General features: G+C 36.7%; 4 protein-coding genes and 1 long non-coding RNA gene across 11 annotated transcripts in view; 3 read left to right on the top strand and 2 right to left on the bottom strand.

Moving 5' to 3' along the window:
* jph1a (junctophilin 1a) overlaps positions 1-14,345 on the top strand; it is a 40,986-nt gene extending 26,641 nt beyond the window's left edge. The window contains exons 4-6 of the mRNA XM_089125630.1: positions 8,755-9,440; positions 9,536-9,632; positions 12,228-14,345. Of these exons, the coding sequence (XP_088981756.1) occupies positions 8,755-9,440; positions 9,536-9,616 (767 nt within the window). The 3' untranslated portion in view covers positions 9,617-9,632; positions 12,228-14,345. The remainder of the gene's footprint in view (positions 1-8,754; positions 9,441-9,535; positions 9,633-12,227) is intronic.
* A 10,299-nt stretch (positions 14,346-24,644) lies between these two features.
* Positions 24,645-28,386, bottom strand: thtpa (thiamine triphosphatase). Its single transcript, XM_039666731.2, has 4 exons — positions 28,239-28,386; positions 27,809-27,884; positions 25,290-25,826; positions 24,645-25,167 (listed from the first exon to the last, which is right to left on the bottom strand). The coding sequence occupies exons 2-4, from the start codon at positions 27,876-27,878 to the stop codon at positions 25,067-25,069; spliced, it is 708 nt and encodes a 235-aa protein (XP_039522665.2). The 5' UTR covers positions 27,879-27,884; positions 28,239-28,386; the 3' UTR covers positions 24,645-25,066.
* A 456-nt stretch (positions 28,387-28,842) lies between these two features.
* On the top strand, positions 28,843-42,664 carry zfhx2 (zinc finger homeobox 2). 5 transcript variants are annotated; one of them, XM_089125987.1, is made up of 6 exons: positions 28,843-28,977; positions 31,725-31,883; positions 32,077-32,137; positions 33,971-37,989; positions 38,440-38,564; positions 40,105-40,245. In XM_089125987.1, the coding sequence occupies exons 1-5, from the start codon at positions 28,972-28,974 to the stop codon at positions 38,533-38,535; spliced, it is 4,341 nt and encodes a 1,446-aa protein (XP_088982113.1). In that variant the 5' UTR covers positions 28,843-28,971; the 3' UTR covers positions 38,536-38,564; positions 40,105-40,245. The 5 variants fall into 5 exon arrangements, with proteins under 5 accessions (XP_088982113.1, XP_039522663.2, XP_039522664.2 ...); XM_039666729.2 differs by lacking the exon at positions 38,440-38,564 and having other exon boundaries at positions 40,105-42,664; XM_039666730.2 differs by lacking the exons at positions 28,843-28,977; positions 38,440-38,564 and adding an exon at positions 29,219-29,346 and having other exon boundaries at positions 40,105-42,664.
* A 1,057-nt stretch (positions 42,665-43,721) lies between these two features.
* Positions 43,722-56,710, top strand: pabpn1 (poly(A) binding protein, nuclear 1). 3 transcript variants are annotated; one of them, XM_039666726.2, is made up of 7 exons: positions 43,722-44,182; positions 45,647-45,755; positions 46,059-46,126; positions 46,234-46,340; positions 47,042-47,129; positions 52,514-52,665; positions 56,052-56,710. In XM_039666726.2, exons 1-7 carry the CDS (start codon positions 44,048-44,050, stop codon positions 56,245-56,247), a joined length of 855 nt encoding a protein of 284 aa, XP_039522660.1. In that variant the 5' UTR covers positions 43,722-44,047; the 3' UTR covers positions 56,248-56,710. The 3 variants fall into 3 exon arrangements, with proteins under 3 accessions (XP_039522660.1, XP_039522661.1, XP_039522662.1); XM_039666727.2 differs by lacking the exon at positions 56,052-56,710 and adding an exon at positions 55,140-55,838; XM_039666728.2 differs by lacking the exon at positions 43,722-44,182 and adding an exon at positions 44,464-44,602.
* A 2,856-nt stretch (positions 56,711-59,566) lies between these two features.
* On the bottom strand, positions 59,567-60,121 carry LOC148969597 (uncharacterized). Its single transcript, XR_016149092.1, has 3 exons — positions 59,893-60,121; positions 59,687-59,762; positions 59,567-59,603 (listed from the first exon to the last, which is right to left on the bottom strand). It is a non-coding gene; the product is annotated as an uncharacterized LOC148969597 (long non-coding RNA).
* Positions 60,122-60,782: the final 661 nt, after the last annotated feature.

Raw genomic sequence — 60,782 nt, 5'->3', positions numbered from 1 at the left:
TCCAAAAGGATATAATTTTTGTATTTATGAAAAAAAAAATATATATAAATAGGTTTTATATAATATTTATATAATTTTAATATTTAGATTATATAATTTATATATTTTTTTTATTACATAATATGGGATTTTATACTATATATATTAAATATTTATTAAAATGATAAATGAAATATAAATACAGATAAATATTTTATTATTTATCTATAATTTCTATATCATAAGATATAATAAGCAAAATGGGTCTTTTGAAAAGAAAGAAAATATGATATGCATTTAAATGTTATACACACACACACACACACACACACACATATATATATATATATATATATATATATATATATAACATTTAAACGCATCTTATTTTCTTTCTTTCTTGTTAAAAGATGCATTTTACATTTAGTTTTATTAAATGCAGTAGGACTGGGGAATGAAACTGAATGTTCGCATATCTCGATATAATAAATTGTTCTATCAAATCTTTTCATTTTAATTACATTTATGAATTTGACAAGTGACCTTGGCATTGCAAGGCATTGTTTTAAGTAATGCATGATTTGCAACTCGGAGTTGTTGTTCTGTTCAATAAAGTCTAATATTTTGGAACTTCTTTCAGAGATTTCTTCCTAAGGAAGAAACTACTTTAGTTTTCCCCAACATCATTAATGAGCCTCCTACATTGGCAGTCCTATAATCAAAACAAATAAAGTTAACTCAACATTACAGAGCATTAATATTAGTAGACTCTTCCTCAGTGATTGTTCTAGTTCCCTTTAGAAAAATTTCAGACAGCAGCCAAAGAATGTGGTCCATATCAAACCGAGAATGTTCTCTGGATGAGGAATGTAAGGCTTGTCGAGTGTGTCGTGCGTATGGCACATTGCTATCAGTAAGCGGATTCAGATAAGAAGTGGGCATGTCAAATTACAGCTCTATTGTGGCCGCTCACCTCTCATGGAAAAGGTCCCAGAAACACTTCTCGGTTTTCAGAAGCAAACCCCACACAAACACATGAACTCCTGCCAGCTGAGCACAGGGAGGTCAAGGGAGAAAGGTCAAACTCACAAGGGGAGGGGCTGGTAAATAAATTTATATAACTGGAACTATAACTGGAAATCACCTTCAAGAGGAGACACTCATGTTGGACAGGATGTGACTGAGCAAATGAGTCATGTCTTACAGGTACCGGGGAATGTTTGCGAGCGCCGTTAGGGAGATAATATCTTAAATTAACTGCCGTTGCTCAGAGCTTACTTTTTGTTCTACCAGTTATTTTTACACTCTGGGTGACCCTATTTACCCCCTTTTTGTCATTAAACCACAAACTCCATTATTTGTGAAATCTAATGCCAGACTGTTAGAAACACCACCTTATTCCGGCTTGTTCAGAGATGAAGTGAAACTGGTTTTGTAAGAATTTGTAACGTTAGATTGTGTCTATTGAAAATGAGTACACTCTTTCTATGCAGAAGTCTCTTCTGCTCACAGAAGCTGTATTTATTTCATAAAAAACACAGTAAAAACTGTAATATTGTGAAATATTAGTACATTTTAAAATAGCTGTTTTCTATTTTAAGATATTTTAAAATGTAATGTATTCCTGTGACGCAAAGCTGAATTTTCAGCATCATTACTCCAGTCTTCAGTGTCACATGATCCTTCAGAAATCATATGCATTAAATATGCTGATTTGCTGCTCAAGAAACATATGTTTGTGGAAACCGTGATACATTCTTTTCAGTATTTTTGATTAATAAAAAGTTCAAAAGAACAGTAAATGTTATACTGTCACTTTTGATTAATTTATTGCAGATTATCTTTTAAAAAACAAAAAAAAACTACTAACTAGTAAAACTGGTAGTTTATGTAATATATTTAAATTTGAAAATGATACATTTACATTTTTGTTGATGCATAGAATTGAGTTCACTGTAAACATGTTGTGTCAAACTAGATTCATTCAAACAGACAGGTTTATTTTGATACTAGTGCTTCTGATAGTTCATTAATCCAAGGGAGGATATAATTTGTTAATGAGCCTATAATAAGTGCCACTAGATTTAATGACTAACGCACTTGAGGTCATAATTGCCATGTGTTTATTTAATATGATACGTTTTCAGTACATACCCTGCATGCTAAAACTAACCAGACATTCACATTTCATGAATGCAAGTGGCAGAACTCTGTGTTAGCAGCTCTGTGTGTTTATGTAGGTGAGGTTTCTTTTACAGAACTCATACTGCCCATATGTTAATTAGACATTCCTGGTTCTGTTTACTCATGTGTGTTGCTCAGGCCTCACAAACATTTTTCCATATCATTCATCTTCTTTCCGAGTAGTAAATACTCATAGAGTTTACTTGAAAGTTAAACAACACTTTCAGTGCAACACAAACACTGTATTGCTCTTCTTTGTATTTCAGTTTTAAAGGCCACATATCATGCAAAATCCACTTTTTTAGCCCTTAAATGCATTTTGTTGTATATTTGGAGTGTTTATACGTACAGAAAAGATGAAATTATTCTCTTCAGGTGCTTCGTTTATATCTTTATATTCTGTTTTGGTCATATTTTTCAACCTGTTCAGATTTTTCTGTTCTCTATTACGTTTTTTGAACAATTACGTCACAGTATTTGCAGCGGAACTGCCAAATAAGGACATTGACTACCGGTCCAACACTTCGAGCAATCCGCCATTATTATTTCTCGCTCCGATTTGTAGTCCAAGCTCAATGATGCAGAAGTTACGATAGGGCTAGTCAAAATGTTCGGTTGTTGGATGTAGTGACCTGAAGCACTTCAAGGATTCCCACTTCAACAACCTCCGCCAGTATAAAGAAGGGTTTGCCGATCGACTTCGTCTGAATGAGGGGAAAATTCCTTCTATCATTTAGCTGCTGTGTTTTCTGACGCTTTCTAAACATAAGTTATCATATTATTATCAAGACAGATTTTTAGTGGTAAGGTCAGACCGCAGTCATTTATCTTGTCAGTGTGCTTGTTTTAACAAGAGAAATAGTCGACTGATCCCCAGCGGTGCCTTGTTCTCCCACTAGCTCTCAAACATCCCGCTCAGAAGAGTAAGCACTAGCACTCGTAATTGACATTTCTGGCTTATGGCAGATTAGTGCAGAGGTTAAGTATGCCTTTGTAACACATCAAGAAAAAAAATGCTGCAATGTCGCCATGGTTGTCTTTAGGCCCCGTTTGAAATGGTCTACCCAACGAGGTTTATAGAGTGACGTTAATTGCGCTATATTTGGAGCGAGTGTGTCCTTTACAGGGAGCTAACGGAGGGATAGTTGGAATGGCTGGACAGCGAGCAGCTGTCCATTCCTTCTGTCAGACGTTTGAACCCTGACTGCACCTCCTCTTCCCACCTCTCTTTAAATCATTGCTCATCTCTTCAATGCAAGGTGCACAGAGGCCAGCTGCTTCCCTGACCTTATGACCTATATATATATATACAGTATGTATGTATATATTAGGGCTGTCAGACGATTAATCGCGATTAATCACATGGGTGCACTATGTAAAAAAAAAAAAAAATAATATATATATATATATATATATATATATATATATATATATATAAATATAAATACACACACATGCATGTATATTTAAGAAAAAAAAATATTATTTATATATAAAATAATTATATTAATATTAATTTAATATATTAATATTTAATATATTAATATTTATATTTATATTAAATTTATATTAATATAAATTATATATAAATCTATATACAGTATATACATGAAAATATTTCTTAAATATATACAAGCATGTGTGTGTATTTATATATATAAAATAATTATACACAGTGCACCCACATATATTATGTAAACACAAACTTTTATTTTGGATGCGATTAATCCTTTGACAGCCCTAATATATATATATATATATATATATATATATATATATATATATATGTGTGTGTAAATATATGTATATGTATATATGTATATGTATTATATTTGTCCCGTAAAATCACGATTAATCAATTCTTTATAAACTGTTTATTTTCACATTTTTCTTACCACAACAAAAAATAGTAATAAAAAATAAAAAAAACAGCAAATAATTATTACAGGTCTACTACGTAGACATTGTCAATTTCTTCAAATATACATAGGTATCGCACATAAATGTCGCATGGGAATCCAATAAATGTACATTGTTTTCATGTTCATGTACATTGTTGTCATGTACAGTGTACAATGTTTTCAATCCATATTAATACATGTTATTGCTTGCCATTCATGTCCAAAATAGTCTTTATTCAATTAGTATTAAATTCTAAAATAAAAGTTTCTTTTACATAATGTTTGTATATATTATTATATTTATATATTATATATAGCCTGTGTGTGTGTTTGTGTGTGTGTTTATATATGCATAAACGTCTATTATGTAAACAAACTTTTATTTTGGAGTTGATTAATCACGATATATATATATATGTATATATATATATATATATATATTGTATTAATTTACTTAATTTAAATATATGTATGAGAAGAAAAGGAGCATCTATTGTTCTATTGAATCTATTGTACTGTTGCTACAGTAAAAGATAAATATACATAGATCCACTATAAATCAGTCAGGACTATTCCATCAGTTGTCTGTCATTATGAAATACATTATGGCATGAATCTTAAATACACACAAGACTCCACTGGCTAAATTTATGAACTGCTTAATAAATTCAAAAGCCCCCGGGCCCTGCATCACATGCCTCATCAAGACAGATAGCCGCTTTTATTGGGTTAGAGAGCCTATTAATATTCCGGACCATGTAGATAATAAACAAAACGTTAAGGTTGATTGCATGCCTGTTTGTTTGTGCTGTGTCGTAGCGTCTCTGAATTTGATATAATGCATGAATGCAAAACAAGGGTACCGCTTTAATGGAGTATCGGGTAATTGAGTTGTGTCTCTTAACTGTGGGTGAAAAGATTTCATAATCCTTCTCATGTCATAAGAGAGGCCTTTGGATCTTTGTCAAATGCCTTATGCTGATTTTGAGCCGTGAGGTTCTATTGCCACCACTTATTTTTGGAGTTGAATTTCACATGGCAGTTCTCATTATACATCTCGATGTCTCATCATGTTGTAAGATCTTCTTTTAAGGTAGTTTTCAGTATTGTTTTTGTTTCATTAGTAAGTAGAATTGTTTTTTGCTTTACAAAATAATTTCTTATGCAGTGTTTTTGTCTTGTTTAAATTTATATTGTATTCAGAGAATATGTCTTAAATTAAGTTTATATTTCTTACCTTTTGGCAAAATTTGTTTAAAGTTTTTGCTTGATTTAAGCTTAGTTAAATAAATAATCTCTGAAACAATGTCTTATTATGGTATACAATTGTGCTAAAAAAATATTGGAATTTACTTAAAAATCATTGTCTTTAACTTAAGGGTGTTTAGATATAATTACGGGGGAAAAAAATCATAACAGCGCACACATGCCAAAATCGAATCCACAAAGGCAATTTTTTAGCACAACCTCAGACGATGAGGCCTTTCCGTCCCGCAAACTATCAAATGAATACCTCTTTTTTTGATGTTTGGTCTAATTTAAGGTTGGCAAGGATGCAATGCTCCAGAGGATTTAAACGGCCGATACTTCCCCATAGGCCTGTCTAATGGTGCTGGAATATGGCCAGGATTTTCCATTATATAGCCGCCGTCATCTCTAGACAACACAAAGAAACGTTCTCGGTTCCCTAACGTAACCTCGGTTCTATCTAGAAGAGGGAACGAGTATTGCGTAAGTAAGTTGCTAAGCCTAGTCCACACCACATGATTTTAAAACGTCGGGCTGAACTGTGCGGTTCACACTACATGACTTGCTCTCTGTGAAATCAGCAGTGTTCAAGTTGTTGAGCTGTTCGCACCACACGACACAACGTGATTGATCCGCAACAGGAGGTAACGTACTACACGAGTTGACAACAACTCTGTCACCCAACGATTCTATGTTGTCTACAAACCACGTTTTGTCACAAAAAAACACGCGATAAAACGAACCAGAAATGATGCGAAACAGCGTAAGTGACTTATGCAATACGAGAGAACGTCTCGTGAGAGAAAATATTATTCTTATAAACCTATGGTATTTTTCTTTGAAATTACCTTTTATTTTTCAGCCCTACATGCTTGTAATTCATTTGTACTGATTTGGTTTATGCATTTATAACACAGTTTTGCCCTTTTTGTCCAAAATCTCATACTGTCTAAATAGGTACTATTGAATTTGAATTTACTTCACGACCGTTACAAAAGTATTCTATAGTATGATATATCACCATCCCTTTGCCACCTGCAAATCCCCACCATCCCTCCCTCTTCATCATTTGTTCCCTGTGGAGGATGCACTCTCAGTTATGTTAAGTTAGTTTCAGTTTTCATGGACTTTTAGTTTGTTTTCATTCATTGTTTTCATTTGTTTGATTTTCCCGCTTCTCCTTTGTTTCTATGGTCACAAGTTATTAGTTTGTTGGATTTAGCTGTGTTTGATTAATTATCTTGTTTGAATCTGCTCTTAAGTTATGTTTTCTCCTCGGTTGTTGTTTGTGTGTGTTACACACGCTGTGATGTTTTATCGCCTGCTTGTGGATTAAACCTTGTTTTTATTTTGAATCTGCCTTCATCTTCATCTTCTAACAGTGGTTGCCCTGGAAGATGTTGTTGTTTCATCTGAGAACAGATTAATATTTTGTATTTATTTATTTATTATGTTATTTATTATTTGTATTATATTTTGGATGTATTGCCTCTCATATATCACTGTAAAAATATATAAAAAAACTGAAAAAATATTTTATATATATATATATATATATACCTGTAAAGATTTTAATCTTTTGAATGCTTTATATATATATTTTACAGAAAAAATCGTGTATGTAACTCTAATGCATGTAACTCTATTTGGGAATCACTGGTCTAATCCCCTATCACAATAGGACATTAGTTTTTCAGTTGTCATTGTAGTTATGTGCGCTAGTTAATTTTATAGTCATGCATGGTGTATTATTAAGATGATTTTTAATTTAAATTATTATTAAAATTTGCTCAAGTGCATTGTATTTATTGTTTTGTTTACATAAAATACAGTATTTTACTATTGTGCCTTCCCAGGGTAGCAGTCCGCCACTTTCAGAGACTTGCTTGAGGATTAAAGAGAGATCAAAGCAATCTTAGAGCATTATGTGGACTTTATTTTTAAGTTGCTGCGCAACTACAAGATTAAGTTATTGCCATTGGATGGAGAATAACACTCTACACAAAGGCATGTAACACATGTGACATCATATGTTCAAAATCAGCCTTAGTGTTGATAGAGACATATTTTTTTTTGCATTAGTATGTTGTTTAATGATCAAGAACAGTTAACTTTGCTAACTTTTTAACAGTTACTAATTCTGTTTTCTACTTCAGCTTGTCAATAGCTGGTCATATGAGTAGATCAGTGCCTTCTGTAAATGGCAGAAGAACAGGCTTATGTGTTTGGCAGTGAATTATGGTCCCATGGTCCCTTTAGGTCAGTAAATAACCCAGACAATGCTAGGAACTTGTGACAGAAGTTCTGTTCAGACAGGAAGAAACAGAATGGACCCTTGTGAGCTCTTATCAACTTATTGTGAGAAATTATGTTTAGAAGATCCTTTAAGCCATTTAAACATTAAGAATGCCCTCTCACTCTTTGAAGTTGGTCATCATGGATGCAAGAGATGTCAAGTGAATTAAACTGCAGTTAAATTGTTTGGGCTTAAGCTAGTTCGAGCCGTATGATTTTCCCGGAAAGCTCTGTTATGCAAACTCAGCGTTGCGTCATTCATAGTTTTGCTGTTGGCTTCTAAGTTAATTGATCTATTCTAGATGCACTAAGAGTTTTCATTGACTGGTGGCAGAGTGAACCATATTTTTTGTTGGGAATCAGAACGGATTGCACACATTACACAGAGTGGCTTTTATTTTACAGAATAGACTTGAGAGGGTTTGCATGGACCCTTTCACATTTCCGGGTCACAAGTCAGCATACATCTATAGTAGTGAATGGGAGATGACAGTAAATATAATATTTGGAAATCCATTATAGTATTTCCATGACTTTCCAAAACAGGTAAAAATCGATATATATATATATATATATATATATATATATATTGTTATCAAATAATTTACTTTTTAGAATATTACCCTTTCATTCATGCAGTGTAATAATTAAAATGAATGATTTGGTTGCTATGATTTGGAATATCCATGGATGTAACATGTTACTAGTATCTCATTTTAAAGAATATTACTGAATATAAAAATGCCTACATGGGTTTGTAATGAATTTGCATAATGCCGGCATATGGTTTTCCACAAACAACATCGCTTAGACCCGCCCAATCACAACAGACTGGGCCATCAGATCAACCAGAGCTGAGTAACCTCATGTAAAGGAGGGCTTTAGAGAGACTAAACATTTAAATTTAGATGCATGTTTCCTGTTGTAGGAAACCTCCAAAACTGAACTGAAATGAAGAACCTTTAAAACAGCATAACAAGGCCACCTTAATATATGGCTAAAGAGAAGTTAAGTTTGCTGTCAAAATACTGGTTAACTTGTATTGAATCCTTGAATCTCTTTTGGATTGTTCTTTAGTTTTATTGGCTGCCTGTTCTAGTTTGTAATATCCCTAACTTTCTCCCAACATGTGATCCCTTTCTTACAGGACTTGACTACATCAAACAAAAGTTCAATGAGCCGGTGGAGGAGATTAAGGAGGAAGCACCTAAAGAGGAGGAGAAGGAGAAGTCTTCTACCAGCCCTTTCTATCGCCACGGCACGACTCCAAGCCACTCTCCTGTCCAGAGCCCAAACCCGTCACCTCCTCCCTCTCCTCAGAAGAGCCAAGCACCCAACCCCAGTGCCAGCCGCAAGATAAGCAAAGACAACAGCAGCGTAGCCCGAAAGATAAGCAAGGACAGTAGTAGTGTAGCTCGCAAGATAAGCAAAGAAGAGAGAGCCTCCATTGTGGCAGAGATCACCAAAGTATCCGCCCCTCCTCTTGTACCGGCCATCAAGTTACAGGAAGTGCCCCCACCAAAACCCCCCAAGACCCTTATGCCCCCGCCCAAACCTGCGAGCACAGGTAATGGGCAGCTACATGCTGCTTATCACAGTTACTATGTGAAGCCAGTGTCGAAGATGCCTCCACCAGAAGAACCAGAAGATGAAGAGCCTGAGATGACACAGTCTAGCTTGGCCAGGATGCCTCCGCCACCCAAACTGGTCAGGACACCCACTCCCAAACCAGAGCCCAAAATCAGGAAACAAGAGTCCGTTAAACCAAAGAGCTTAGCTGATACCAAGAAAGCCAGCATAGATATGGCAGATGAAACACTAGTGGAAGAATCTGTAAGTGCTTGGCTACTTTAAGTGACTTGTTTACCTTACAGAGGTCTTTTATGGATTGTGCTGTAATTGTTACATCATGTGTCTTTTTTACCCAGGGTCCTAACTCAGTTTTGGTTGCAATGGTTATGCTTTTGAACATTGGATTGGCAATCATTTTTGTCCATTTCCTGACATGAAACACTACCATTTAAGGTAAGCTTTTTTCTTTAAACACTGCAGTTCAAAATGTTGGAGTCAGTAAGATTTTAAGTAGGGCTGTCAAATGATTAATCGCGATTAATCGCATCCAAAATAAAAGTTTGTGTTTACATGATATATGTGGGTGCACTGTGTATAATTATTTTGTATATATAGAAATACACACACATGCATGTATATTTAAGAAAAAAATATTATTTCTATATAAAATATTGATATTTATATACAAATCTATACTATAAATCTTTATACATTGTATACTTTTATACATATTTTCGATGCAATTAATCGCGATTAATCGTTTGACAGCCCTAGTTTTAAGATTTCAATTAAATTCTGTTGTTTTACATTTGTTTATCAAATAATCCTGACAAAAAGAATGTATCAAAATAAAATAAAATTAAGCAGCACAAGTGTTTTCAACATTGATGATAATAAGAAATGTTTCTTGAGCACCAAATCAGCATATTAGAATGATTTCTGAATGATTGTGTGACACTGAAATTGCAACTTGGCATCACAGAAATAAATTGCATTTCAAAATATAATCAAATAGAAAGCGATTACTTTAAATTGTCATAATATTTCACAATATTACAGCTTTTACTGTATTACTGATCAAATAAATCAATTTAATGTAGTTTAATTTGAAATGACTTAAACATCCAAGTTGAATATATTTGAACATTTAAAGGTGGGCGTACACGGTACGAATTCTGACGGTCGGAAGATCGTATGTCCAGGCACACTTTACGAGTGAGTTTATCCAAAAAACGTACCGAGGCAGTGATATACGACACAATTTTACAACCTGCTGAATTCCGAAGAAATCGCACGAAGTTCCGCACTAAAAACTCTCATAACTGCATATAAAATAATGATACAAGCCGTGATTATTTTGCTATAGGCTCGTTTTCAGCACCGGGAAACGGACGTCCGTTCACCCTTGTGTGTGAAGCTATAGCGCCGTGAATGGGGCTTGAGTGAGCTTGAGCGTGTTGTGAGTGATGGCGCTGGTGCCAGATCCCGTGTTGTCAGATCCACATAATGGAAAAGTGACAATCTGGTCTTGTTTTTTGGATTAATGTCACACTTTACACTGTGTCCTAACTATACGCGACACGATAAAATTCCAGCGACAGCAAGTGTGTCTGTCCACACTAGACGCGACGCGACTGTGAGACGCACACATTCAGAACAGCGTGTGAGCAGAGTCTCGAAAGCGCACTGTTGGCCCGCACTTGCATTGGAAATGGGTAAGGACATAATCAAATCAAGAAATAACATTATTAAAAATCAAAACATTAACAAAATATACTCATTGACTAATTTTGTTATGAAGTACAGTTGTATGTTTGCATAGAAATTATTTTGAACGCTATATTACATGCTTTCAAAATCTGAGGTAAATTATCCGTTATCGCTTGTGGCACACTGACCTATTTATAACTAAAAATAAATAATGTGTACTCATAACCAGTGTAATTTCTTCATTCTGTCAGCCGCGACGTCGCAGAAACTGTTTAAAAATTAGAAACTTTGCGTGTCGTCGTCGCGTCTGGTTAGGACAAAAACTCTGATTAACATGGAAAAGATACCTTTTATCGCGTGTCGCGTGTAGTTAGGACACTGTGTTAGGAAGTTATTAAAGTGGTTCGTAATATATTAATCTTATTTCCAAAACACAAGCTTTGAACTTATTTAGGATTTTTATATAATTTCTTTGTTTTTGTTAGTTTTTGCTTGTTTTTCGTAGTAATATCTGGCAACATTTTTAGCCTACTGAGGTCCCAAAAGTGATCTTGTGATCACTTAGGATCTCTCACTTAGGAATTTTCGATGTTCTTGATCTACACATTTTAAGGTGCATTTTAAGGTTTTTTAGATAAACTGTAATTGATTTTAGGAAGATACAAATGTAATGATCATCGTGATGTGTAAGAATCTGTAAGAAATGTACAACACTATCAAAAACAATAGCATAATAGCCTACAGATGTTTCAGAATGAAATATGCCAAATACTGGCCAGTAGGAACACAGCAGATGCTGTTTAGTTAACCTTTCACAAAGTCATTATAAAAACATTAATTGAAGCATTCTTTCTAGTAGTCCACACCATTTTTGTCTTTCTTCTGTGGATTTCCTCAGCTCATTCAACCGCACACACCTCACGAATGCAAGCCGACAGCTCCCGAACTTTTTCGACATGCTTTAAAATTATCGGGAGGTCGAGAGGTGCTCGGCTCGTATCTTCCTCGCTCACGATGCGAGCATAACCGATTTACACGCGATTTCTTCCGAGTGAAAAAAAATCATCTGCGAGCTCGTAAAACAGCAAAAAAAATCCCACCGTGTACACCCGCCTTAAGGCAGCAACTTTTTACGGTGAACTCAGCCTGTTCATTCATACTAATAGTGAAATTATTGCAGTTTGGAGGATGGAATTCACACAGAAAAACACATTTTTGAACAATGTGTTTAAAGCCAACATACAAAATAACTGCAACAGTCCCTGTGGCAACTAGCCCAAGCTCCATTTTTCTGGATGCATTGTGACTTTTAACCCTGTATAACATTTATGCATTTAGTGTTGGATGGCAACCCACACAGTTGTGTCAATGACCTTTCTGAAATCCAAACGGCACCGGGCAGTCTCCAGAGAGCAGAGAGAGCTGAAGAATCAACACACGGGAGTTTGAAATCCAGAGCATCATCCTTGAAAATGACATGGTCTAATGTCATGCGGCTCTGGGAAACGAGGCGAAAATATTTCGGGGGGAAAAATTACCATTAAAATGGAAACAGAAGAAGAGAATGCAGTGTGACGTGACAAATCTGCTGATAGAAAGCCTTAATATCAGCCACTTCATGGGTCTCTGGCTTCTGGCAGAGACTTAACTGGAAATGTTTGATGATGCACTTTTACATGATGGGCAAGAGCAGCTGCCTTACTCATTTACCATCTGACGTGTAACTGGGAGATGTGCTCCGAGTGCCAGAGGAATGCGTTCAGGGGACTTTGCTGCAGCGGGCGTCCCTCCCAGTGAGAGGAAACCGAACGCGTACGGCGGTGTCACTCGTCCCGTCTTACACCCTTTACTGACCCACTGCAGTTTCTTCTAGCGTCTCCTTCGTTCTTCTCGGAAGCTCCCTACTGTACTCGTCACGTTTCATGTATCTTTCTTTCTTTCCTTTCTGTTTGTTCACCTCAATCAACACCGTGTTTGAATTATACGAAGCAAAAAAATCACTACCAGTTTTTTTGTGTGTGAGTATTGGTACTATTTAAAAAAATGGGAAAATATTATATTATTTATTAAAAATGTGCAATATGATTTATTTTTACACTTACAGAGTTTAAACTTTCACCAATGAGGGACATTGTAGTTCTGTCCCATTTGAGACGGAAAAACAATAAATGAAAAGTTTCAAGTTTTGATGCATTCTAAACATGGCAAAACCAATCAAAAAGTCTTATAAAGTGTGTTATTTATTGAATTTTGGGAATCGACTGTTTGTCATGTTATGTAAATGAAGCCTATGCCATTGTGCATGCGATGTTGTGGAAGAGTTGTCGTGCTTCAGATGTCAGGTATGACGTGTGACAGCAGGTGAGATGTTTCGGAGAGAAATAAAAAAGTCGTTGAGGGCTTGCTTGCATGCTTGTGACCTTGGATGCTTTGGAAATCAAAAGTCAGGTAGTACCACAGTCGGGTGGCGCTAGAGGAAGTAGGACATTGCCTTTAAGAGTCTTTAACAGTACTTCAGTTTACCTCAAACGAAATAAAGGAAAAAGCCTCGTACGAGATGAAGTCTTTGTCTTAAATCTGTAGTATGCAAATTTTGACCGAAGCAGTCATTGGGAATCTATTTTAAATGTGCCACTATATTGTAAAATGATTTTCTTTTGGTACGTCTGGAAATTGAACTTCTGTTTGTTATTCTTCTTATCATATTTATGTGCATTTTTCCTCTTTGGAAGGTTTATTAATGATTTATTTATTATTATATATATAATTCTAGATATCGTGTGATAAATTCTAGATAAGTGTTTGGTGAGTGTACAAGGGCTTTCTCTTCTTCAAACCCTCATTTGCTTTTAGTTTTCGTTTGCATGGAGACTTTAAATGGACTAACACCTGTATATCTGATTCAAAACAATCTGAGGTAAATGTTTAAGGCATCAAAATTTACTCTTAAGGACGTGTTTTATTTGGTTGGATTTCAATTCTGTGCAACAATGCGGTGCAATGTGTACGGGCTCTTTTTACATGTTTTCTGAAGGAGAGTTTGGAGCTCTTATAACAGGACAATGAATTAATTATTTTTCTAAAAACAGATGTTGCACAAACAAAAGACATTTATATACTATATCTATTTATAAGAATTTTTACAGAGCACAGCCATTACAATACGAGTTCTACGATATTTTTCTACAGAAATGCACAACTGTATTTTGTCAAAAGCAGTTTAGCTCCTTTATATTCAGCATTGTATCTCACACATCAGAATTAAAACTCTAAAACTATATATGATTCAATGTGTCTTGAAATGCTGAGGATGCAGGAATCCTTGTTTGAACCCTTCAATGCAAAAAAAAAAAAAAAAAAATCTCTGTTACATTTCGAGCCCATAGAGCCCCACGTATTTCTGTAATTTGAAAAGTTATGGTATTTATCTGTATAATAAAATGTTATGCCTTGTAAGTCTGCTTTCTCCATAATTGTTTTCCCCTTTTCAGTTATTGTGCTATAATTAACAAATCTATGTGCTGATTCTCGTCCAACGCTAAAGCTCTGGTTACACTGTAAAAAAACGATATTATCAATAAGTTATAACAACATATTTTTACATTACAAGTTATACAAGATTCAACTTTTTAATTTTACATTTTTTTTAAAACCTTCATCCTTCTAATAAATCCTTCCCTCTCGAAGCCCTAAAATTATACTTTGTATTTTTTTCTTAAAGTCCTTTTTTCTCTTCAGTATTAATTCAGATACACATGTAGACATAAAAAATTGTGGTAGTGTTTTAGCATTTTTAGTTTTAATTTTGAGCATTTTTTCTATGTATACTGAAGCATTCTTCGCCTTCTGTTCATATCTAAGGGGCTCAAATTGACCCCTGAGGGAAGGATTTGTTACTTTTTTATTTCACCCACATAAACTCCTCAAATCCAGTCTTTGTGTGTGTGTGTGTGTGTGTGTGTGTGTGTGCGTGTGTGTGTGTGTGTGTGTGTGTGTGTGTGTGTGTGTGTGTGTGTGTGTGTGTGTGTGTGTGTGTGTGTGTGTGTGTGTGTGTGTGTGTGTGTGTGTGTGTGTGTGTGTGTGTGTGTGTGTGTGTGTGTGTGTGTGTGTTTTCATGGTTTAAGTGTCACAAAAGTCCAGATGATGTTCCGATGAACACACTGTAAAAAAATATTTTTTGGTGAAGTAAATACTACTGAGTAAAAAAAAAACTAAGTAAATTCCATATCAGTTATTAATTCAAGCGATTAGAAATGAAAATGTAAATATAAACTCAATAAAATTAAGTATCTGATACTGGGATTGGGATATGCACTGGACCTTGAATAATTAATGAGGTTCATTTTTCACTGGTTTCCAGCTGTATTTACACTGTTTTATCATTGATTTTTGTTGTTGGTATTAGTAACTTGCCATTTCGTGTAAATATTTTGCCCAAAATGACACATTCAGACGCAAAAACGACCCATCGTTACCGCCATTGTGTATTGTCTACCAAGTATTGAGGTCTCTGCATTCACATGATGCTTAACATCTGACATGTAATATAAATTACTTAAATGATCTAAGTAAATCACATACTATAAATGACTAAATAAATTCAATAGTATTGTTTTAGTGAAATGTAATGGAAAAGGAAAGGAAATTTCTACTAAATCGATATTAATTAACCTTTTACTAACTAAGTCAAAATTATTTATTTTCTGTAGATTTTACTTAATTCCATATTCCAAGTAAATTTAACTTAAAGATTTCTAATTAAAGCTGTACTGATAAATATGTTTAGGTTTTTACTTGGCAAATCTTTTACTTGGTAAATTTTTTTGCCTAGCTTTTTTCAAGTAAATCCTACTCCAATTTTTTTTTCAGTGCTCTAAATAAAAAAGAAAATCGGGTCAAAATGACCCAAATAGAGAATTTGAATGTTGAAATGACTTAAACATCATAATTGCAACGAAAAATTAAGGCAGCAACTTTTTTTTTGTGTACTGATTCGTTGATTCTGAATCAGTGAATCCAATAGATTCTGGTGTTTTTGCTTGGATGCACTGATATTCAAATTCTGTCTGATACTAATTATTTGCATGGTGCCCGATATCCAAAAAATCATTAATATAATATTAAAATTCCATGCAATATTAAAATGGTACCACTTTACAATAAGGTTTCATTTGTTTAAGTCACCATGTGGTGACAGCTTTTAATGTTGATTATATGTCTGTGTGGTGTTTTTAATATGCTTTAAGACAAACCATGTGCAAATTCATAACTCAACCTTGAATACTCCATTGTTGAATATTTTCTCTTTACAAAGGTTGTGAATGTAGTGGATCTTTGAGCTGGTGTGAGTGGAGGCAGGGCTAATTTGCATATTCATAGAACACACTGAGGCAAGGGTGTAAGGTTACATTCAAGTTAATTTAAGGCATGAAGCATATTTTTTAAGGGAAAAAAAGCAAGGCAAAAAAGGAATAAATTTATTGACTACAGAGGGACTTAAAAACATTAGTTAGCTACGTGAACTATAAAAATTAAAAATACTTACAGCATTTGTTAATCGTAGTTAATTGTTAATCTTAACATTTACCAATAATTTTTTAAGATCAAAAGTTGTTTTTATTAACATTAATTACTGCACATTGAGCTAAAAAGAACATGCAACATTTTTATTAGGTAACATTAACAAAGGTTAATAAATGCAGAACATATTCCTCATTGTTAGTTCATGTTCATGCATTCATGCTCTAATGTAAACAAATGAGACCTTATTGTAAAGTGTTGCCAAAATTAATTAAAATTCTACGCAATTGTGTCAAAAAAATATGAAACACTCAAAACTGCAATCGTTATACATGCTAAGAGTGAATCACAACATTATAATATACAGTAATTACCTTAAAAAAATCTCTTAAATCAACCGACACCAATTTGGTACAGAATAGCACCCTGCTTCACATCCATTTATTCACTTTTGTTGGGTTAGTACTAGACAGAATTACAGTTATAATACAGTGTATGTTGCTCTGAACCCTCTGACCATTTCAAATACTTTCAGCGTTTCACTTTTGCATGACTAAATGTAGACATAGCGTGAGCACCACACTAAAGAATCAGTTTCACAAGTGTAATCTTAAACGTCTTCAGAGGCCAAAGATCTACCAGCTTCTAAAAAGCGAATGTAACGTGTTGCTGAAATTGGATTAAGACTAGTAAGCAGGGAAGGGATATGGCTGGTTATGTGTTTTCTTAAAACAGAGTTGCTAAGACATTAGCATGGGCAAAATTATCTTTCTGTCTGTATCTTAGCACCAATGAATCATTTTGAATAACTGGTTTCCACTTGGTAATGGATTATATGTCAAGAATCACCCCTTAGTTGTAAGAATTATTATGACTAAGAAAGCTAAAGTCAGAGTACTTGGCGAAATGACTCACATTCTAGTCATCTAAACAAACCAGGGCTCTGTTTTCCTGACATAAACTTCTGTTGGCAATATAAAGCAGGGACATCTAGATTGTTTCATTCAATATACAACATTGAACATTCTTTCAGACCAAAGAAATTTGGATGTAGGCCTACACACCTTGAGCGCTGCCATCTTTAGAAATTTGTGTTTGAACGTCTGTTTTTGCTGTAATTCTGTATACTTCTATGTCATCACTGTCAAGAGTATATAGCTGGTGAACCAATGCATTCTCATCCCAAGGCATCATATACGATGCTTTTGCCAAAGACATCCAACGTACATGGCACCCTTTAGTGTCAAATGAGACGCTTTGGTTATGGTAGGTTTAGGTATGGGGTAGGGTTAGGGTTAGACCACTAGGAGGCGCCTTCTGCTCCATATATATATCTGGGTCTCATTTGACACTAAAGGGTTCCATCAGAGCCATGTGTCTACGTTTTGGCAAAAGCGTCGTATATGACGCCTTGGGATGAGAACGGGCTCGGTGAACTGGATATAAAGTAGAGTTAATGGAAGTTATCATGAGTATTGTAATGTTTGAAGCTAATGTCATAAATAATGTCATTAGACCAGGAAGATTTGGGATAGTAAAGTAAATCTAACCAGAAGAATGTCATCCGGGTACTTTTTGGCAAGTGTTTTGTGAATTCTGACATATACTACTGTTTTTTGCCTACTGGAAGTATGCAATTTTGGATGCAGCCACTAATATTTCTGTTTATTTTGTAATGACCAATGAATGTGATTTGCTATAATATTTGCTATAAGACACTATTATTTAAACAGGAAATTGCTGCAGAACAAATGAGTGTATTTTGGGGTACACTGTAAAAAAAATATATTTTCAAGATTTGTTATCACAACATTTTTTCTTTTGTCAAATCAACTTAAATAATTGATTTAGTTCAGATAACTTATTATTTTGAGTTTCTTGATGATTAAATCAATCTCCTTCATTGTATTAACTCACTTTTTTCTAGTTCAATCAACTTAAAATTTTAAGGCAACCAGGTTACTTAATTATTTGTTAAACCAACAATATTTTTTACAGTGTACAATCATGGGACCAAGGCCTCTGCCTTTACAGTATATTAACATTATTAGTCATCAAAACACAAATGATTTTGTGTTTCTTATGCTCACCAAGGCTGCATTCATTTGATCAAACATACAGTAAAAACAGTAATATTGTTAAATATTATTACTATTTAAAATAAGTAAATACATTTTAAATTGTAATTTATTTATTCATATTTTTACTTCATATTTTTATGGAAACCATTATTTTATTTATTTTTTAGGATACTTTGATGAATGGAATGTTCAAAAGAAAAGCATTGAACATTCTTTACTGTCACTTTTGATCAATTTGATGCATCCTTGCTGGATAAAAGTATTAATTTCTTTAAAAATAAACATACTGACTGTCAGTTTCTTGGTGTATATATATATATATATATGGGCTTTTAATTATTTTGTACTAGTATCTGTGGTTCTCAAAAATATTATAAAACACATATGAACATATGAAATTTAGAAATACATGGCTGAATCATCAGTTTATGACAAATTAATTATGTCTTAACCATTGGTTTGTGGTTGATAAGAATAAAAGACTTGAGCTCAAAACCCTGGGTCACTGGTTCCTTTAAGTATGCACACATGTGAAATGAAAAGTGACAGAACTGTTACAGGAGCTCAGATCTGGCTTCAGGCTCAGGAGTGTGATGACAAATCAAATATGACATGATGCTCTTCTTTTAGAGAGAAAACCCCACAGTGGATGCCAACAATTCTCTACTAGAATGTATCTAAAAATCTACAGACCCTAATTTATTAAATGCAGACATCCTAGAAATGTGAATACTGTGTGTAAATACACAAATAACAAAATTAAAAACGCAACGCTTTTGTTTTTGCCCACATTTTCCTTGAGCTGAACTCTTTTCTCTGAAGCTGAAGACTTTTTCTCTGTACACAAAAGGCCTAGGCTATTTCTCTCAAATACGTATTGTTCACAAATCTGTCTAAATTTGTGATTATTGCACAGATGTGCCTTAGGCTGGCCACAATAAAAGGCCACTCTAAACTGTGCAGTTTTATCACTGCATAATGCCACAGATGTCGCAAGTTTTGAAGGAGAGTGCAATTAGAATGCAGACTGTCCATTTCTCTACCAAAATCCATCTCCAAAGGCGTTTCAGAGCACATGTAACCACAGCCTCGGGCTAGAGGCGTGCATGCTCAAGGTAAAAGGCGGAGTTTATCGGTGTTATGGAACGTTATGATCTAAAGCAAGATGCACATTTCACTTTTTTATATTGTACTGCACTGGTCTGTCGAATAGCCTATACCAAAGCTCTTCTGAGCATTTGGGCAGAAGATCATCACACTGTAATGCATCAACATGTTCTACTGTTTCTGTGTTGATTCTACAGCCACTTTTTTTCTTGGGTGAACCACAACAGCTGTAAACGTTTCCTCAGATGATTTATTGACCTTTATGTCAAATTACCAAATGCAAGAACTAATTCTGTCACACTAAATTACACTAAACTATTGCTCAAGTCAACTCACAACGTCATTAGCACATCTAATCGTCACATTTTGTTTGTGCCCTGAAAATCTCCATGAAACTGATTGTTGTGCAAGTTGTGATATTGTGACGTATATCTGTGTGAAACAGCTTCTCAAATATGTATGACTTGATTTTGTCCATCAGGAATTGATTGGATCGTTGGTTATGGTTTGCTACTGTGATGTTATGTGAGTGACAGATTGTCCCGCCCTTATGATAATAAACACATCGAAACAAATCACATACTTCTCTGCTAACAGGTGAAAAAACAATGTCAAAAGCATGTCCAAATTCACAGTAGGCCTACTCATTAAAGAGTAGGGAAAGAGTACCCGGATGACCTACTTCTTCCGGTGAGATTCGGAAGTGTGCATATAATGGACACTTTTACTACTGTTGGCCAGAAGAGAACTGAGAACTTTGAAACAAACAGTATTGTAAAAAAACACTATATAAATAACGATGACTTGGCTTAACTATCCCATGAGGCCACGGGAGAAGATTAGTGAATGGCAGTGAAGTGACGGAACTGACGCTGGTAGGTCCCATGATAATGACAACATGATGAATGTACATCCAGATTATATTCATACTAGGCTACACACATTATAACACTATATAGAACATACTTTTTTTTAGCAGTTATGAAGTAATTACTTATTCAAAATAAGTACCTATAAGAGAGTATATGTGATTTTGGACAAAGCCAATTTCAGAGAAGAGAAGAGACGTCGCTGTAAGTTTTTATTATTATTATTAAAGATTATGAGGGCATATGTATTTTTTAAAAGTGTAATATATATATATATTTTTTTTTTTCCTTTTTTTTTCTTTTATAGCATTGGTGTATCAGCTTGATATGTCATGATATCACATGAGAACTTGCTCCATAAGTCATCAATGAAATATGTTATTTTGTTGCTGTTTGGGATCTGAAAGATTCTAGAAATGAAACCTTGAATAAATGCAAATCATTTTTAGTTTTTGAAAACATTAAATTGTTTTGAGTGAATAAAAATACTTTAAATAGCCCACAGTAACATGTAAGACAAATTAGAGGTTAATTTTAGAGGAAAGTCAAACTTTTTAATGTTGTTTATTTGTTTATCAACAAACCATGAACAGATGCATAAGTCAACACCATTGTTGTATCTTCTCGTTAAAACTGCAGTGAACCAAAGACAGTCTCAAAAACAGTGTTTGAAATCTTTGGTGTTTCTGTCGTCAAAAAATACCTTGTAACCGATCCAACACAGTCAACGTGTGATCGTCAACGAGTGGATCTCATTGGACAGCGTAGGCCATACTTAATGAGGCAAGGGTGCGTTACATTTAAGCTATTAAGGCATGAAGTTTTTTTTTTAGGGAAAAAAAAAACATTTAGATGATCAAAGATGAGTTTTAAGGGATACTATTAATCACTACAGGGGGACTTTCATATTTTTTTATTCTCAACAGAACAAGGTATGTGTTCAATCTCTACTTTTTACTAAAAAAAAATGCATTTCATTGTGTATATCTGATTCTGACTGATTCAGCTAACAAAAACATGTTCTAAGAATGTTTTGCCAGCATTCCTATTAAGTTAGGCTATGAAAACGTTATTTCTCTCAACATTCAAAACGGTTTTTTTTTTTTAACATTTTGACTAGTGTGTGTAAAGGGACTGTGTTCACAGTCTCTGCCAAAGCCAAACTAAAATAGTGTAAAGCAGCTGCTGTGCGAGGAGTCAAATGTGAGAACTTTCAAAGCAACAGCGCCATGTGGCTTCATTTGATCACCTGTGTAAGTGTTATTGATGACAGGAAGGTCACTGATTGTTTGGAAATAGAGAGAGAGAGAGAGAGAGAGAGAGAGAGAGAGAGAGAGAGAGAGAGAGAGAGAGAGAGAGAGAGAGAGAGAGAGGCGTTTTGTGAGACTTTGTGAGAGCTAGCATGTGAATGGATGCAAGTGGGATTGTTAGCATCAAAACTAAAGCCTTTATTAGCAAAAGTTACAAGGCATCCAATGGTTTTGATGCGAAAAATACACCTCTGTCTCCCTCTGTCATTCCCATCTGAAGGTTCCTCTGAAATAATGGCACTTTAATTGTAGCCTGTCAAACCTTGCACAATGGTTTCCCTTCATCATGTGTATATAAATAAACAATGAACAGAGTTGGTCTGAGCAAATATCTAGAGTAATTTTCTCAGGGATATCAACATAAAATAATAGAAGGCAAAGGCCTTGTGTTAGCGAGAAGAAAGCCAGAGATAGCCTACTTGCACTTTAAAGTGAGGACACAGCATCATATTTCACCTCTGCTAATATTTCCTCATAAAAGCCTTCTCTCCACACTCAGATGAAATAAATACCTTGCATCCCTTCATGCAGCTCTCTTTTGCACATGAGCTTGTTACCATCATGACCTTTATTTTTTCCTTGACTGGGTGCTCTTTTGATGTTTTTATTGTAAAATATTTAGTATAATAAAATTATTTATAGGCCTAATTAATTTTCAGTGCTTATTCAAATCAAACAAATCACGTTAAAAGCAACTGCATGCATCAGTTATAGCCTAATTTTTAAGTGTTTGAAGTCACAATGATATCAAAATAGACAATTCTTATCTTTTTATGGAATATTGCAGTTCATTATATATATTTTTTTCTGTGCGCGTCATTATTTTTATTATATTAGTTCATGAGCCCTCGTTATCTTTAATCAAAATAATTTCCCTTCTGCCTCTTCTCTGATCAGGGGTGAGGGCGGGATCAACCTGTCCTGTCACTTTCACGAGATCCACCAATAGCAAACCACAACCATCCAATCAGGTCCCGCATGGACAAAATCAAACGCCCAACAAGTTTATTTTTTATTTTTTTATTAAGAACAATCTTAGTACAGACATTTATGTATACAGCAAAATTAACATACAACATAGATATTATAAATCTTTCATACTAGGGGGGTATTGTAAACTTATATGAAGATATTATAACATTTGCATATTTTCAATGTTTTATTTGCTTTTTGCTTCATAGAAAATCGGAGTGAATCAATATAAAGCTCAATTTCTTTCCTAAATAAAATAAAATTAGATTTTTATAGGAGAATTTGCATTTATGAACATAGAATTTTGCCATTAAAAGAATGAAATTAATTAAATAATTCTGATGTGCTTAATTCTACTGTTCTCCCAAATACCAAATAAAATATGTTTCCAAAACAACATAAATTGGTCATCAATGTTTTTCGTGATAAAATCACAGACACTTTGCCAAAATGGTCTTTTGGGCAATGCCAAAATAAATGAGCCACAGTTTCAGGGCAACTGTCACAAAAGGTAGGCTACAATTAACATCAATATCACATTAAAATTTTATAAAGTACTGTTTTACAGGATATATTCTATTTATCAATTTATATGATACCCCCTTAACTTTGTTTGTAATTAAATTTTGATTAGGTAGCCAAACCTTTTTCCACGCAATACCTTCTGTAAAACGTTTCCAGTAGCCTATGAGTAAGTACCTAAGGCAAAGACGCATAATTTCTTTGAAATAATTATCTTATACTTCTGTTCCTTGCGTTAAGGGAAAAACAGATATTACCTACATACTTACTATAGAAGGTGGGGACAATTGTTTAAACATTTAAACAGCATTCAGATTTCAGGAGAAATTGCTCCGAACACGTTTACATATTCCCCTGGTGTTACAGGAATCTTAATGCGCCAAAAACTCATTGTAAGTAATAAGGAAAAAAACCCTTTGAATAAACGCCCAACAAGTTCGAGAAGCAATTTCACTCGGATATACGTCACAAGTGGGAACTGGGAAGAAAATACTCATTTAATCCCGATTTTAAAATCTTAAAAACCTTTTTAAAACACAATCATACACTTTCTGTTCTGTAATGTGTATTTTGTAAATAGTGTAAGTTACACACTCAAACTATGTCAATGTGATGCCGAATGTACTTAACAATATATTTGTGAATCATAATCATGTCATTGTGGCATAATGCCCATAAGAGTTGTGTGAGCATTGGACATTGCTGTGGATCGTCAACAATGAATCAGATAATCGATCTAACTTAACGCGCCATAAATCATAAGGGATAAGGATAATTTAAACCAAATCGAAGTTAAAACAGAGTTTAATGAACTTGTCAACGGCTTTTCCAGTAACATTGCGCCCACTGCTGGCATGCTGAGCGAACAGCTCATAACTGAGATAACAGCGCTCTCTGGTGAGCAAAAGGGCCACGTTACAATCATACACAAATCAAACAAAGCAGAAAATTGCTTTCAAAATAAAAGTACCTGAAATGTAATATTTTCGAAAACGGCATTTTTTGGGGGGATCAAACAATCTAACACATGATTTACTGTAAGACAAAAAGCAACTTTTAGTAAAGGTCGTATTATATTGTGCTACGTACTGTATTTCTTTTGTCAAATCAAATAATTTACTTAGTTCAGATAACATAGAATTTTGAGTTTCTGATGATTAAATAATTCCCCTTCATTGTATTAACTCACTTTTTCCATTTCAATGAACTTAAAATTTTAAGGCAACCAGGTTACTTACTTTTTTAAGTTAAACCAACAATATTTTTTTACAGTGTGTGACACATTCTTGCCCACTCTTTTTCAAGACAGGTTCTAAATAGAACCTTAAAGGATTCTGTCAGACACTTTATAAAGAAATATTTCCCATCATGGCATCATTTTATGGATTTCATTTTAATTCATTTTTTATTTTGATTTAATTTCATGAATTAAACAGCTCATAAACATACTTCATCACTACGGAAAAAAAAGAGAAATAACTTGTTTAACATGAAAGTATTATGCAATAACTCATAATTAACTCAACCATTTAAGAGTGAAGTTCAACAGTAGTAGTGCCAAAACAAATCACAAAGACTGTTTTATTAAGGTACTCATATTTTGTAATCAAATAGCTTTGTTTGACTGCAAACTGCAATGTCACAGTGCAATGTTACATTCTGTACTTCGAAATACTTTATCTGTATTTATCTGTACTTCACGACAGTGATTAGTTTCTTTTTTCTTTGTGTAGAGCACTTTTTCTTAAATTAATTACAATTAAAAACTACAAATTACATGTTACACTAGTGATTCCTCATAAAATATGAGCATTGAGAAGTTTTGCATAGTGGTCTGGTTGATATCTTTGAAGGTAAACAGACATTTTCCCCTTCACTCTCTCCTCACTGCTTAAACCTGTGAAGACAGACAGACAAAAAAAAAACATTTTATATTATAAAATGGTTATATTCTATATATATATACAACAAATTCCCTCTGTATATATGGCAGTGTCCACAGACAACACATCAGCTCACCCAGTTCTGCAGCAGTGCTTGTAATCCTCTGCAGAGCTGCATTCATGTCACCTCCTTCAGGCATCAGAACCTCAATCTCTCCCACACAATATCCGAAATCAGCCTGGTCCAGATCCACCCGCACTGCACCGTCTCTCTCTAGCATGAATGAGCGGCGCTTGGTCTTGAACTCAGCAAAACAGATGAGATTGAAGTCAGACAGCCACTTTGTAGCATCTGCTGAACAGATCGCTGTGTCCTCCTTTTTTGCCACTTTGTCAATTTGTTCCCTTTGTGAGGAATTTGATTCACTCCCTTGAGCAGTGTGTTCCTTGATAATCCTTTTGACTTCTGATTGAATCAGAGGGAAACTGGTTATCTCTCTGTATCGTGAGCAAAGGGCCTGAGTTTCATTGTCAGGTGTAGTTCCTGAAACTGCAGGGCATTTCAATTCCCACAATCCCTCTCGGCATCTCAGCCAGAAATCTTTTAGTGTGAGGATGAAATCTGGAGTGTCAAAGTACTGGTCTTGAAACTGCCGCTGACCAATGTATTTAGCTGTGTAGAGACATTAATATGCATGTATAATGTGTGTGAGTGTGTGTGTGTGTGTTTGTGTAGTACTGGTCAAAAGTTTGGAAACATTACTATTTTTAATGTTTTTAAAAGTAGTCTCTTATGCTAAAAAAAAATTATTATTTTTTTATTCTATTTTTTTATTTTAATATACTTTATTATTTTATTATTATAGTAATATATTATTTTATTAATATACTTGTATTATTTTTAATTTTTATTGTTTAATTTAATATTTTAATTTACTTTAAAATCGAATTTATAAATTGAATGAAGTAAATAACAAATTAAATATTAATAAAGTATAAATAATAAAGTTTGCCTCGACAAACTTTTTCTAGTTTATTTATGTAATGCAAAGATGAATTTTCATCAGTCTTTACTGGAGTCTTGAGTGTCACGTGATCATCCAGAAATCATTCTAATATGCTGAAAAAATATATTTTTTTGGAACTGGTGATACCTTTTCAGGATTCATTGATGAATAAAAAGTTAAAAAGAACAGCATTTACTCTAAATATTAAACTTTTCTAACAATTTCAATTTTTACAATCACTTTTTATTAATTTGAATTGGTCAGCATCCTTGCTGACTAAAAGTATTAATTTCTTTCAAAAATGAAAATAAAAAAATACTTGAAGTTATAGATTTTCATTTTAAATAAATTCTGCTCTTAAAAAAAATTTGATTTAAAGAATTGTGAAAAAGTAGACTATCACAGAATATAAAAAATATTAAGCAGCACAACTCTAACAGTGATGATAAATCATTATCATTGTGATTTCTGAAGTATCATATAACACTGAAAACTGGAGTAATGACTGCTAAAAATTCAGCTTTGCATCACAGAAATAAATTATATTTTAAACTATATTCAAATAGAAAACCATAATTTTAAATTGCAATAATATTTAACAATATTACTGTTTTTTTTTTCTTAAAATAAATTCAGGCTTGATGTACATAAGGGACTTCTTTCAAAAACATTAAACGTTAACATTTCCAAAACGTTACCAATCTAAAATACACACACACACACACACACACACACACACACACACACACACACACACACACACACACACACACACACACACACACACACACACACACACACACACACACATACATACACACACATATAGTATATATATATATATATATATATATATTAGGGCTGTGCAAAAATTAATTGCGATTAATCGCATCCAAAATAAAAGTCTGTGTTTACATAATATATTTGTGTGTGCTGTATATACCTATGCATGCATGTATATATGTTTGTGTGTGCTGTATATAATTATTTTGTATATATAAATACCTATGCATGCATGTATATATTTAAGAATTATTTGCGCTTAAATTCTGTATATATATGAAGAGTTCAGATGCAAAAGCCTCTAAATGCCATTTGAAATTTTCTTCTTTAATGATGATTTTTATCAAACTTGTATATTCAAGTTCAGTAATTTCACTTAAATAACAATTAATAGGTAATTATCATTGCCATTTAAGTGAAATCACTTGAACTTAAATTTACAAGTTTGATAAAAATCATCATTAAAGAAGAAAATTTCAAATGGCATTTAGAGGCTTTTGCATCTGAACTCTTCATATATATATATATATATATATATATATATATATATATATACATAATCTATATTATATAAATATAAATATTTTATATATGAATAACACATTTTCTCAAATATATACATGCATGTGTGTGTATTTATATATACAAAATAATTATATACAGCACACACAAATATATTATGTAAACACAGACTTTTATTTTGGATGCGATTAATCGCAATTAATTTTTGCACAGCCCTAATATAAATATATATATATATATACACACACACATATACATATACACACATATACACACACACATATATATATATATATATATATATATATATAATACGTGAATAATAAAAAAAAATTGAACACACCTCCAATATGAGGTAGTTTCCCCATAATTTCTGCATTATAAACAAATTTTCTCTCCACCTCTACAGTCATTTTGTCCTATATGAGACATAAAAATTAAAAAGAGAAAATCGAAAAAAGAGGAAATTTTCGTATTAAAGACTTTCTGCAGTAATGGTCAACCTATAAATTAAAAGATAATGTTGTAAAATTTCCACATGAATTCATATCAACCAAGCCAAGACCAAGACAGTAAAAGAAGGTCAAAGTAGGCAGCTCTTGAGACACGGACAACAACAAATACTGCCAGGAACCTACAAACAGGTCAATGTATACATTCACATTGTTAGCTGAGGTGATTATACTGTAACTACAACTGCGGTTTAAAATCAGGATGTGACAGTCATTCCGAGTCAACGATACAAACCATCAAACAAAAACATCCGAACTTACCGATCAATCAGTGTAATGAAGACAGACGTCAAATCGTGGGTCCTGTAAAGCTTTTCCGGTCAGGCATATTCACGGACAGCCTAATATCTGCTCGTCATTAAGCGCACCACATACGCAGAGTGCAGATTTTTAAGTATTCAAATGTGGCTAAATATTTGCTTAACGATTCTTGTTACGGTTTCGTAGTGTTTAAATAATCAAAAGAGTCTGCAATCAGTTTGATCAGCCCATTAGTCCCAGTTGAACCTTATTTTCTATTTGTTAAGATTACATTTATTAGCGTAGACCTATATATATTTTATTACATATCCTATCATTATTAACACGATATTACCAATAATATAAAAATATATTATTTAATACACCCCATTATATAAACATTTCTCTCATTTGCCGTGTAGGCTATGTTTTAATACTTCGCCTTGACGAAAATTTAAACAGTTACAACCACTTTAATTGATGACATTATAACAATGTTCTAACGTGATTTTAGGTGTGTTGTTTAATCGAACCGATAGTGAGAAGAGAAACATTCTTGGAGAGAGTTAGCAGTCAGCTTTTGGGGGAGCTGTCGTGTGTTTACTAGAGGAGAGCAATGCAAGAGTGAACAGAGAGAGGGAGTGAGTGAGTGAGTGAGGGAGGGAGGGAGTGAGTGAGTAAGTGAGGGAGGGAGAGAGAGACAAAACTTTTCAGTTTTAAAGAGCGAGAGGAAGCGTGTGCTGGAGTCCCAACCATGCAGGTAAAGCCTTAGCTAATTGCTTTAGTGTTAATTAAACGATGTTGACGCCGAATTGATCAAGAAGTTGCGATCGTGTGGGCGATGCGGATCATATCGCGTCCTGAGCACGATAGATCATTTGATGCATGCCATTTCATTGCGAATATTTAGTTTGATTTCGAGTGTTAAAATCCAAACTTTTCTACCTCGGTCTCTCATTTTGGCCCCGCCACCCCTTTCGCTGCTCGTTGTGTTGCACGTCGCTCTTTTCGAGCAGCAATGCGCTTCGTCCGTCGTTAATTACTGCGCTCTACAATTATTAAAACACACTTATTGTGCTTAATATCTATATTATCTACTAAACGAGGAACTTAGACCGCCAAATGCAAGGTATTGGGTTAGTTAAATGCCGAAGGGAGACGACAAACGGCTTGGTTTTGTTAACACATCTGTATGAAGCAATCCAAATTCATTAATTAAATAGCTTAGTCGATGTAGGCCGCAATTTCCGCTGTGCAGCGGACGGCGGGCGGGGAATGTCTCAATGCCCGACCATCAGGCCACAATCAGGGGGGCGAGGAACTAATCAAGCCCGAGGTTTTACATCTGAGAGCCGAAAGCCTATTTAAACAATTCAATTAGCGCAATAAAGCAGACTTGGACTGCAGCATATCGAGCGTTGGTAGTGTTATATGCTTTATAATCTGTTCTCGTAGCTCTTATTCTGTGTCTTTGAGAAGTTTGTGGGCGATTTGTGGCGTGATACGCGATACATAATTAGTAGACCAATTTGTTGAGTGTTGTTAGCTGCGTTAGCCATGTGAAGTGCCACGACTGTTTATGAGAAAATGGCATCTTTTGTTTTAACATCACCCTTCAAGTAAGAAATCACTGAAATCAGTCGCTTTGCAGCGATTAAAGTTGGAAAAGGGGGTTATTAGGGCAGGAGACTGCAGTGCGATGCACTTTAATGGGATATTTGTCGTGATTACACTGGAGTGAGAGGGAGAGAGAGAGAGTGTGTGTGTATGCGTGTTAGCGAGGCAGGCTAAAGCTCTCCGTTTCCAATTGATTCAACAGCACACGGGTCTTGCTAATTAGGCTGTGGGTTAATTAACGAAATCATCAAGAGTTATGGCGGCCATATGAGCTCGCTGTCGAACGACAGTGTCCCGCGGCGTGTGGGTTCGTCTGTCTTTGACTTTTTGGAGAAGTTAATAGTAGTTGTCTTGAGGATTCAGTGCATGTTTTCAGTCTAGCAGGGAAGCTAATTGGCGTGGCATTGTAGCACTGTTGGCATTTGATGTCTGTTCGTTACTTGACAGTGTGGCATGTAAAAAACGAAGCCAGAAACGGTGTAATTGATATTATTTTGCATGCATACGCGTAATGAAGTCCTTTAGATGTGAATTAAGATGTTTAAATATTTGATTTCGACGTATGTGTTATTTATTTATTTGGGTTATTGTTTTAAAGAGACATTACTGTCATTAACATCCCAGGGGATTTGCACCCATTATCTGTTATTTACAGCCCATGTCTCCTTATTCACAAGGGGGCAACATGTTGACAAATTTCACTCACATCAGCATATTATACGACTAGTCAAGGTCAACATTTAGGCCTCCTCTGACGGTAAATAGCCTAGTTATTGCAGAACTGATAAATGCATGTATGGCTCTGCTTATCAGATTGTATTAACATGGTATGCCTTCAAATGCATGATTTATAAACAGGCCACAAGGTATCGGTGGTCCAGTTTTGTCATGTTGTGTCTAACAAAAAGAACATAACTGCATCTGTGAATCAGATTTGATGTCTTGGATGAATACTTTTTTAAGTGCATAGCACAGATTGTATGGCCTATATAAATAACTAGAGGTCACAATATCAGACCTGATTGTGAACATACTTGGATGAAAGAAAGGAGTAGTTGAGTGATATGTCCCAATGTTATGCATGGTGATTTTGTTGATTTCATTTGTCATCTAACTTTAAAAACAATTAATAAGCGAGACAATTGTTGCATTTCTTAAAGTATATTTTGGAGGTTTGACGATTAAGCTTATGTGAACTGAACAATTTTAGTGCTGACTGTACATTAGGTATAATAATACATGCATTGCAGAATGTTAATGCATTAGATGCTTTCTGTCTGTCTATCTATCTATCTATCTATCTATCTATCTATCTATCTATCTATCTATATCTATATATATATATATATATATATACACTATGTTTATGTAATCATCTAATTTTATTAAAAATAGTAGTACTGGTTCACCCAAAAATGAATATTCTGTCATCATTTGCTTACCCTTATGACATTTCAAATTCAATCCTGAATGACTTTCTTCTGTGGAAAACAAAGATAAAAATATCTGTTTTGAAAGTCAATGGGGTCCAATGTTGTTTAAACACCAATGTTCTTCAGAAAATATTCTTTTGCATTGATTGTGCAGAAGAAAGCAAGGCATAGTGGTTAGGAATGACATAAGGATGCAATTTCAGTTTTAGGTGAACTAGCTAGGGAGTTCTGCACATATTTCATGGGTTTGTTAATTTCACATTTCTTTTAGATCACTGATGCATTAAAAAAAAATGCACAGTAGCTTGAGGCCACTTGAAACAAAATAAATACATACTATAAAATTTAAGAAACTTTATTTTGTGAAATCTGAAAATGAACAAGTAATAAAATAAAATGCCTTATTGGGTATACTAAAATATTATTTTATATAATAATAATACCACTCTGGTTTCAGGAGGAGCCAGGAGAAACTCTGGGAGGTGCCAGTAACAGGGGGTCAATGTGTTTATGCCCCTTATGTCAAGAAAGTCAACCAGACCGTGAGAATCTCTCTCATCACCTTACGGACAAACACAGTGTCCTCCCTGCTTGCCTTGATAAGTTACTGGATATTGTGAGTATATTTAAGATGGACTTTTTGGGAAAGAAAAGTTTAAAGTTTGTAAAGTTTAGTTATGTCATTATGTACGTTTTGATGGCAAATACTTTTTTATGAAATAAATGACGTGTGTTGTCAGTGAAATTATAAGCTTATACAAGTTTTTGTTTGCTTTAAAAGTAAATAATTGATTTCCTCTTTTCATAAGGCTGCTCCTAAGCAGTCTTCCATTGCTGAAGATGAAGAATCCAAAGCCCCAAATGATTCAGGTGAGTTTTATTCATCTATAAACTTACTATTAATTGTATTACAATGTTAAGTGTTTGTATTTGTGCCACTGTGATTTAACACTATGCCAGCACTATGAGATCTTAGGTTCCAATGTTATTGATACCAGGCTTAGGTTATGCACCACTGGACACACAATTGGCTGGGTCGGTGACCACCTTGCTTCAGTAGTTTCCATGGCAATGAAGCACCTTTAAGTTGTAGCTGAGTGTGGCCCCCACAAGAATTCAGTTTTCCTGCTGACTCTTGGATGTGATGGCTGAAAAAAAAACTTGATTTGTTGCCAATTATTTATGTTTCACTGGTTGTTTTTAAATCCAAACAAATTACTTTTTTTCTGAATTCGGACATAAGGTGAATTCAAAGTTTTGGGTGAGGGATGGACCAGGTGAGGGATGGACCAGAGACCCCAGTTGCATATCGTAAACCGAGTGTTGTGATTTAGGCCTGCTCTGTTATACCTATATCATTTATTTACCTATGTGATGAACTGGTCAAATAAACATTGATTTATGGATTCATACACATTTAGATTACGATTCATCTTAATAAATGTATTGTTAACTCTACCTTTGGTTTAATATAACTTTTTACAATTAAAGGGTAGCTAAACCCTGAACAAACTTTTTTTAGTTAATGATTTGTAAGAATGGGGCTTTATTAGTGCTGATCATTGATTCAAGTAACTTTTTTGACATTTGGGTATAAATTGTTTTAATTCTACAATATATGGTGTAAAACATCTGAGTGCTGCCCTCTTCAGTTTGAAAGGTGGCTACTGCAGTTGAATTTTCCTATTGGATGTTTGCGGTTCTTAGTGACGTAAGCAGGAGAGCAGACGTAAGCAGGTTCCGGCTCACCACGCCCCTTGGTACGAGCTACCACACCCTTGGCAGTATAAAAACCATCTTGTTTCGTCAAAACCACTGCAAGTCGAGTTGGAATTACAAGTATTGAAAACATTCAGGATAGAGTATTTTAGCATCTAGCATAGCATTTATATAGTTATTTAGATTATTTTGTGTATCCTAGTTAGTTAGTTAGTTAGTTAGTAGCATAATACAGTTAGGATAGCTTCAAGTTACCGTAGATTTATCTGTATTTAGTAGTGGTCAGGATGGTAACGGAATAGAGGTGGAAATGGGCTTCTCTACACAGCTCGCGTTGAAAAGCGACGCAGTGCCAAGCACTGCTCCTCCTGTATGGACTTCACGTGAGTGGTCATGTATATTTTAATCACAATTTATGGTTAGGCTAAAGTTAATCCCCTGGGGTCGACAAATGCGCAGGCGCATTTCGCTGGATTTTTTCACATAGTGGCAGAATATCAATATGAATTTATGCCTACAGAGAGCGTGCACTATTGACATCAACTCGACAAAACTCATCCGATGCTCATCGTGATGCGGGAGTTTAGACCGCAGTTTGAGCCAGTGGCTCGAATTGATATGGCCCTGTGTCCACAGACAATTCACCCTCCTCCACTTCAGTAGGTGGGGGAGAAAAGTCCTCGACTTCAAATGACCGCTCTGTTGCAAAGCTACTTGTGTCACTCCAGTCAGTTTGACAGCAGCTGTCTGAGTTCCCCTCTATCTCCACTAGGGTCTGCCTTTTTTTTTTTCTGCATTTTTCAAATATTGCAAGTGGGTCAGGCTCTGACCAGGGGTTTAGTTACCCTTTAACAGGCAATTTGGGAAATTGCTCCCTTTTTGAAGACCTGTTTTACATATTTAGCATAATAAAACTTCACTTATTTTTGACTTTTTTTGTTTGTAAATGCTCACTAACATTTTTTTTTTTTATCAATTCATTAGATGACACATCTCAGAAGAAACATTTAGAGAACACAAAGTCCCCCTCAATGGCTTCCCAAAATGAGAGCGAATCTACAGATGCAGGTGACAAGTGTGGTTCTTCTCAGGAAAAAGGGCTGGATGAAGACCTGGAGGGGAGAAATGAGGAAAGTGATGTGGCTGGCCTGGAGTCAGATCAGGACAATGTGGAGCAAACTATAAAAACATCAGAGGAAGTAAGCAATGGCAGATCTGTCTGTAAAAACAGTGTAGCCTCTGAAGGTGATAACCGTCCATTCAAGTGTAATGCGTGTTTGGAGTCATTTCCCACTAGAACAGCGTTGAGTGTTCATTATAATTCAACCACTCATATTCAGAGGATGAGAACCGGGACGGTTAAAGACAGTGACTCAACCCCTTTCCTGGCTCGACCTTATGTCTCCAACAAACCATACCAGTGTGCCGTCTGTCGTGTCTCTTACAATCATGCCATTACCCTGGAAAGTCATTTAAAATCTGTGTTGCACCAGAGTCGCAGCAGGAGTGCAGGGAATGCTACTCCTAGTTCCACTGCAAATACAGGAACTGGAACCATGGTTACAAACTTGGCTGCGACCACTGTTGGAAGCACCACACAGTTAGTTAGCGCCTCCACCAGCAATTGTGTCACCCAAGCAAACCTGACTACATCAGCAGTAACGACCAAAGACGGAGAGCAGATGCAGCCTCAGCTAGCTCCCTCATTACTTTCTTCTCCGGTGGCCTCCGCACAAGCCATGTCTGCTATTCTCACTCTCCTGACTTCCAGCCCAAATTCTCTCCCACACTCCATTCTTCCTCCTCTCTTCACGACTGGGACATCTGCAACACCAGGGGCAGCTACCCCGCAGCTTATACCCCAGCCTCATATGCTCATGCCCCTGGTGTTGAATGGACTCCAAACCCAAATCCAGGGCCAGAATCCAGAATCTTCAAACCAGCTTTTGCAGCAGGCAGTGCCAGTTCTTGGTCTCAGTGCTGCACAACAGGCTCTCTTGGCCCAAAGACTCAGTGGCTTACAAAGTCAGTGGGCTGCATTTGGCCTCCCAACCACGACTCAAATGAGTTTAGAGGAGACCAACAAGATGGTAGAGAAGGGGGCAGACATGAGAGTGCATAATGAGATAAAAGTAGAGCCTTGTGGCCAGCAAATGTCACTAAAATCTGAAGAGGACTGGAAAATTGATGGGATAAAAAAAGAGATGTGTATTAAGAGTGAGGATACACAAGAGCAAAGTGAGAAAATGGTGTGTGATGGCAAGGCATGTGATGAAAAAGAGCAAGAAGAAAGTGAAATGGAAGTTGAGAGGACCAGTGAAAAGGTATGTCAAGGGGATGATGCAAACTCCAAAGTAACTGAATCCTCAGCGGCCTCTGTCCTTCAGCATGATATTTCGTTGTCATGTGCTTTGGATCCAAAACAAGGTCTCAGCAATGCACATCCTGTTAACAGCTCTGGCGCTGTTTACTGTACCTTTCGTAACACTAATTTTGCCTTAAGAGCTTTAGGCCATAGAAGTGCTAAAGATCATCCACTCTTGTCTTCAGGACGGTCTGTGCTCACTGAGTTCCAGTCTCAGGTTCTGTGGGCCTTTTTAGAGTCGCGAGATGATGCTGAAACATCTAGTCCTCAGCGGGAGGACTGTGAAGCCCTCGGCAGGGAGGTGGGGCTAAGTGGAGAAGAGGTACGCAAGTGGTTCTTAGATGCCCGGCAATCCAAAGATAGGGAGAGATTAGACAGCTTCCATGATGAATTGGACAGAAGTATGGAGGAAGAAGAGGGTAATTTAATGATAGATGAGGGTGAAGATGGACATAGTCCATCCGCAACAGGCAGTCATGCCATTGACCTTTCCAGTAGTGCAGAACGACACAGGATTGGCAAAGGAAGCCCAAGAGAATTGTTGTTGACATCCGACTCTGAAAATGAAGAGTTCTACACTTCTGTTATTGTGACAGATGAAGAAAGTCAAAGCAGCTCTATGAGGGAAGAGTCATGTAGCCCAATCAAACAGTCTTCACAGGTAGAGCCAACAGTTGAAAGGTCAAGTGGTGGTGGAAAGGTTCTTCGATCTACTACAGTCTTCCTTTCGGATGCTGAGGACGAATATGATGATGAACAAAGTATGAAGAGGAAAAAGAGAAAGAGTGAGATTGCCAAGGAAGAGGTTGAGATCAAACGAGAGAAGCAAGATATAGATCTTGATCTTCAGTTGGAAGCTCAAGCTGACCCTCCTACCCCTTTTTCAGTTGCGGTCGATCATCAGGGCGTTCCAACTGGCATCTTGCAGTCATTGCCCCTTTCCCTGTCATTGGCTCCACTTTCCACCCAGTTATACAGTCCATATGTACTCTCACTTCCTTCATCAGTTATTGGGGTGGGTCTTTCTGAAGGAGATCGGGGTAAAATGGCCTTTTCAAACACTCGGAGTCCAGCAGCAGTACTTTCGGACCCTCTTAATGCAGCTGCACCCACCTCTCTTACACACTCCTTCTTATCTAATGGTAATGATTGCGAGTCTGCTTTGGATCTAAGCATGGGGAAAAACCACAGCTCTACAATATCATCTGTGTCCCCAGCTAACAAGTCCTCTATACAGAAAAGTCATTTGCTTGATGGTTTGGGTTTGAGACCAGCAACTGTTGGGGTTCCTACAGATGGAGGTCTCATCGTTGTTCAGGTGAAGCCAGAGTCTGCCATTGCTTTACCATCTTCCAATAACAGTACTTTGACTAATCGCAATAATTTGGCTAAGACTAGCACTGTGTACATGCGGGCAGCAGAAAAGGTCAGCACATCACTCATGGAAAGGGAAAAAGAGAAGGAACGAGAAAAAGAGCGGGATCAAAAGAGGCCGAAAGTCAGACGGTTCAGGGACATGAGACGTTCCAGGACCATCATCCATGCTGACCAGCTTGATATTCTTTATGGATGTTATTTCAAAGATCCTAACCCAGGCAAGCATGAATTTGAACAAATATCCGAGTGGGTAAACCTTCCAAAGAAAGTGGTTCAGATCTGGTTCCAGAATATGAGGGCTAGGGAGCGAAAGGGAGAGGTCCGTTTTATCAGTGATGGCACTTTGGCAGCTGTTGGGAAACCACTCATTAAGTTCACCTGGCCTCTCTCGAAGCCCATATTCTCAACCCCACCTAAACCGAATCCAAGTCCGTCTACTGGCTGGGCCTCTGCAAAACCCCAAACTGGAAATATTCCTCCAAAGACAGATAAGGTGAAGGAGGTCAAGGAGCCCCTGAAAACTCCCACTCAAGGTCCAAGTAGACCAAATCAGACAGCCTCTTTCACCGTTGTGTCCACTGGCCCTTCATTAATTCACAAGACCAAAACAGAAGCAACTCCCATCACAATGGTTAAAATAGCTCCTAAGACAGTGGCCACTCCAGTTGCAGTTCCTCTGCTAGTCAGTGGGATTCCTACATCTCGATCTGCTCCGAAAAGGAAGGCCGAAGAGGTACTAGCCGATTCAGACCATACTGATGGAGACGATGACGATTACCGAGAAGAGGTCAAGTCTGGGACTACCAGCCACATTGTCCCAAAACTCTCCCCTACGCCAATTAACAAATCTTCTCCCTTGGCCTCTCAGAAACACAATGGGCTCAAATATTGGTCTCAGAAAGGTCCATTCAAGATCAACACCCTTTCAAGAGAACAATTAGGCTTGAGCTCACAACGACCTACACCCACTACCACTACACCCACCACGCCATCTCCTGTGACGGTTACTGTATCCTCTGGTCAAAACCAAAAAGAAACAAGTTACATGCTGCAGAACTCCACCCCAAGACGACCTCGAACTCACCTGAACTGTCTTCAGTTGTCCATCCTGCAGTCGTGCTACGAGACATGTGCTCATCCTAATGCACTGGAGTGTGAGGCAGTGGGGACAGAGCTTGGGCTTCCACTGAAGGTTGTGCAAATCTGGTTCCAAAATACACGTGCTAAGGAGAAACGCTGGAGGCTTCAGCAAGAGAAAATGGTAAGGGCACTACTATTTTGCTACTTTGTCATTAGCTTTACAGGTGTCCAGATACTTTCTCATGTCATAGGCTAGCAACACATTCTAAAAAATGTGCCCGGTGCAGTAGATTAAGAAAGTAGTGTGATCTTTAATTCATATTTTATTATTTCTTTTGACATATTGGTTGGTGATGGCTTTAAAAAATATTAATCCAAAATTGACTCGCGTCAAGTCACTCCAAACCTGTTTCCATTACATTCTCATTTATCTTCTTTTACGGTCTTTTACACAAAAGGAGATCATTTAATCTGGTTGGGTATTTAAGTGTTTCATTCACCCCCAAATGTAAGTAGTAAAATGTGGGCTGCCACTTTTCTCTTGTGCGCCATCTACGCTTCACACAGTATGTGGCAAAATGCTTCTTTTACTTTTTTTTACTTCTTTTTCTTGAACTGTTTCCCAATTCAGAGGCTGCATCCTTCGAAGTCCGCAAAGGTCGGACCGAGTGTTGTTAAATGGGACGGTCTAGTCTACGGAGGACTGTTCTTGTCGACTAGCAACTGAGACAGCTGCCGTTAACGAGCGGCAGTAATGTTTGTACAGGACTTTTTTGAAAGTTATATTCAACTGTCTGAAAAAAAAACCAGGGTTCACAACTTGTATAAATATGCTCACCGTGGTCCATTTATGTACGTAATAAAGAGTATAAACTATATATAATCGCATCTTAGTAAGATATGAGTAATCATTTGAATTGCTTTTCATTTTTTTATTTTTACATTTGTATCATTAGATATTCGAGTAATTTGACACCCAATACTTCCATTTGAAAGTGTAATCAAGCATTTTCTCTTAAAAAAATCCTGTCGTCACTGGTATGCAATGAATGTTGGGGTATACCAGGCCACGAAGGATACATCTGTTATGTAATTCAATGCCCAGGAAACGAAGGACTCATTTCAAGGCTGAATGTGCCTTAGAATTGGGACAGCCTTCGTCACGCTACTGTGATGCAATCGGTCTTCGAATGCGGCCTTTGAAGGATGCAGCCTCTGAATTGGGACGCAGCCCTTGAGTGTTTTACTTTTGATGCCTAGAAGCTGGTGATTGTTTCCGCCACCTGCTGGACAGAAGTGGCAGATGCTATAATTTTACTTCTAAAATTGCTTTTTTTTTTTTTTTAAACGAAACTTGAGCACTTTCGACCATAAATCGGCAAGCATTTGCCATTTTTAAGTTTCTGAGTTAATCACTGTCTCCTAACCTGTACCCTAACCTAACCTGTGCCCTCCTATCACCCCCCCCTCCCCATATGTATAAATACTTAATTTAAATATACTTTAAATATTCATAATGGATAATATAGTATTGCAGAATCTTAAATATATCTGAAACAGGGTTCACGTCAATGAAAGCAAGAAATGAGCTTCGTTTTATTTATCATCAGCTAATTTCTAAATCAAAATCACAATTTAGGAGAGCGAGCGGCATCAGCTTTGGTAAGATAATATAATAACTTTGTTTAATTTGCGGCAGTTTGCTCATCGGCTTGTTGAGATACTCAGCAGCTCCTCTGTGGTGCTGCGTGTTGCAGTAGTACTGTCATATCTGGCCACCTGGAGCTGTTATAATGTGCTCTCGCATGTTTATTTTTTACCATTTTGGGAGGAGTTAAATTTACATAATATGGTTTTAACAACCAGATGCATTTGATTCAGTTTCATCTGGAATGTGAAAAAATGCCCTCTCTTTTGGAGGTACACCTGAACAGAGTTTCTACATGCATCATAGTCATTTTGACATGTGTGGAATGTTTAATAGGACTCTATATACTTGGTTAAATATCTCTGAAATTTATAGCATTTACTATGGATATTACAGCGAAACAAGCTGTCAAGTCAGTAATTGTGTACGCGTGATGTGCAGTGGTCCTTCTAATGGTTTTTGAGGGCTGCAGATTAATTTTCACACTTGAATAGTATTTATAACTCCTAACTTAGTAAAGCAAGCTGTGTAACTATGATCAATGACCACCCCCTCACACACAAACACAGTTTTCTCTGTTAATGCTTAAAATTTTGTTTTTCTGTGATGAAATGAAACTAACAATGTAATTTTTACATCTTCACACAGTCGCCTAATCCCATTGACCCTTCCAAGAAGGTAGATGTCAGCTCGGGTAGCTACCTGCAATACAATGCTCTCCGAGCCAACCGTCCCATCCTGCCCAAACCTGTACAACTGACAGTCGTGGAACCAACTCCATCATATACCATCGGCCAGACGACAGGCCGTGAGACTCTGAGAGGCAAGTGCGATGCCTGTGGGATTGAGTTTGAATCCAGAGCCGCAGCACGTGACCACGTCTTCTCTGCTCGACATCTTGCCACTCTGAGAACCACTAACTTTGGTCAGCAAGCATCGTTGGTCAGCAATGGATCTGGTACGGGGTCTACTGGTTTTGCCAGCCAGTCTTCTACCCCATCACCAGCTAGCAGCTCCAGCTAAACAATGAATTGAAGCTGGTATAGTCTGTGGACCCTCTAGACTTGTTGGCTTACAATAGACAGATAAAGGGTGCTGGTCTTTTAAGCTATTGTTCTTTTGAGGCTCTAAATTGGAGTGGGCCCAGATGAATTTGGCCACCTTCACTTTCTCTCCTTGGATATCAGCAAGACATTGTTATTATACAGAGTCTTTACTTACAGGGCTCCTTTTAACGACCTATTGCCACAGCATCATTTTACTATAAATAATCTACTGAAATGGTAATCATGGACATGCTAATGCTTATGTGATCATGGTCCGTTTTTCACAACTTCATCTCGGTTTAAACTCCTATTATGTTGGGTAATATTCTACTCACATTTACATATAACACTTGGTTTGATTGGGAGAATCTATGGTAATGAACACCCAAGAACTCAACCAAAGTGCTTTTGGGTTGTCAATTACGTTTGTGGTACTGCTTTTGCTTGAGCCATGGTGGTCTTTAGCCTGTTTTTAAAAGCCTATATAGAAGAGTTGTTTCTAAGCTGATTTATCTTTGATAGTCTTGTTAATTCAAAGAAATCTATCCTGTAAACAGAAGTTTTCCTTCTGGCTCAGTTGAAAGAAGGCTAGACTATGCTAACAGTGATAATAATGAAATCGTAATATCAAATAAAGCAGAGAATATGTGTAGTCTGGAATATGGAGAATTTGGGAGAGTGTTTTGAATCCAGACGATATGATATCTATTTTTGAACAACCATCATGACAATCCTATAGTCATCAGCAGAGCTCTCGTTGAACGTTAAAGATGTCAGATGGTCCTCATACAGCACTTTGACCCTTTTAAAGTCACAAACATATAATTTGGGGGTTTTTTTTAAGGTTTTCATGTTCCGCAAAATAAACAGTTTTGTTGTATGGTAAAAACTTACTGTATGTCAAACTATAATGAAGTATTAATCAGCTTTTAATGTTATTTTTTAAAGAGTTTGCATTGCACATAGTTAAAACAGACAAAAAAATGGATCAGACCTAGCCGCTGTGCACGAAGCCAAAGTCAAGTCTGTACTTAAACAGTTTTATATAGATTTGTGGAACATTGAAATCATGTACCTTATACCCTCTGATAAATAATTTCATTTGGTTTGAGTCTAGGGAGTAACCCCAGCCTGTTGATATAAATTAAATGTCAAAAGTCATTTATTTATGGTAAAAGCAAAAGCATTTTAGATTTATGGGAGAGAGTTGTCATTGTTTTTTTTTTTTTTTTTTTTTTGTTCTTTCACTAAGCATTTTGTTGTTTTGCAAGCCGAGTGCTCATACTGAGTAGATTCAAGGATTTTCTTTAAAACCCACCGGGAGAGAAGACAGGGTGCTTTAAGTGGACCTGGAGACTATTCATCAGGCCAACAGGAGGTGCGATTTGAAGGACATGAAATACTAAAGACGATTTTCCTTTTTGGTTTATTTTGTATATTATTATTGATACTATTAATACTTTAACAAAATGCAAAACTAAAAAAGATTTTTTTAATGAACTATATTAAGAAAATGATATTCCAAAGTTATTCTTTCTGTTGCTTTGTCTCATTAAAGATACCAAAAAGCAATCTTGATTGGAATTGTTCGTAATGCAAACCACAAAGGAGCTCCCATGCCTTGACACTTTGAACAAGTCCAGGGTTTAAGCATGAGCTACAGAAAAATGCATTTCCGACAACTCAACTTGGAACACTTGAAGTTCATCAATGTTTTGTTTTCAGTATATCCCAGCAAATACAAGTTGTTTTTGTTCAAATTAGTGTCAAGTAGTGCATATGAAATGAACATGGACTGGGTTGTAGTGCAGTGCTACAGGACGTGGGATCACATGGTGTTGCACTGTTCAGAGTATATAGGTAGAATATGGAGAAATGCTTTTATATTATCTTTTCACTTTTTCATTGACACTTGATTATCACTTGTTATAACTACTACTTACTATTTTTCATCACTTTTGACTATTATTGATTCATAACGGTTTTAATGGCATCTCAGACTCTGAAATGTCATTGATATGAATATTGAACGATAATGGAGGCAGTCTTGTTATGAAAAAATAGAATATTGATTAAGCTTGTTTTCCCCTCAAATGTACCTTCATTTTGTGTTGGTTCTCCTTTTTTCTTATGCCGAAAACAAATAAACTGAAGTTCATGTATTGATGTTTCTCTTCATTATGTAAATTACCATTCTCATTTTATATGTAGATTTCTTTATATTTTATGTCTACATAAGTTGGGTATTAGCAGCACTATTTTAATATAACTAATCTGGGCCATCTTGCCAGGGGTTCAGCTTCATTAAAATGTATTGCTTAATATGGCAGGGAAATGAAAATACTAAATTATTACTCGTTAGAAATTATCAATATTCAGGTCTCACAATGGGTAAGACATGCACATAATTTCAGTGGCCCCGGGTTAAATTTTGAAGGTCTTGGTATTTCAGTGTGAATAGTAGCATTGTTGCCAGATCTCACTTCAAAAACAATTCCAATTTTTTTTTTTTTTATATGTACACTATCACTTATACTACGCCATCTACTACTAATGGCCATAGACATGTATATAAATACATTTAATTTGTGTGTGTGCTCAAACGAGAAAAGGAAACATGCAGAGTAGTGTAGGCTACAACTCGGACAGTAGGTGGGGTTATTTGACAACAACCAAATAGTGGTTATGTTACTTTTTCTGTACTTTTATGAACATGACAAATATTCAGATAATAATTCAAAATAAAATAAAAATTTACAACTTATATAATATCGTTTTTCAAAAAAAAAAGTGAGATTCGACAATCGCTGCTTTGGTCGTGCTGTATTGTGCTATTTAGGCCAGGGAGCAGCAAACCTAATATACTTTGGATATAAGTTTATTAAATAAATTATTTAGTGACTTAACATAAAATACAAGTCAACGTGTATGATACTGTGCGGACATGGCAACATTGCATAGTAGCTCTACCTCTAATCCGAAACAAATCCCGTTGCAAGCAATAAAGGTGGTTTGTGAGCCGTGAATGACGCTGCTTTCATCCAATCACAGTCACTGTTGTAAAATCTAAGTGGCGAGCGCATTGAAATATCCCAAGAGAACACCAATACCCGTTCTCGATATGTTGAGAGGGCGTGTCTAAATTGCGGAATTGTCCAATCACCTTTCGATAGTGCGCCTGCAGTGCTCGGAATCCCCGCCCTCGGCTTCCATTTCTGTTCTGGAACACACGAGCCCTCGCGAAGAATACACATTTGCTTTTCTGAATTTGTCTTCTAATGTAAATACAGTAGTAAGTGCGACATATTGACCAAGTGAAACCTATTTATATTTGGATAACTAGTGTTGTTATTTTATACGCGGAAGAACACGTTTGAGCTCCAGAAGAAGCGAGGCGGGCTTTTTATTCCCCATTTTAACTTTGGTGAGCGGCGTTTTCCGCCGTTTTTTTATTCCCTCCCCTGCCCCTCTCTCTTGCTCCCCCCTGCGAGAGTCGCGGCCTGTAGTTCAGCCACGAGGCGCGTCGGACCACCGGGAATCAGGCGATGGCGGAGTTTGGTAACGGACTGGCAGATGAGTCTCTACTGGACTCAGACCCGGGTCACTCAGAACTTGAAGACCCAGGCGCCGGTGATGAAGAACCTGGATTAGACGAGGGAGAGGCCGCTATTGAAGATCCGGTGAGTGAAGGACTTATCACACCCGCTTTAACAACTCATTTTGGATATTGGTATGGGTTTTAATTTTCCACAAATTCCTCTTTAACCTCATGTTTATAATATTAAATAAAACTGAATTACAGACCAAGTAACCATGTGTACGCGAATTCGCGAAACCGGTTTTGCCAGGTCGGTTTGTCCGCCATTGTGGCTCACGCAGTGCAGTAGAATTAGTGAGTGACATGCGTGCTCCTGGCCGCCATGTTGGCGCAACATCGGTCTGGGTTCCTCTGCGCCAGATCTGCAGACCTAGCGGAGGGAAACAATCTTCATCGCAAAAATGCGCGACGGGAGATGTAAGAGACAGGGGCGAGGGTAGGACAGGCCGCCATTAGCCGCAGCAGTGTGTGGGTCCATCCGCAAAGAAGCAGACGGCTCACGGTAAACACGCCTCTTTTCTGATCAGTAATATTTGTGGCGTGAAAAAGTAAGTCGCTTTGGAAATTGCGCGTGATTGGTTTTGGCCTCTGCAATGGAATACATCTTCATGCGACGTGTGTGACATGTTAAAAAGGCGTAAAAGGCTTTTATTTTCAGATTTTCCATCGAGTTGGTTGCATTAAGGAAAGCTGCAAAGCTGTGTTTGTTGGGCAAAACGCTGTATGTCATGCACATCTGCATCTCCGTGATCGTTGAATTCTATGCAACGTTACTTTAGAGATCAAATGCCGCTTGTGATGTATTGCATAAATTGTTGGCGATTTTTGCGAGTGTGTGTGATGGAGATGGAGCAATAGGGCTGGGCTGGTGCATTTCTCTCCATGCACAATACGTTATTGGAACTAGAGTAGGTCATGTATTTGCATGCTGAATGCATGTCTACCTTATTTCATCATGCAATCATTCTCTATTAATGGCTCGCATTTAATCATTTGTTCCTTTATAATATTCTGTTGGTTGTGTATTCTATTTAAATCGTATCATGCTAAATCTTAACTGCGTAAAAGGGGCCATCACATGCATGCTGTGTTACTTTAGGAGCGATCCAAAGCGACTGCCCTGCAATGCAGCACTGCTGAAACTTGTGTGTGTGAATGAATAAATACACACCAAAAGTGTGTTTGCTCGCGCCCAACAATGCGCGCACGGATGGCATCATGCTTAGGGCGTATTGCTGACTGGACAATACATGGTTTGAAAGAGCCCAGTGCATAATCACGTGTGTGAAAGTGCATGTGCATGCTGTCTCCATTAAAGCCGGTGAGAATAATGACCGATTTTGACAAAATGGGTTTAGCGGCAACACATACTGATGCATTTGGACCCAATGTCGATCAGGCACACTAAAACAATTGACTCGTTTCAATATCAGGATTTAGCTATGCAAAATATTTATTAAAAATTTTGTTTAATATTCTGTGTTTTTTTTTTTTTTTTTTTTTTTTTGGGTAAGCTCTAAATGTGCTTGTTAATTTGGTTTCTCAGGAGTTGGAGGCAATTAAAGCCAGAGTGAGAGAGATGGAGGAGGAGGCAGAGAAACTGAAGGAGTTACAGAACGAGGTGGAGAAACAGATGAATCTCAGTCCTCCACCTGGTAAGTGAGACTGAATGAATGAGGGAGGGAGAACGGGCAAGTCTTGGGAACCAAGATTGAGTTAAAGGGGAGCTTTGCAGAACAGACAGTGATGATGCATGAGACTGCATTAGGAGAAGAATAACTTGCACGGGACCATTTGAGGTCAATAGAGATATGATTAGAAACAGAACAAAAAATAACTTCAGAGATGAAGCTATACAATAACCTTGCCGACAATGGGGTTATATGATAAATCATGAAGTTGCATATGTTGATGAATGAGTTTCAGAGTTGTGTGGAAATAATGTTTTCTCTTTGCAGCTGGCCCTGTCATTATGTCCATTGAAGAGAAGATGGAAGCCGATGGGAGATCTATTTATGTTGGAAATGTATGGCCAATTATTCTCACACCTACGAGCTGGAGTGTTTTCTTGTAATTTTTTCTGAGGCATGCTTGACGTTAGAAATGGTAGTGATTTGATTTTGTCTCTTGCAGGTGGATTATGGTGCGACGGCAGAAGAGTTGGAAGCGCACTTCCACGGATGTGGCTCCGTAAACAGAGTCACCATCTTGTGTGACAAGTTTACAGGACACCCTAAAGGGTAATTCATGCGTTCTCCTGTTTTCTTTTTTCCATCTTAACCTGCACTTTCCAACACGCCGTATTTGTCCTTTTCTTGGGCATCTCATTTTCTTGTTCTCTGTTGTGCAGCGCCTGCTCTAGATAGGCACTGAAGGATTGATCCATCACCTTAACCCATATATAGTGAACAGCAGCCACTGAAATGAAAAACATCTAGAAATTGAGGCATATTGGCTGTGATACTTGTAAAGAAGTATTGTTAAATAAAATGAGTGTTTAATTAAACACAAATTATTAATTGCAAACTAAACTAAAATGATTTTTCTCTTCAAAATTTAGAGCTTGTATATAAAGAAATATGTATTTTTATATAAACAACTGTTTATCTTTGTGCATGGCCACTCGGTATGGTCTCTCTTTTTTTTGGGGGGGGGGGGGGGGGGGGTTGTTTTTAATTTTTTATGTGGAGTTTGAAATTGTTCTTTAGCCATTTTCAAGCTGTTCCCATTAATAATTTGCCTGTAACATTTGATTCAATTCTTTAATCACGTCTACTTTGTCATCTTTAAATCTTTAACAATATGCTTACTTAGATTCTGATGCATGTGTATATTTGTGCTGTACAATTAATAATTCATATCAGTTTCAGTATATGCTTTTCCTGTTCTTTTTAATTGACCTTGACTGCCCTCATGATCATTTGCTCTCTTTACATTTCAGTTTTGCATATATAGAGTTTGCAGACAAGGAGTCTGTTAGGACGGCCATGGCACTGGATGAGTCCTTATTCAGAGGAAGGCAGATTAAGGTGAGATGAGGCATAAAATAAATGGTCTTCACATATTCAAAAGTCAAAATGAGTTTTGAAGCAGATATAAAGTACTAACAAACACTTCAGTAGTAGAAATGCACCGATCGACCAGATTTTCCGCTTGATCGGCCCAGACCAGTGACCGGTCAGTCTTGCGTCTTTCCAATTTCAAGCTGGTTCAATTTTTTGCTAGCGACACAGGCAATAACATCAGCTGCACACTCTCACTCTCTTCTCTGATGACGAATTACTCGTCTCATTGGCTCCAGTTAGTACTTGTATTGTGCATAATTTTATTAATACCCATGGGTTTCGCCCTCACACCAAAAATGCGCATCACTTATCAAATAATGGGGGAGCACAAGCCGCCTCTCAGTCTCAAGCAGCTTGTGACTCGCAAGTAAACAAAACGAGTAGCTTACTGTGCTTACAGTAATACTCCACCCATAAATGAAAATTCTGTCTTTTACTCACCCTCAAGTTGTTTCAAACCTGTACGAGTTTCTTTCTTATGCTGATCACGAAGGAAGATATTTTGAAGAGCGATTGGAACTTAGGCACCATTGACTTCCATAGTATTTTTTTCAACTGTGGAAGCCAATGGTGCCAAACAACTGTTGGTTCCAACTGTTCTTCAAAAATATCTTCCTTTGTGTTCAGCAGAAGAGAGAAACTCGTAGAGGTTTGCAACAGCTTGAGGGTGAGCAAATGATAATTTTTGGGTGGATATCCCTTTAAACGATCAAATACACATAAATTGTCAATGTCAATGGGTCATGGACCAAAAGAAATAGACAAGCACTAATTAAGTTTTCGAGCAATATATTCAAAGTCATCTGAAGCCATTCCATAGCTTTATGTGAGGGACAGAAGTATATTTACATCGTTAAATTGAAGTTCACGGAAACTCGTCTTCCCTCCTCTGTGGCTGTCAATCATTTTCCATTCAGCATGCGTTGTCCAGTTATGGCAAGATGCACGGTAATTCTCTCCAATATGATGTATTCACATTATAATGCTTGATCTGTAGATAAAGGGCTGTGGATTTACATAAAATGATTTTTTAAAAAAATTGCTGGAGTTTATTGCTGCTAAACGACTCGTGCCTGTTAGATCACTCACATTACAAGGACTATGAATTGGAATTAAACGGACAATAACTGGAATTTAAAACTGAAGAAACAAATGATCAATAAACGGTTGGACAGATATACACTAGGATTTGTGCGCTCGCTTTTCTTTGCTTTGTCGTGAACTTTTAAATGTGCACTCGTGCAGCGCTGCAGACTCCATGTTGCTTTAAGCTCGTCATTCTGAACCCGCCATGTGCATACGCGCTTTGTGCCACTCTGCGTTTCATATTATCATGGTTTTGCACACTGTAAGATTATTAAAAGCCTATCTTGTTCTGTTGTATCTATCATATCTTGTTGCCCCATTAAAAAGCTGCACAATTACATTTAGAATAAGTATAATTTGCTTATTAGTTCTTAGCCTCTTGTATATAATTTGTGTGTAGTATGTATGTGTGTGTGTGTGTGTGTATATATATATATATATATATTAGGGATGGCTCGATACCACAATTTTGGCTTCGATACGATACCAGAACCTAATACCTCGGTTTCGATACTAAATCGATACCACAGTCGGAAAAAAAAGTCTAAATTTAAGTGAATTGAAACAATTTTATTAAACACTGCTTGAAACTCTCAACTACCATATGTGCAAAGAAAAGTATCCAAAAAAAAACAAAAAAAAAAACCATATAAAAATGTAAAAAATAAACAAATTATGTGTAGGTAAAATTTTGATTTGGGGAAAAAAACACTGATATTATACAATTAAAATAGGTTAATATCTATAATAATAGATTAACATAATAGAATAATGAAATGACGTAAACGCATCAACAGAGAATTATCAACATTTATTGCATTGATTCATCTTGGTTTGGTTACTGTTTGTGTTTGGGTTCATATTATGCATATAATGCATTGCAAAAAGTAATGTTATGATGCTAAACATTTATTAGGATATTACATTTTTAGGTCATTTAATTACTGATTGATCTAGATTAATCAATGCTATATTGTTAGTCCAAGTTCCTTAGTGAATGTTGACAAATGTAGCTTAATTGTAGGCTAATATTATTAATATTTATATCTCTCTCTATATATATGGGTCGCCACAGTGGCAGTAATGCCATTCATTTTACTATCACTTTTGTGCTTTATTAATTCAAATTAAATGAATATATTTGTTTGAAACTGCAAAAATGATGAGATCATGAGACGGCAACTGAATTGGTTCTAGCGTGTCATGCAAGAAGATTTGAGCTTTCGTGTTTACCGTATCATATTTAATTGATAAGCTCTTATGTATGTGCGCTGTTCGGTGTTCAATAAAAGTCTAAATTAAATCAGTTGAATGATGAACTCACCAGTTGATCTCTTGAACAAGTCAGGATGAGCAACTGACGAGCGCTTTGGCAGATTTGATGTGTTGCATTCCATGGCAACACGTTATTGAAAGCAAAGTTTGCAGAGTGGTGCATTGAGGTCTGTTTCTACACTATTCTCATTAATTTAGTAGGCAAAGTAATGCCTTATTTCACTCATACTGCTCTCTCTATTTATTAATTTCGGGCGTGTAGAAATCCGAATGAGCTTCATTTCCACCGTGTTCCTTCGTTTGCCGGTTTCGCGCGACTCGCGTCAGTTTCGGTAGCGCACTGCCGCCTAGTGGAGAACTTCGGAACAGCAGCTCATCAAATACCGAATTTAACAAAATGATGATATTGTACCGTGTGAAATTTATTATATACCGGTATTTTTGCAATACCGGTATACCGCGCATCCCTAATATATATATATATATATATATATATATATATATATATACATACATATATACATACATACATGCATACATATACATTAGACATGTGCCTGTATTCGGTAATGCGATAAATCGCGGTAATGAATATGCAAAATATTGTTATCGTGGGCTCTTCAAAATACCGTGAAAAATAATAGATTTGAATTTAGACTTTTATTCGCATCAGCTTATTTTCCATCAACCACCTAAACACTGCGAATATGTTGCGCAAAACACGCGTGCACTCTGATGTAAACAATCCCCACATGTATAAGCACTGTGTGCAAGCGGCAGTGCGCACTAGTCTAATGTAAACAATCCTCACATGGATTACAAGCATGGCGGAACGCTCCCGACGATTTATTCCCGCAGGGCTGCCAACTCTCACACATTCAGCTTGAGACTTTCAGACAGGACGCGGAATACGTGCGCGACGCGCAGGGATGTTTTGTTGCTGCGTCGACCTGCATCGATCAACACACGCCGGGGTCTGAAAGGCGATTAACGCATTTGACACTTTTCACACGCTCTCACACAGAGAAAAATCACAGAGCACAGAGGACACCGACACACTAGACAGCAGGTTATTTTTGATATTAAAGTTGTTATTGATAAATTGATAAAGTTATTGATAAATCAGCTCTTAGGTTCTGATCACAGATCGTTGCTCCTCTGTTCAAGTAAACCAATCATGTTACTCAGGAAAGCCATTTAATGACCAGCACATTAGTTGAATTGAAAAAAATAGCAAGGAGTATTTTGTTAAATATTATATTTAATTTCTCTCTGTATGTTTGCAGCATTATGTGAGATTTTTTTTTTTTTTTCTTGATAAACATTAACAGACTGGGGCCTAGCTAATATTTATCCAAATGAGTCAATATTGAATTAAGACAATCAAATCCAAGAATTTAATTGAATAATACAAACAATAACCTACCAGTAATTGTACCATGTAAACATTGTAACATGTTGACACTAAACTTTAAACAATTCGGTATCATTACCATATGTTTTGAAAATCTCAATTACACTTTGTGATGTAAGTTGGGTTTTTTTTAGGGACCCACGATGCATCTGTTTTTCTTGAGCATTAAAATATAATTTCATTAAAATATCGTGATGATACCGTATACCATGATAAAAGGTCAATCAATTAACCGCAGCATGAAAATTTTATGCCAGCACATGCCTATAATATACATGTACATACGTATACATATACATATATATATATATATATATATATATATATATATATACACACACACACACACACACACACACACACAATTGGTAAATCTATGAAAACATGAATTAATTTCATGAGTACTAATAGTAATTTGTTTTATTCACATGTTTAGATTTTATAAAATTACTGTGCAGATTTTTTCAAGAATTACCTTTTACTGCAGATTTATACACTCAGTAAGTTTAATTAAAAAAAGATGTCACAGCTATTGAATACATTTATTTCATATTTGAAGGTGTTAATTAGAGATGCATCGATTGAAATTTCCTGTTCGACCTGCCGATTCCGATTAATATCAATTATCACCATATACTTTTACCCAAACTGATTAATAAAAACAAGTTTAAATGGGTAAATTTTCTATAAATATTTTATATAAAGAGTCTTCATTTTAATTTCTGACATAGCCTACTCCAGTTCTTGTCATTACACTACTTTTTTGTTCATCAAAAGTGTGCTTTCACTTTAATTGAGCGTGAGCAGCGCAGCAAAAATAGACTCAGCGCTGAAACCGCTTCACTGCTGCTCATGCGACACTCCTGCTCGACACTCACGTGTGGCTCCTGCTCCCGTTGTAAATGCACTCGTTGATTAATGTGCATGCCGGAAAAAATGCGCACCGCTTGCGGTGTGAAACAGCCGTAATCCACAAGGTTTCCTACATGTGCGTTCCGTGTGCACGTGTGATGCTTGATGTTGCGCAATGTTAATCATGTGCCGCCCGAGTGCATTTTGACCAGCATAAATTCGCTATATAAAATCAGTCTGACCGGCTGGTCGCCAATCACGTGAAAATCGGCTAATTCCGGTCACCAGCCAATCAATCGGTGCATTTCATACTGTTAACTGTAATCTTACAACACTGCAAAATGATAACTTACAAAGGATTAAATTCATCACAATTATTTAATGAGTGAAGCACACAAACAATTATGAAAAAGCCCTAAAACAGACAATTAATCGGCATAACCACATTAATTTTTTAGAGCATTAATCGTCAGCCAGGGGTTTTCTAACCTGTACTCGAGGACCCCCAGCTCTGCATATTGTGTCTGTCTCCCTCATCTAACACACCTGATTCAACTCCAATCCAATTAGGCTCATTTGTTGAGACTGCAAGACCTGAAATGGGTATGTCTGATAAGACAGGGATACAAAATGTGATGTGCTGGGGGTGCTCAGGCTCTACCTTACTTCATTTTATTTCTTGGAGTCTTGAAATTTGAAAATTTCCCAACTGTTCTTCCAGGTTGGGGCCAAGAGAACAAATCGTCCTGGCATCAGCACCACAGACCGCGGTTTCCCTCGGGCCCGCTTCCGCTCACGGGGAGGAAACTTCTCGTCCCGGGCGCGCTACTACAGTGGCTACACACCTCCCAGAGGCAGAGGACGGGCCTTCAGGTGAGCTCCATGCCATCCTGCACGTTTGACATTGACTGACTAATAGGCTTCACCCTGACAGAGAGTGTGAAAGGGTGCGCACATTGGGTGGGGGACGATCTAAATTAAGTGTTTCTTAAAATCCATCAACTCTTTTGCTTTTCTGTATTTTTTTATTTTTTTGTGTTACCTTTAAAGAGTTCTGTGCTAGTTTGCAATTGTAAAGCATTCTGGATAACTTTATTTTAAGGTGACAGTTACACGTTTTACTACATTTACATACTAAAGTAAAATAGTACATTATTCATAATTACAGGAAACTAACCCTAATCAAATATTACTCTCTGCTTAAAGTATAATGTAACTGTCACCTTAAATTAAAGTGTAACTGCAGTCTGTCTGTTGCATGCTGCTGTTTAATGCCTCGGTGTGAGGAGAAAAGGCACTGCGCCGCTCTCTTTTGTAGTCTGCACTCTCTGTACAAACCCCTCTGTGTCGTCATGTTAAAAGAAACTGAGGAAGAATTACAGAAACCATTAAAAACACACATCGTTATCATCTCCATTTCCCTCCTGCAGTGTAAGATTCTGAGCATGAATGATCCTTCACACTCTCCAGAGGTTTCAAAGTCAATAACCTGCTTCCCAATGTGAAGATCATGTATGCCTTGTGCCTCGAAACAGTTAGATGCCTAAAGAGGGAATGTTCAAAAAGGGCAGACCTGTGGTCTCATCTCAGTAGGCATCTTGCTAGGTTTCGATACTCAACTCAAAGCCTGTTAGGCCTTCTCGGTGGATTTAGCACTCTTACCCTGGTTTCACAGACAATGCTTAAGGCTAGTTCTGGACTAAAATGCATGTTTGAACTGTCATAACTGAAAGCAACTTGCACTGATCTTAAAATATCCATGCCGTTGTTGTTGTTGTTTTTAAATTAGGACATATATCCCCTGGTTCCACAGACAAGGGTTAAGATAGTCTAAGACTAAAATGCAAGATGCACACCAGTAATTTATTTTTCTAAGGGACATTTTTTAGAAAAAAAGCTACTACGGGAGAAGTTTCACAGACAAGGCTCAGATTAAGCCAGGATTAGGCCTTAGTTCAATTAGGACATTTAAGTAGCTTTTAACATGCCTTAGACAAAAAACAAAAAGTATTACTGGTGTGCATCTTGAGGCAATACAATGACATATTTTACGGTATGTCAGTGCAAGTTGCCTTCAGTTGAAACAGCTCAAACATGCATTTTAATCTTGGACTATCTTAAACCTTGTCTGTGGAACTGGGGGATATATGTCCTAATTTACATGAGGCTTAATCTAAGACCTGTCTGTGTACCCAGGCCTGTATCTGTATCATTACTGTTGCCTTCAATTGTTTTGATAACCTAGAGTGATGAAAGAATTTAAATTGAAGATTTTTGGGAGTGTTTGAATATTTCCTCTTTCTTTTAAGATCTGGTAGAGTGAAAGCATTTTGTGAATCAGAATCTTGTACATCTGTTTGTTGGGAAACTCTTGTACATGCACTTCCACACTTTGACTTTTATTTGTTAGAGTGGAGCTTCTGTTAGTGAATAGTTTAAGAATTTGTTTTACCCCAAACCCAATTGATGTTTATAATTAGCCAATGGGATCCTACAAGTTTGAGTATGTAGCCAATGTCAAGCTCAGCTCTGAATAACTTAAAGGCAAGTGTGTGTTGACCTCAGGCAAGTTTGGTTTAGAAAACCTAGTTTGGTACATTTTCACCCCTCGCATGAATAACAATGTGTTCACTTCCAGAATGGAGGGTTCATTCCTGCAGCCTGATATTGACTGTTTTAGAATCCAACCGATAACAGGTTTCTGTGCCACAAAGAGCACAGGCTGTTCCTGGAGGGGGTTTTGTGTGAATGATGAGCGTCTCTGGCTGCCTGAATGGATGCCACTGCATTTATTGATGTGTATATATGTGTGAGTGTGTGTGCACTCTGTGGCCCAGTCCATTTGTGGAAAGCTGTGTGTCGTTGACTGTAACTGTGTGTATGTGTTCGACGGTTCATGTCCCCAGGATCTCTCCCTTACAGAGACCACAGGAGCCGCCCCGTTCAGAGAGAGAGAAAGAGGGAGAGTGTGCTTTCACTGTCCCCAACACTGGACACTAGACCATTTATAAAGCTTGAATATATAACGAACGCACACACATTCTGCTGTTGGATAGTCTTCCTCAGCTTCTTTTTATAGTAAACCACATTACTGGATTCTTTACACATGGTTGCATTGATCACTATTTAAATCTTGTTATTCGTAGAAGAGGGGTATACATTTCATTTCATATTTTGAATTGTGTATACCTGTAACGTGAGTGCATAGACGTTCAGCTTGTCCTTAACCGCCCCTTTAATATGCATATTACTGATATACACTCGTACCCCAAAAAACTGAATTGGTGTCCGTCTTCTTAAACCAATCACAAAAAAGAACTCACCCTCTTTTTCTCTCTCTTTTCCAGGGGCCGAGGGCGAACAACATCGTGGTACTCCCCTTACTAATACCTCCCTACCCCCATATGAAATCCCCCTTACTATCACCCCATATCCCTATAGAAAAGAAAAAAGACCCCTCAATAAAGGAAGAAGAAAAAAAAGACAAAAAAGAAAAAAAAAAGAAAAAAAAAGAGCATCTCCTGGAAAGACAGACTGACTGGCCGCAGTGTGCGATTGTGTGTGCGCGTGGGTGTGAGGAGGTGTTGCGATCGCCCTGGTAAGGTACAATATGGCCGTCTGGGAGATTTGGTGGCATTTGTTTAAATTTGAGAAGATGATGATGTAATCTCAGGCTGCAGATGTGTCCTTTTGTCTGGCTGTGATTTTTATTTTTCTCTCACTAAACAGCCCCTCTTATGTTTGCATTCAAAAAAGGCAAACAGAAAAAAAAATGTTAACCTTTTTTTTTTTTTTTTCATTTTTTATTATTGTACCGTGAATATGTGAACAATTTAATAGCAAGAATGTTGTTGTTTTCACAAAGTTGTGCTATTTGAGATCATATTCTCTATTTGTCTGTGCTCTCTGGAATCCCTTTCCCCCCCAGCGCTGTTTTCTTTCCTGTTCATCCCTCACTCGGATTACTTCCTCCACCTATTATTCCGACAACAGTTTAGAGTTTGGCGTTGTTTTTACGTTTTACTGTTCTTGAACCATCTTTCACATCATACGACTATTGTAAGATGGCATGGCCTGAGCTCTGAGATCTCTTCTTTTGTGTTTAAGAGTATTTTTTTTTTTGTCTCATGCTGCCATATGCCATTCCCGACCATCAGTTTTTTTTGTTTTGTTTTTCCTTCCTCTGTTCCTGTGCTCTCCCCCACCCCCCTTCTCCCTTGCTCTCTCTTTGTATATTAGACCACTTCTTGTCGTTTCAGGTTTCAGGACCAGTGGAGATTGACTACCCCTCCTCCCGTGGCCGCGGCGCCCCCTACCGTCTCGGCGGCGTCTCTGTCTCTTTCTGCTCCCGCTATGCACACTCACCCCATCCTCTCCGTGTGGGGGGGAGGGGGAGGGGGACAGGGCGACCACCGGCCCACTGCGGGAGGCATTTATTACAATAACAAGCGCTGAGCTTTACCAACGTAAATTTACTGAGATGCACCAGGCCCATGTTAACACATACAGACAGACACCGCACACATCCACCACACAAATGTATATATCGTGAAGGCAGAGCCATGATAGAGCAATGGCTACTTAAATTGCAAGTGAGTGAGAGAGGCAGGATCAGAAAGAGGTTGAAGGGGAGGGTTCTTCTAGGGCCTTGTCTGTCTCAGCGCACAGTGCAGTTAGGGCACGATGGAGCACTAACGCGTGGGCTACAGGTATCGGTTACTTGAGGGCTTCGGAGCTTTTATTTGGGGGGGGGGGGGGGGGTTGTGTGCAGATGGTTTTCTCGTTTCTGTTCGTTTTCCTTTTTCAGATGGGGGAGTGGGTATGGACGAAAAGAGAAAAGATGTTTTCCTTTTTTATTTTATTTTTAACCCATGAGTCTGTAATTAGAAAAAAAATAAAAGACATTGTGTAAAAAGTACTTGAAGTGTTTGGCTCTTATTTTATTTATTTATTTTTGAGGTGGGAATTTTAGGACCATTAAGTTTCAATTTGCCATCTGTGGGTTGCTCTTGGTTTTTGAGTAAATAAGATTTGCTAAAATAAAAATATATTGGCTAGACATCCCAATTTTTGAGGGTGACGTGTAAAATGATTAGAAATCATCCTGAAGGCAGTTTATTGGTCAAAAGGTGTGGGAAGCCTGTTAGTGGTTGGGCCAGACAGGACTCCTGCCCATCATATTTTTTATGCTTTGGTCAAGTTACCTTTATAGCAAAACAGTCTGTTTCAAAACCAGCTGTACAATAAGCAGAAAAATAATTGAATTCTATTTTGAGCTCTAGAAATACAATAGTAATTATTGAAGTTGAAGTCAGTTTAGTGTTGGTTGGGTTCAATAACTGTTCATCAGTTATGCAACAACACCCCAAAAAATTAACTAGGAAGGTTGTGCATGTAACATAATATATTTATATTTTTGACTATATTTGACTTCAAATGTTTTTTTTCTATTAAGGTGTATGTAATTATGTCTCAACTTAAACGTACAAAATCCTAACATGTTGTCTAAACACAAACCATTTATGTTAAGTAAAAAAAATCTTACATCCAGAGGGTGGCAGTATAGTGTGAGTCAACTGCCATTTTGCCCGAATTTAATTTGATTGTGTTCAATTTGCTTAAATATGTGCAATTTAAGTTTACTTAATCCATTTGTGTTTGATTACATGATTTGTGTTGCATTAACTGAACATGGCCAGTGCTTGTTAGTTCCCAGCATGCTTTGCTTATGGTTGAATTAAGAGAGAATACATATTAAAATTAAGTTTTATTTTATGTGCTTTTAAGGAAATGAGAAAAGGGGAAGACTTTGTAGTGCCTAATTGTGTTTAATGTTCAATTACATTGCAATTATTGAACCATTTAAATTACAATGGGTTGCCATTATGGAGAAGAGTGAAGCATTTGGTTAGGCTGAACACTGATTCAGTATTAACAGCACATGCTATGGCAGATGAAGCAAGTAAATTGTATTATTTAAGGTGCTTTAAAGTGCTGTTGGTAGCTAATAGATGACTAAAATCTAGGTACTGATTATGTGTGACATTAAAATAAATTATATAGCATTGGATGAATGAATATATGAATTTCATATCAGGGAGCCTTTTTAAATTCACTGACATTATTTTTTATAAGTTTAATCAACCTTAATGAATTAAGTTGACCCAACGTAAGTAGCCTACATTAAATTGGAACAACATCATTTTATAATGCTGAAATAAAGCAAATGTGTAAATCCTTTCCATGATTTTTTTTTTAATGTTCATTCAAAGAGTTTGGGTTCCTTGCCACCATCATAGCCTACACATGTCTTCGGAAACTCCGGGTATAAATTTTGAGTTTCTCTGATCTTCTTGAAACTCTGGATTCTGATAGAGGGCCATGGGACTTAGACCTGAGTGCAAAAATGGAGGCTCTAGCCCCTTCCAGAGCTGAGATATTGAGATACCACGTAGCATTTATGCCATTATAAATATCTCAATATCTCAGCTCTGGGAGGGTCTAGAGCCTCCTTTTTTGCACTCAGGTCTAAGTCTCATGGCCCTCTATCCAAATCCAGAGTTTCAAGAAGATTAGAGAAACGTATTTTTTCGCACAAAAAAAAAACGACAGGGGTAACACTGTCGTTTTTTTGGGGTCGAAATGTTGAGTTTCTCTGATCTTCTTGAAACTCTGGATTCTGATAGAGGGCCATGGGATTTAGACCTGAGTGCAAAAATGGAGGCTCGTCTAGACCCTTCCAGAGCTGAGATATTGAGATCCCATAGCATTTATACCATTATAAATATCTCAATATCTCAGCTCTGGAAGGTTCTAGAGCCTCCTTTTTTGCACTCAGGTCTAAGTCCCGTGGCCCTCTATCCGAATCCAGAGTTTCAAGAAGATCGGAGAAACTTATTTTTCCGCACAAAAAAAAAAAAACCGACAGGGGTAACACTGTCGTTTTTTTTTTTTTTTTTCGGTCGAAATTTTGAGTTTCTCTGATCTTTTTGAAACTCTGGATTCTGATGGAGGGCCATGGGACTTCGACCTGAGTGCAAAAATGGAGGCTCTAGACCCTTCCAGAGCTGAGATATTGTAGCATTTATGCCATTATAAATATCTCAATATCTCAGCTCTGGAAGGTTCTAGAGCCTCCTTTTTTGCACTCAGGTCTAAGTCCCATGGCCCTCTATCAGAATCCAGAGTTTCAAGAAGGTTGGAGAAACTTATTTTTTCGCACAAAAAAAAAACGACAGGGGTAACACTGTCGTTTTTTTTTTTCAGTCTGACAGTTATGCATGAATACATTTATATTGATAAATACAGTGAAACATCTCAATTGTCAGTCAATAGATGAATTAATGGATACATTAATTAAATAATTATACTGACAACAATAAGAAAAATGAATAAATGAGTAAACAAATAAACAAATAAAAGTAACCATCGCAATAAACAAATGCATATACAAGTCAACAACACATGAAACAAAGCTTTATTGAAACTACAAGCATGTATTTACAGGCACTGAACATCACATCCTACTGCCAACTCAACACAGCGGTTCCCATTCTGCGGCATTATTCTGATGAATTCACCAGAGGGGACTGTGCCTTCGTACCGGAGCTTGTTGTTGCGCTGCGCTTCACAATCTGAGGCAATAAGGGCAGGTGGAGAGATAGAGGGTCTCGTAAAGGCAGGTGGAGAGATGGAGGGACTCATAAGGGCAGGTGGAGCCATAGAGGGTCTCATCCATGGCACCACTTCCAGGATGCAGGTCTGGGCTCCACATCCTCAGTGCTCAAACCAGTCTGCAGACATTTCAGATCCTACAAAAATGCACAAACATTATACAAAAGCAGTTATTTTAACACACAATGTCATTTGATTTATGTACTAAAAATAACCTTACTTTATATTTGAGTAAAATCCCTAAAACAAATGCTGCCATCATCTTTCCTTGCAGGTCCTGCTCCACCACAAAAGCTCTGCAGCAAATGAACAGAAATCAAGAATCAGAAAAGTGTTGTAATTTCTCTACTTGAATTTACAATTATTCAAATAAACTACAACTTAAGATTTAATAGATTTTGTTATCCATTTCTGTAGTATACTCACTCAAAGCCTTTGATGACAGCATTCAGCATCATGAGCCTCTCTCCACCTGATAAACACACGTGTTCTTCTGTCCCTGTAACATACATACAAGATTCACATTACGAGTTCAACACTGCATTTACATGCTGAGGTTGATGTGTTAACTCACTTTTAATCCAACTTAAATGTTCCTCAATATATCAACACTAATAAGGGACAAATTAAATATAACATGTTTAGTTACTTTATAGATTTGTTTATTTACCTTATTTACAGCACATTTGTCTAATGTAAGTAGTGTTGACAACAGTGAATTAACGTTATCCTTCATTATAGCACACATAATGTTACATCACTCAGATGTATTTTTCATGTTGGGATGTGCTCATCTGCAATACTTAAACAATATTTTCATTTCAGATGTAAATAGACATTTTAAATAAGCGTGTTTAAGATGTAACGTTATGTGGTTATGTAAATCCATTTTAGAAACTTAACGTTACGTTTAGACCTTCAACAGTTAAAACGTCTACTCTACAGTAGTTTAACACATACGATTTAAACACAAGGAATCTCTCCTATGCTCTCCCGTGGCCTCCTGGGATAGAAGAGTATCCATCGGATGAACACGCAAAAATCTGGGCCAAAGCAGGAGACCATCCGGGAACTTCTCGCCTACTCTTTTATGAATACTGATGTTTCGGACATACTACTTCTTTCACGTACTGTTTTTGCCTACTATATAGTAGGAAAGTAGGCATATTCGGACACACTTTAGGTATGCGTACGTCCGAATCTTGCTATAATTAGCACGTCACCTAGGTAATTCTCGTCTACTCATTTATGAATCGTACATACTTTTCGCTCGCCTACTATTTTTCCCATACTATATAGTAGGGAAGTATAAGGTT

This window comes from Pimephales promelas, chromosome 22, assembly GCF_988280905.1.
Source record: "Pimephales promelas chromosome 22, fPimPro1.hap1.1, whole genome shotgun sequence".
NCBI classification, from domain to species: Eukaryota; Metazoa; Chordata; class Actinopteri; order Cypriniformes; family Leuciscidae; genus Pimephales; species Pimephales promelas.
This window is presented reverse-complemented; position numbering and strand designations above follow the sequence as displayed.

Bases quoted from the DNA above. Each gene is read 5' to 3' on its own strand.
- thtpa (XM_039666731.2), bottom strand. From the start codon at position 27,878: ATGACTGTAGAGGTGGAGAGAAAATTTGTTTATAATGCAGAAATTATG. The intron at 25,827-27,808 runs GTGTGTTCAATT...GTCTCTACACAG, and splicing joins GAAACTACCTCATATTGGAG to CTAAATACATTGGTCAGCGG. The intron at 25,168-25,289 runs GTGAGCTGATGT...CTGTCTTCACAG, and splicing joins AAGCACTGCTGCAGAACTGG to GTTTAAGCAGTGAGGAGAGA.
- zfhx2 (XM_039666729.2), top strand. The intron at 31,884-32,076 runs GTGAGTATATTT...TCTTTTCATAAG, and splicing joins TTGATAAGTTACTGGATATT to GCTGCTCCTAAGCAGTCTTC. The intron at 37,990-40,104 runs GTAAGGGCACTA...ATCTTCACACAG, and splicing joins GGCTTCAGCAAGAGAAAATG to TCGCCTAATCCCATTGACCC.
- pabpn1 (XM_039666726.2), top strand. From the start codon at position 44,048: ATGGCGGAGTTTGGTAACGGACTGGCAGATGAGTCTCTACTGGACTCA. The intron at 45,756-46,058 runs GTAAGTGAGACT...TTCTCTTTGCAG, and splicing joins GAATCTCAGTCCTCCACCTG to CTGGCCCTGTCATTATGTCC. The intron at 52,666-56,051 runs GTGAGCTCCATG...TTGTCGTTTCAG, and splicing joins GGCAGAGGACGGGCCTTCAG to GTTTCAGGACCAGTGGAGAT.